The 72089-nt window shown below is 42.2% G+C and overlaps 1 pseudogene; it reads left to right on the top strand.

Moving 5' to 3' along the window:
- The first annotated feature begins 44725 nt into the window (after positions 1-44725).
- On the top strand, positions 44726-44843 carry LOC124723602 (annotated as a pseudogene).
- Positions 44844-72089: the final 27246 nt, after the last annotated feature.

Here is a 72089-nt window from a genome sequence, read left to right as displayed (position 1 = left end):
TGAATTGCTTCATGGGAAATCTATGAGCTGACAACTACATACGGATCTTGAATTTTTTTTTTTTAAATGTACCATCAATCAGGTTTCAACATGTCGCATTAATTGCTTTTCCAAAATTCCCTCCTGGATTTCTTTTCTGATAACTGTGGTGCTGTAAGTGACGGACATGGAGAGCGGTTCCATCAGGAAATTTCAGAAATGGAACGAAGATATCGGGGAAAATGGAACACTTGTATGTTTGTGAACTGCTGTTAATCTGTGACAAGGAAAACTCAGAAAGGGAGTACAATCGACGAGCAAATAGAAGACGTACACGTGAATCAGCTCTTATATTTTAAGTCAGCGAAGCAAAAAACGGGAGTTACACCCACTAAAAAATATCTAATGCCGCATTCGTTTCTGTCGACCCCAAATTAGGGTAGGTAAGCTATTCTCAGAAGGAAAAGAATTTTGAAGTGTATTTTTAGTATTTCTACTTCACATTAGCATATCTTAAACTCTGCTGCTAACAAACAACATTTGATGTCATACTCGTATTTATCGACCCCAAACTAGACCTGTTTACCTATTCGGAGCAAGTAAATGCTTCCAAAATATATTTTTGTCTAACACTGTAATAAGAATAGACAACGCCACATACCGTATATTCGTGTGTGACGGCAGAAGTAAAAAGAATGTAAAATGCAAGAAAATAAAACAAAGATAAACTTTCCAAGAACCAGAAATATATGTACACTAAATAAAAAATGAAGTGTTAGGATTCTGTTCAGAAAGCACACGTTTGGTGTATAGCGTTATATCTACAGCTACATCTACAACTACATGGATACTCTGCAAATAACATTTAAATGCCTGGCAGATGGTTCTTCGAACCACCTTCACAATTCTCTGTTATTCCAATCTCGTATAGTGCGCGGAAAGAATGAACACCTATATCTTTCCGTACGAGGTCTGGAACTGATGGTGGACGTCGTACAGTTGTTGTTGTTGTGGTCTTCAGTCCTGAGACTGGTTTGATGCAGCTCTCCATGCTACTCTATCCTGTGCAAGCTTCTTCATCTCCCAGTACCTACTGCAGCCTACATCCTTCTGAATCTGCTTAGTGTATTCATCTCTTGGTCTCCCTGTACGATTTTTACCCTCCACGCTGCCCACCAATACTAAATTGGTGATCCCTCGATGTCTCAGAACATGTCCTACCAACCGATCCCTTCTTCTAGTCAAATTGTGCCACAAGCTCCTCTTCTCCCCAATCCTATTCAATACCTCCTCATTAGTTATGTGATCTACCCGTCTAATCTTCAGCATTCTTCTGTTGCACCACATTTCGAAAGCTTCTATTCTCTTCTTGTCTAAACTATTTATCGTCCACGTTTCACTTCCATACATGGCTACACTCCATACAAACACTTTCAGAAACGACTTCTTGACATTTAAATCTATACTCGATGTTAACAAATTTTTCTTCTTCAGAAACGCTTTCCTTGCCATTGCCATTCTACATTTTATATCCTCTCTACTTCGACCACCATCAGTTATTTTGCTCCCCAAATAGCAAAACTCCTTTACTGCTTTAAGTGTCTCATTTCCTAATATAATTCCCTCAGCATCACCAGAGTTAATTTGACTACACTCCATTATCCTCGTTTTGCTTTTGTTGATATTCATCTTATACCCTCCTTTCAAGACACTGTCCATTCCGTTCAACTGCTCTTCCAAGTCCTTTGCTGTCTCTGACAGAATTACAATGTCAACGGCGAACCTCAAAGTTTTCATTTCATCTCCATGGTTTTTAACACCTACTCCTAACTTTTCTTTTGTTTCCTTTATCGCTTGATCAATGTACAGATTGAATAACATTGGGGATAGGCTACTACCCTGTCTCACTCCCTTCCCAACCACTGTTTCCCTTTCATGTCCCTCGACTCTTACAACTGCCATCTGCTTTCTGTACAAATTAAAAATAGCCTGTCGCTCCCTGTATTTTACCTCTGCCACCTTCAGAATTTGAAAGAGAGTATTCCAGTCAACACTGTCAAAGGCTTTCTCTAAGTCTACAAATGCTAGAAACGTAGGCTTGCCTTTCTTTAATCTTTCGTCTAAGATAAGTCGTAGGGTCAGTATTGCGTCACGTGTTCCAACACCTCTACGGAATCCAAACTGACCTCCCCCAAGGTCGGCCTCCATCAGTCCTTCCATTTGTCTGTAAAGAATTCGCGTTAGTATTTTGCAGCTGTGACTTATTAAAATGATAGTTCGGTAATTTTCACATCTGTCAACACCTGCTTGCTTTGGGATAGGAATTATTATATTCTTCTTGAAGTCTGAGGGTATTTCGCCTGTCTCATACATCTTGCTCACCAGATGGTAGAGTTTTGTCAGGACTGGCACTCCCAAGGCTGTCAGTAGTTCTAATGGAATGTTGTCTACTCCGGGGGCTTTGTTTCGACTCAGGTCTTTCAGTGCTCTGTCAAACTCTTCACGCAGTATCATATCTCCCATTTCATCTTCATCTACATCCTCTTCCATTTCCATAATATTGTCCTCAAGTACATCGCCCTTGTATAGACCCTCCATATACTCTTTCCACCTTTCAGCTCTCCCTTCTTTGCCTAGAGCCGTACAGTACAGACAAGAAAAAACTACTGAAATGTGGTGAACAGAAGACTACTGTAGGATAGAGGGGTAGATCGAGTAAGTAATGAGCTAAGTGATTCAAATAACAAAACACTGAACCAGGTACGTTTCTTCATACATAGCACGACGAGTCTCAGGAATTTACTAACAATTTCCAAATACGGATATTACATAGGTAATTTATATGAGGTTTGCGTATGTGTTGTCCTGCTTCTCCTGCCTTGTAGTCGTCTTTTCATGCCTTTAATGCAATGGGAAAGAATTAATCTCGTGATTTTTATAGGTGTTAATAACTGACGTAGTGCTTCATTACTTAAAACATTAATCACTCGATGGCAGACTTTCTAAAAACGTCGAATGAAGACTTTCACGTCCCGATGACGTTTCTGCTGGTAAACCTTTCGAGATATGAGGTAGTGGTCCACGAAATTCTTCTGTTCCTAACGTTTCCTTCAGAACTGCCCTAGAGGTCTTCAGAGGTGTTGCTCCTCCGTTGATCACCTGCCTCGAGATGACTGAGTGTTTATGTTGACCTCATCATTTCATCATCATTCATGAAAGTGGCGAGAGTGGACTGAGCAAAAAGGTTGGGAATTTGTACGGGCGCTGATAAGCGCTCAGTTGAGCGTCCTACAAACCAAACATCATCATCATCATCATCATCATCATCATCATCCGTTGAGTCTTGCCGACTGACGGGTCTGACACCTGAGAGCGACATATATACTGCCGAAGATACACGTGATAAGCAGAGATGATGCTTGTCAAAGATAAAACTTAACTGTCGACTGTCGTCTTGTCAAATATACAAATCTGTTTAGCGATTCTTAAGAGCTACTGTACTTATGTCACTAAGTTTCAAGGTCTCTTCTTTCCTACTACAATAGTCCCTACATTTACATATTTCAATGACTTCTCTACACAGCCGTGGATAATAGTTCGTCGTAGTAGATGAAATTTTTGTTTCAAAAAGCTTCATTTCGTGACTTTCTGGCATAAGAACATGCTCTGCTACACCCCATCTGTCTATTTTCCCTAGTCGGCAAAGATTTTAGTATTCCTGTAACCGTGTATTCACGCTTCTCTTGGTTGCTCAAATACAAACTTTAGCGCACAACACGGAAGTTTATATACGCCACACGCTGACAGGAGGGCAATCATCCTTCACAGATTGGAGGGCTTGATTAATTTTTTTCTTTGGTCTAAGAACCGGTCTAATGTCATTTTTCTGTAAAATCTTTCCGGTCTGATTTGTTACTTTTTAAATAAAAGGGAGAGAAACTGTACTCTTTCGTCGTTGTTCTTCGTGCTTGTCCTTCGGCCTACCGTTATTTGGCCTTAGAATTACGTTTACTTCATTCTGCGCGTAGCCATTTTCTCGAAAGCCTGCTGTAGATGTTTTAATTTGGTGTCCAGGAATTCCACCTTGCAAATCCTTCTGACCTTATTGACAAGACTTTTAGCGACACCTCCCTTTTGTTGTGGATGTGATTAGAGTGCTTATGTAAATATCTGTCCGTTCATTTAATTTTTATTTACACGCGAAGTTCAGTAGGACCAAATTGAAGAGCAAATCTCTAAGGTCATGGAACGCGTCAGTACATGAAATTACAACATAAAAGTAATAACAGATAAAAATAAAATGTTAATGAACCCGAAAAAGTAGATCCATAAGTTTAAAAAAACGCAATCAACAATACAACAAGAATCAGCTTAATTTTTCAAGGAACTCCTCGACAGAATAGAAGGAGTGACCTATGAGGAAACTCTTCACTTTAGAGTTCAAAGCGCATGGATTACTGTTAAGATTTTTGAATTCTAGTGGTAGCTTATTGAAAATGGATGCAGCGGTATACTGCACACCTTTCTGCACAAGGAAGCCCGATCCAGATGCAGGTGTGATTTCTGCCGCGTATTAACTGAGTGAAAGTTGCTTATTCTTGGGAATAAGCTAATATTGTTAACACGAAATGACAGTAAGGAATATATATATATATATACACACTCCTGCAAACTGAAATAAGAACACCGTGAATTCATTGTCCCAGGAAGGGGAAACTTTATTGACACATTCCTGGGGTCAGATACATCACATGATCACACTGACAGAACCACAGGCACATAGACACAGGCAACAGAGCATGCACAATGTCAGCACTAGTACAGTGTATATCCACCTTTCGCAGCAATGCAGGCTGCTATTCTCCCATGGAGACGATCGTAGAGATGCTGGATGTAGTCCTGTGGAACGGCTTGCCATGCCATTTCCACCTGGCGCCTTAGTTGGACCAGCGTTCGTGCTGGACGTGCAGACCGCGTGAGACGACGCTTCATCCAGTCCCAAACATGCTCAACGGGGGACAGATCCGGAGATCTTGCTGGCCAGGGTAGTTGACTTACACCTTCTAGAGCACGTTGGGTGGCACAGGATACATGCGGACGTGCATTGTCCTGTTGGAACAGCAAGTTCCTTTGCCGGTCTAGGAATGGTAGAACGATGGGTTCGATGACGGTTTGGATGTACCGTGCACTATTCAGTGTCCCCTCGACGATCACCAGTGGCGTACGGCCAGTGTAGGAGATCGCTCCCCACACCATTATGCCGGGTGTTTGCCCTTTGTGCCTCGGTCGTATGCAGTCCTGATTGTGGCGCTCACCTGCACGGCGCCAAACACGCATACGACCATCATTGGCACCAAGGCAGAAGCGACTCTCATCGCTGAAGACGACACGTCTCCATTCGTCCCTCCATTCACGCCTGTCGCGACACCACTGGAGGCGGGCTGCACGATGTTGGGGCGTGAGCGGAAGACGGCCTAACGGTGTGCGGGACCGTAGCCCAGCGTCATGGAGACGGTTGCGAATGGTCCTCGCCGATACCCCAGGAGCAACAGTGTCCCTAATTTGCTGGGAAGTGGCGGTGCGGTCCCCTACGGCACTGCGTAGGATCCTACGGTCTTGGCGTGCATCCGTGCGTCGCTGCGGTCCGGTCCCAGGTCGACTGGCACGTGCACCTTCCGCCGACCACTGGCGACAACATCGATGTACTGTGGAGACCTCACGCCCCACGTGTTGAGCAATTCGGCGGTACGTCCACCCGGCCTGCCGCATGCCCACTATACGCCCTCGCTTAAAGTCCGTCAACTGCACATACGGTTCACGTCCACGCTGTCGCGGCATGCTACCAGTGTTAAAGACTGCGATGGAGCTCCGTATGCCACGGCAAACTGGCTGTCACTGACGGCGGCGGTGCACAAATGCTGCGCAGCTAGCGCCATTCGACGGCCAACACCGCGGTTCCTGGTGTGTCCGCTGTGCCGTGCGTGTGATCATTGCTTGTACAGCCCTCTCGCAGTGTCCGGAGCAAGTATGGTGGGTCTGACACACCGGTGTCAATGTGTTCTTTTTTCCATTTCCAGGAGTATATATATATATATATATATATATATATATATATATGTATATGTATACAGGGTGAGTCACCTAACATTACCGCTGGATATATTTCGTAAACCACATCAAATACTGACCAATCGATTCCACAGACCGAACGTGAGGAGAGCGGCTAGTGTAATTGGTTAATACAAACCATACAAAAATACACCGAAGTATGTTTTTTAACACAAACCTACGTTTTTTTAAATGGAGCCCCGTTAGTTTTGTTAGCACATCTGAACATATAAACAAATACGTAATCAGTGCCGTTTGTTGCATTGTAAAATGTTCATTAAATCCGGAGATATTGTAACCTAAAGTTGACGCTTGAGTACCACTCCAACGCTGTTCGATCGTGTGTATCGGAGAGCACCGAATTACGTAGGGATCCAAAGGGAACGGTGGTGGTCCTTAGGTACAGAAGAGACTGGAACAGCACATTACGTCCACATGCTAACACCTTTTTATTGGTCTTTTTCACTGACGCACATGTACATTACCATGAGGGGTGAGGTACACGTACACACGTGGTTTCCGTTTTCAATTACGGAGTGGAATAGAGTGTGTCCCGACATGTCAGGCCAATAGATGTTCAATGTGGTGGCCATCATTTGCTGCACACAATTGCATTCTCTGGCGTAATGAATGTCGTACACGCCGCAGTACATCTGGTGTAATGTCGCCGCAGGCTACCACAATATGTTGCTTCATATCCTCTGGGGTTGTGGGCACATCACGATACACATTCTCCTTTAACGTACCCCACAGAAAGAAGTCCAGAGGTGTAAGATCAGGAGAACGGGCTGGCCAATTTATGCGTCCTCCACGTCCTATGAAACGCCCGTCGAACATCCTGTCAAGGGTCAGCCTAGTGTTAATTTTGGAATGTGCAGGTGCACCATCATGCTGATACCACATACGTCGACGAGTTTCCAGTGGGACATTTTCGAGCAACGTTGGGAGATCATTCTGTAGAAACGCGATGTATGTTGTAGCTGTTTGGGCCCCTGCAATGAAGTGAGGACAATGTTTCAAGCGTCAACTTTAGGTTACAATATCTCCGGATGTAACTAACATTTTACAATGCAACAAACGGCACGGATTACGTATTTGTTTATATCTTCAGATGTGCTAACAAAACTAACGTGGTTCCATTTTGAAAAACGTAGGTTTGTATTAAAAAACATACTTCGGTGCATTTTTGTATGGTTTGTATTAAACAATTACACTAGCCCCTCTCTTCACATTCGGTCTGTAGAATCGGTTCGTCAGTATTTGATGAGGTTTACGAAATATATCCAGCGGTAACGTTAGGTGACTCACCCTGTATATATATTGAAAGGCCAATGTCCGAATACCCAGACTCGTGAACAGGGGTCGACAAGAAGTCCGTGAACTTACACCACTAATTGCCCGAAAAACCAGTTTCTGAGCCAAAAATATCCTTTTAGAATGGGAAGAGATACCCCGAAATATAATACCATACGACATAAGCCAATGAAAATAAGCAAAGTAGACTGATTTTCGTGTCGAACGATCACTTACTTCAGATTGCGTTCGAGTAGTAAATATGGCAGCATTAAGTCTTTGAACAAGATCCTGAACGTGAGCTTTCCACGACACTTTACTATCTATCTGAACACCTAGAAGTTTGAACTGTTCAGTTTCACTAATCATATTCCTATTCTGTGAAATTGAAACGTCAGGTTTTTAAATTGTGTGTTAGAAACTGCAAAAGCTGAGTCTTACTGTGTTTTAGCGTTAGTTTATTTTCTACAAGCCATGGACTTAGGACATGAACTGCACCATTTGAAACCGAGCCAATGTTGCACACAACATCTTTTAAAGCTAGTGTCATCAGCAAACAGAAATATTTTAGAGTTACGCATAATACTACAGGGCATATCATTTATACAAAGAAGGAACAGGAGTGACCCCAACACTGGTCCCTGGGGTACCATACCCCACTCAGACCCCACATCACAGTCATTCTCAACATTGTTAAAAATGACCGTTTGGTGTCTTTTTTTAAAGTAAGAGGTGAACCATTTGTGAGCTACTCCTCGTATTCTGTAATGGTCCAACTTCTGGAACAATATTTCGTGATCAACACAATCAAACGCCTTAGTTAAATTAAAAAAAATATGCCTAGCGTTCGAAACCTTTCCTTTAATCCATCCAGCACCCCACAGAGGAAAGAGTATATATAGTATTTTCAGTTGTTTAAAGACTTCTAAAGCCGAACTGTACATCTGGTAGCAAATTGTGTGAATAAAATCATCAATTATCCTTACATACACAGACTTTTCAGTAACTTTACCAAACACTGAAGGCATAGAAATAAGTCTAAAATTGTCTACATTATCCCTTTCTCACTTTTTATCATGTGGCTTTACTACTTAGTACTTTAATCGTTCAGGAAACTGACATTCCTAAGGGAAAAATTACAAATATTGCTAAGTACAGGGCTAACATGTGCAGCACAGTACCTTAATATTCTGCTAGGCACGCCATCATATCCATGAGAGTCCTTAGGCTTCAGTGATTTAATTATTGACTCAATCTCCTCCTTGTCTTTATCTAAGAGGAGTATTTCAGACATCAATTTCGGAAAGGCATTTGCCAAGAAAGTTATATGTTTCCCTGCAGAAATTTAAATTTTTATTTAATTCACCAGCAATGCTCAGAAAATGATTGTTAAATACTGTACATATATCAGATTTATCAGTAAGAGAAATATTTTTACTACGAACTGACTTTATAACGCCGAACTTGTGTTGCTGACCAGACACTTCCTTCACAGCTGACCATATAGTTTTAATTTTATCCTCTGAATTAGCTAGTCTATTTGCATACCAAATATTTTTTGCCTTCCTAATCACATTTTTAAGCACATTACAATACTGTTTGTAATGGGCTACAGTAGCGTGATGTGACTACTTCTAACATTTTGATATAATTCCCACTTTGTTTTGCATGATATCCTAATCCACTAGCCAGCCATCCGGGCTGCCTATTACTGCTAGTACCACATTTAGAACGTTGTAATGGGGAGTAACTCTCTAAGAGCATGAGAAATGTGTTAAGGTCACTTGCTAGTGAATCTGCTTCAAAAATTCGAATTTTTTCCATCTTAAATCAATATTTAGAGTTTTGTGAAGAATGTGGTGGTTAAATGAATCGATTCGGACATTGGGAACATCTTTAAAAACAAATTTAAATATATGTCGGAATGCGGCAACGACCGTGTGTCCGCTGCAGTCGGATGTCAAATGGGAGTCATTATTATTTGGCCACTTCGAAAAGATACTCTGCATAATCGTTTTAACCTTGTTAGTACACACGCTTTCCGATGCTCCTTTATGTACCTATGGTTTTCGAGAGTGTTTGTGTTGAAACTTCTGTACGTTGTTGAGTTGTTGGTGCTGTGTCATTCTCGGAATGTGTTATGCCTCCAAAAACGTGTTTTGGAGCGGGAAAACGTATGTTTTATGGCAATCGGTTTACTTCGTTGGAAAGCAGAGACTGTGTAATTACATCCACAAACCAATTGCATGTTATGTCGACTCCGCCAAGTGCCTCAAGACAGTAGCTAAAATATTTGAGTACACAGAGTGACATTTCTATAAAATATGATCAGAACACCGTAACGGAATGTGTTTCCATAATTTCTGAATTGAGTGCTTTATGTTCGCTTCTATAAAAGAATGCTACTGTGTGCGCGCTTTGTGGAAAAGGTGGTATTAAAATCGTCAGATTTTGTCGGCAGGAAAGGTGTGACTAGTAAGTTGCAAGTGTTTTGTGATTTCTGTGGGATAACAAGAACTGGGTATTCTTCTGGATTGTGCAAAGCAAGAGTTTATAACACAAATATCAGACTTGCATATCGAATGAGGTGCATTAGGAAGAGTAGAAAGGCAGCTCAAACATTTTGTGCTATCATGAATTTGCCCCCACCTACAAGATTTGAGAAGTACACACAGTTACTTCTTGAAAGTCTTCGTCGAATGAGTGCTGTGTCAATGAAGAAAGCACTAGAAGAAACTGTGTTATGCAATGAAGGTGACACCGATATAGCTGCAACCTTTGATGGGACGTGGCGTGGTTACCTACCATTGAATGGTGTGGTCACCGCAACATCCCTAGAAAATGGAAATATGATTGACATAGAATGTATGACAAAGCACTGCCATGGTTGCAAAGGAAATAACCAGGATCATGTTTGTGTTCAGAATTTTTCTGGGTACAGTGGTGGAATGGAATCAGAGAGGTGCTCAGAATATTTCAAAGGTCAGAAGAGAATTATGGTGGATGATGTGATAAGTACCTTGGAGACGGAGACTCCAAAGGATTTGCAATGTGTTGAAAATATGCCTTACGGGAGAACTGTAAAAACTGAAATGTTAGAGTGTGTCGGTCATGTCCGATAGAGGACAGGGACACGTTTACATAAGCTAATAAAAGATATGAAGGGGGAAAAGCTCAGTGATGGCAAACCAATTGGTGGTTGGGGTTGTCTTACTAAGGAAGAGGTGGACAAAGTGCAGCTCTATTATGGTTTAGCCATAACAAGGAATCGAGACAATATTGAGGCCATGAAGAAAGCTTCTACGGATGACTATCCATAACATGCTCTCTGCGACAGTGGTGTAGACACGTGGTATGAATGCAAAAAAGCAATAGCAAATCGTGAGACTTGCGCACTCCATCACTCATCTGCCTAAAGCTTTGTTTGTTGGTTTCAGTACCATGAGAATAGGTGTATTAGATGCGGTTATTTGCTTTAATGATGGGGCGCTTAGCCGATGTGATGTTTTAGAGTTGTTGGGGCTAATTCCTGGTTTCAATATGAGACAAGCACCGATGGCAATTGAATCCTTGAGAGTGGCCGAAGGCAAAAAATGGGTTCTTGAGGCAACTAAAGAGGCCAGAATAGCAAAGAGGAGCAAGAAAAGGAAGAGAGAAGATGAGGAACACACAGACCAACCGTATTACGCAACTGGAGGGTTTTAAGAACAGCAGAGGTGAGTGACATGTACCTATAAACTGAATTTCCCAAGAATCAAATATTCTAACATGTTTATTTCATGCAAAAAAAAATTATTTGAGCTACGGATGACTATCCATAACATGCTCTCTGCGACAGTGGTGTAGACACGTGGTGTGAATGCAAAAAAGCAATAGCAAATGGTGAGACTTGCGCACACCATCACTCATCTGCCTAAAGCTTTGTTTGTTGGTTCAGTATCATTTTTTGTGATATTTCAGGCTATCATTTGGAGAAAAGTAGACTACAGACACCAGCTTACTATCACCAGGAGGAAAAATATGCCCTTATTTATTATAAAAAGTTACCCTAATTTTGATTGTCAAATTTATGTATTTATAGTATAAGAACTGTTCATTGAAATCATTTGGTTGTAGTCTACTTTTTAGATAACAATGGCGTAAATGTGTGCACAAAGCCTTAAAGATCTAAGGAAAGTAGTTAATAAGTCTATAGACTTCAAGCATAGACAGGCAGGAAAAATTCTAAATTACTGACCGACGTAAATAATATATAATAAATTTTTTTTTCAAAGTTATTCTGATTATTCTTATACCAAAATCTTTATCCTTAAAACACTTTCATATTCCTAAAATTTCTTTGTATTCAGAGTTCACATTATGTAGTTAGACCGTCATAAGCTTTATGAAAATTCTTACTGTTCTTCCAGACGTTCACTGGCAAGTTGCCTTAAGGAAAGCATTATTTTAGAACCAATGTTATCGGCACTATAAATATCCTGCCACTCTTGTTCCTTGACAAAGTTTAAAAACCTCTCTGTTGCTGTTGGATTAACTCTTCTACGTAGTTTGTAATTATATGTGACATTTGTTTGATTACAAAAGGCTTTTAGTGTTGAAATTTGTGCATCATGGTCTCAAAGGTCATCACCCTTTTACTAACAGAATGACCATCTAGTAATGAAGAGTGATCAAAAATATTGTCTATGGCTGTGTTACTGTTACCCTGCTTCCTAGCTGGAAAAAACACAGTCTGCATCAGATAATATGGATTTAGGAACTGTAACAACATCCTGTTTCTTGCACCATCACATACAAAATGAATTTTGAAGTCACCACATATAACTAATTTTGGGTACTTCCTACAAAGTAAATCAAGAACCCTCTCTAGCTTGAGCATAAATGCTCTGAAGTCAGAGTTAGGGGATCTATAAACAACATTTAGAACTTTAGTTTCACTAAATTCAATTGCCCCTGCACAGCATTCAAATATCTGTTCAGTGCAGTGCCATGATATGTATATGGACTTAAATGGAATACTGTTTTTTATGTACAAGGCCACTCTCGCACTCCACAAGGAACTGCTTGAAAAACAGCGAGCTAATCTGTATCCAGAAAAAGGAAGCCTCTGAATTGTCAAATTATTTAAGTGGTGCTCTGATATACCAATAATTTCAGAGTCAACATCTATAAGCAGTTCACTAACTTTATATCTAATAACTCTTATATTTTGATGAAATATGCTAATTGCTTCCCTACTTTGAAACATTACATCCTCTGAAGGTAAGCCCTTAGTTAGATGGACTTCCTTTAAGCAGGATACCTATCAGTTGACTTCAATCTAAAATAGGCGTAGCTGTGACAATAACTACTATAGGAATTTTTCCATGAGTGATGCCATGACCACCCACTACACTGCCGCCTACAAGCTTTGCCAGCCTCCCTTTCCCAAACCTACTAAGGTGCAGGCCATGCCTAGTGGAACCCAATCTAATGGTAGACCCAACTAAGTGTACGTCACTTTTCCAATGACCTTATGTTCCAAACTTCCATCAGTTTGTCTCATAACTAAAACATCCAAAAAAGGTGTATATTCATCATTTTCTATTTCCTTCGTGAACTGGATTTCTGGATTTATGTTATTTAGAAAATCAAACAATTAGTCAAAAGATATTTTACCATATGCCCTGATCGTAAATGTGTCACCCAAAAACTGATACCAGAGATGGTTCCTTAATTGCTTTCTCTAAAGCTAATTGTTCGTATTTCTCGATATAGAAGTTAGCTGTAGCAGGAGCTAACGTGTTACCCATTGCTACACCATAAAGTTGTTCATAAAATTCATTACATTGGAACTGATTGGAACTAAGGCAGTGTCTGAAAAGAGCATACAAATCTTCAAAAGAAATATCCGTTGTAAATATCACAACATCGTTCAGTAGAATTATACACTACGTCGAAACTGACAACGATATCTTCAGGTTCAAGAATTAGACCTTCAATTTTCTCCACAAAATGACACGAGTCTTTTATACATGGGTGAGTTTTTGCAATATATAGCTGTTAATGAGTTGCTACAAATCTTCTTTTTCCATACGCGGGAGAACTGATAGCGCTAACAGTGAGTCTCAGAGGATGATCGATTATATGAGTTTTGGGTAGGCCATAAAGTATAGGACGCAAAGCAACAGACTTCAATGAAGCTCCTTTTTCTTCTTTTTGACTGGCAGTAAATGACTTTATCACATTATTTGTTTTCCTCAGTATGGAAGCTGCAGGGTCTTTTTCAAGTCTTTTTACTGTACTGACGTTAAAATTCTCACAAATTTGCTTTGATAGCCCTCTTTACTCATACAACAGTAGCATTTCTCTTAACAGAAGGATATATCACTATGTCTTCACCTGCATTTAAATCTCTAAGAGCCTTTCCTTCACCTTACATTAAATTACTTACTTTTCAAAGTAACGTGACAAATACAAGCTTATAATATAAATCTACATGTGACAGCCATTTCCTTCTTCACACAGTAACTTCAGAAATAAAGAGTAGGAATATTCATGACTCCCAGTACATAAATAATTTTCTTCCTGTAAAATATCTGTTTTATGGTCGTAGCAGTTAGCTCTATCCCTTACAGCAGTTCTTCCATTCGAGAGCAAACGGAGATTTTAAGTTAATCTATTATCTCCTGCATAACACTATCGTTACAAATCTCTGCATTTTCCTGGATGTACACTCCTGGAAATGGAAAAAAGAACACATTGACACCGGTGTGTCAGACCCACCATACTTGCTCCGGACACTGCGAGAGGGCTGTACAAGCAATGATCACACGCACGGCACAGCGGACACACCAGGAACCGCGGTGTTGGCCGTCGAATGGCGCTAGCTGCGCAGCATTTGTGCACCGCCGCCGTCAGTGTCAGCCAGTTTGCCGTGGCATACGGAGCTCCATCGCAGTCTTTAACACTGGTAGCATGCCGCGACAGCGTGGACGTGAACCGTATGTGCAGTTGACGGACTTTGAGCGAGGGCGTATAGTGGGCATGTGGGAGGCCGGGTGGACGTACCGCCGAATTGCTCAACACGTGGGGCGTGAGGTCTCCACAGTACATCGATGTTGTCGCCAGTGGTCGGCGGAAGGTGCACGTGCCCGTCGACCTGGGACCGGACCGCAGCGACGCACGGATGCACGCCAAGACTGTAGGATCCTACGCAGTACCGTAGGGGACCGCACCGCCACTTCCCAGCAAATTAGGGACACTGTTGCTCCTGGGGTATCGGCGAGGACCATTCGCAACCGTCTCCATGAAGCTGGGCTACGGTCCCGCACACCGTTAGGTCGTCTTCCGCTCACGCCCCAACATCGTGCAGCCCGCCTTCAGTGGTGTCGCGACAGGCGTGAATGGAGGGACGAATGGAGACGTGTCGTCTTCAGCGATGAGAGTCGCTTCTGCCTTGGTGCCAATGATGGTCGTATGTGTGTATGGCACCGTGCAGGTGAGCGCCACAATCAGGACTGCATACGACCGAGGCACACAGGGCCAACACCCGGCATCATGGTGTGGGGAGCGATCTCCTACACTGGCCGTACACCACTGGTGATCGTCGAGGGGACACTGAATAGTGCACGGTACATCCAAACCGTCATCGAACCCATCGTTCTACCATTCCTAGACCGGCAAGGGAACTTGCTGTTCCAACAGGACAATGCACGTCCGCATGTATCCCGTGCCACCCAACGTGCTCTAGAAGGTGTACGTCAACTACCCTGGCCAGCAAGATCTCCGGATCTGTCCCCCATTGAGCATGTTTGGGACTGGATGAAGCGTCGTCTCACGCGGTCTGCACGTCCAGCACGAATGCTGGTCCAACTGAGGTGCCAGGTGGAAATGGCATGGCAAGCCGTTCCACAGGACTACATCCAGCATCTCTACGATCGTCTCCATGGGAGAATAGCAGCCTGCATTGCTGCGAAAGGTGGATATACACTGTACTAGTGCTGACATTGTGCATGCTCTGTTGCCTGTGTCTATGTGCCTGTTGTTCTGTCAGTGTGATCATGTGATGTATCTGACCCCAGGAATGTGTCAATAAAGTTTCCCCTTCCTGGGACAATGAATTCACGGTGTTCTTATTTCAATTTCCAGGAGTGTATATTGGCAACTCTTCTGGTCCGCATTCTTGCGGAACTTCTGTATGGAACTTAATGTTTACAATTTTAGAAAATGAAGGTCCATTAACTATCGTTATTCCATCGGTTGTAAACTCTGTAAACAGCGATTCTTTTGCTCGGTACACATCAACCAGGCTGCCGCCGTTAGTTACAATACAACAATTTTTAAGCAGATCCAAATCTGCATGGAGATTTAAAGAAAAGTTACCGTGTATCCTTTAACGTAGTAAACACTCTCGGTTCCATCGATTTTGGCCAGTACTCACAAATTTGTCCAATTTCGATTGTTATTTAACGTAAATGGAGACATTTTATATTTAAAGTAATATGTAAGCCTACCTTGCAAATCAGCAATAGCTCCTTCTTTCTCCTATTGTACTCTATATTCGTCGGTTGTTGCAATTGTCTTTGAAATATACTCCAGTTTTCGTTTTCTAACTACAATCTTTTCCATTTCTAGTATTCGTTTTCGTACCTACAACACATTAACTACACTTAAAGAGTAATTTCTTTGATGAGAAAGAGTACCGTCTGTGTGGTAGATTTACTCTTTTTCCTAGGGCTTGTGGTATAACATTGTTTGTGGGTACCAGTCCTAATTAAGTGATACCTTTGTCTGACAGTATTGTGGAGAAATATGTGAGGGAAATATGTTTATCCTGGCTTAATTTAGCACTTCTGTGTAATATTTACATCGGCTGTGTTGGAGTCAGTGTTAAGAATCTCCACGTAGTTCGTAGCCAGATAATTAAACCTCTAGGCAAGCAGAAAATCGTTTATAAGCTTTTCTCAGTCTGCATTGTCAGGAAGTTCTATCTGTATACCAGTGATTTTTGAGTAATCTAATTTTGCCAGTAGACAAACTGCGAAATGTTGTTAACCACAACACAGGAGTTGCTCTGCAAGTTATCTGACACAAGTTAGGTGACACAGCATAGATAAGACTGGGACACTTGCGGCGTTGCTGGGTTAAAATTCGCGTAACTGCTTACTGCTTCTTACGTCGTACTGTCAACCACAAATTTCCACCTACCACAGTACGGTGTCTGGTCACCATCCCGCTTCTCTGAAACGTGGATATTCTTCTGGGGATGTTAAAAGCAGCATTGAAGAAAAACATCGTCAATACTTACGTTAGCATAGTCAGCATTAACCCTGTAGCTAAATGTTATGTAAATATCTTACAACAATGTTTCATGTCTGAGACAAATGTCAAGATTCGGCAAATAGTTCTTTATTTGCTTTAGATGCCAAATCAAATAGGTGCCATCAGCATGCATTTAAAACTAACAGTTAATATCACTGTCTTCATCTCACAGTTCATACCATCTAGTATACATGCAGACAGCCAGAAATGTACCAAAGTTCAACCCGAATTGTTACGCGATTTTCACATTTTATATTCAGTTTTACATTCGGTCCTTTTTCAGTGGATTTCTTTAAAAGAAGTTGCTGGCCAACTATTCCGTAAACAATTACGAAATATGCCACGCGGAATTCTTCACATAGGCCAAGAGTTCACACGCATTTATCTCTTCAACTAATTCCCTCACAGAGCTCAAATTTTCACAATATGTCCCTAAACGCATCTGCTTTCACGACCATATAAACCGAACACGAAATAACAGTACCTTCTTCATTTTACATATAAATTTTTCAGGCGCTTTCAACATGACCTGCGCGTCCGACAGCGAGACTACGACTGCCTCCATGCCGTTGCTCACAGCGCATATACTACTTGATAAAGTGCAGGGAAGACTCCGCTTTGATTGGTTGATCGGATGAACAAACAATCAGATCAATCTGTCAAGATCATATTCGTGCCAAAACTGTTTTACTCCAATCAACATTCACAGATGCATGTACGTCATTTTATGCTGCAAATATTAATAAAATGTTCCATCAAACCAAACCAAACGAAAGCTAATCTTGAAATAACTTTAGAAAAACGTTACTCTACAAATAACTATTGCGGCTGCCTTCTTACAAAAACAAGCACCCTTGGACATACGTCATTAGCAAGTAAGGGGAATTACAGCTTTCGTTGCATCAGCTTGTGGCACATTTTCCCATGACCAAGTTACGTAATGTTTAACAGGAGATAATATTGAATCCTTACGTATGTCCCGCATACATACTCTCATTTATTTACACAACAAAACACACAGTTATTAAATGAATATTAATCCTTACTGAATTCTCTATTACAAAAACGAAAAATAGTGTACGTTATTTAAGTATAAAAATTCAAACATGCTGACCAAACATTTTGTAAACTTCAGTAAGGATTCCAACTGATAGCAAAGGACAAGCTGTTACGCATCCGAACTGACTTTAATCTCACTAGTGTCGGATTTGGTATTTTTGGTAATTTTCTCTAACTTTGAAAGTATCCTAGCCAGAAAGCTGAGATTGAGTAACCAGCTTCTTTTTAATAAAAAAAAGGCTACATATGAAGTTTTATCAAAATTGAATCATATTCAGTGTGGTTTATTTAGACTCTTAAGGATTTGAATATTCTGTCGCTGGAAGTGACACAAGTAGCGCTTCCAACTGGTCGTGCTAGCGACAGGTGCGAGTGAATCACGGTGAGATAGAAGCGGCTGTCACCGCCACCGACTCCAAAGCTACGAGCCCGTACTGCAAGGTAGCTTACTGCAATAAAATGCTATTGCAGTTTGACTCGTGACGTTACACACCCCCTAAGAACCTAAAATTTCTTTTAAGAATGTTTATGGTTCTTACAAAATACGGAGCGAATAGGAAGAATTTCAACACCCATATCGACACTGTCAAATCTAAAATGGTCCTTACGAAACTCTATGTTGAACTAAAGTCTTTCATAAATAAACAAAATATTTCAAAATACGTTATAATGTATATATAATTACATCAAACAATAATTGGCTAGGGCTTGATGGCATACAGAAAATTCTTATACAAGTAAAATTTTCAATCCCTTTCTCTCCCACAATCCTCTACTACAACGTTTTCGCCGGACGCTGTGGTCGAGCGGCTCTAGCCGCTTCAGCCCGGAACCCAACAGCTGCTACAGTCGCAGGTTCGAATCCTGCCTCGGGAGTGGATGTGTGTGATGCCCTTAGGTTAGTTAGGATTAAGTAGTTCTAAGTCTAGGGGACTGATGACCTCAGATGTTAAGTCCCATAGTGCTTGGAGCCATTTGAATCATTTTTTGAACAAATTTCATTTTCTTTCAATTTAAATTTGCAATACACTCATGAGGAAAATTTTCATTTTGTACCTAATTTTTAACCCAAAAACAAATATTCTGTTTCATCGCTTATGGAGCGTTTTAAAACTTCACTGAAACATTAACTTTTACGGCGATACGGGGGTCGTCTATCCCTACAACAATTTTCCTAAACAAAATTGGTGTTTCGACTTCTTTCACTGACGAAACAAATCGATGTGGATCACTAACATATATGGGTCACATTATGGCTTGTCACTGGGATACAGCGTCCAGCTCCGTCTCAACAATCGGGTTCTTTCTCAGTACCGTTTCCGGTTCCGTCCCGTTATTTGTACCTGCAATATGCAGTACGCATTAGTGTCCATTCTTAGTATCTACATCCTAACGTAACACACACATTTATCCTAATTACAAATTTGACTCTCAGATTCATAGGTAAAAGCAAAACTTTTTCAAAGAACTTTTCAAATGTTTTTTTCACTACTTTACGATAGTAATAGCTTCACTTTACTCAAAACTCTTTCTTAGGCTAATTCACATTCATTATTAATCCAACATTTCTTTACATTTAGTATTAACTATCTCAGTGAAAAATGAATTAACTGTCTCCCTCAAATCTTTAACATTACTGAAACCTTTTTTTAAAATCTGTTAATGGTTAAAAAGTTATGGTAACAAAATTTGCTGATTCACAAGAAACAAAATTTACTGCTTGACTCCATACAAATGAGCTATTGTACACAAAGAAAAAATATAACACCATTAAACATACTGAAAAACTACTTTCGCCACCCCTTGTGGTTCTGAAACAACATCATTACAAGTTATATAAGAAAATCGAAAATCATTATATTCACTGAAAAATCATTCAGTCCCCTTTCTGCAGTTCAGCAACACTTCCTGTATACAACACAGAAAAACAGAAAACAATTTCTGAAAATTACTAAAATTATGTATATCCGCTTCAATAGCTCTGAAGCACATCTTACATACTACTCTATACAAAGAATTCCTACTTCGCAGAAAGTTCTCATAATTTACTAAAAAATTTCCTTGCCCTTATCCGTGGTTTTAGCAATGTCCTCACACGTCTGCTTCAATAGCTCTGAAGCACATCTTACATACTATTATATACAAAGAATACCAACTTCACAGAAAGTTATCATAATTCACTAAAAAATTTCTGTGCCCTCATCTGTGGTTTTAGCATTATCCTCACACGTATCCTATCTACAAAAATGTACTCCATTCTGGTTTGCAGACTGAAAATACTTTACACTAGCTTCTGTGGCTTAAGCAATACACACCAGACACATCTTATATAAGGAATACTCATCATTATTGGTATACAGAATTACCAAAAGTCCTTGTAAAAAATTTGAACATAACTCATGCCACCTCTGTGGCTCTGTACATCTCGTACACAATATTCCAGACGAATACAAAAAGTCCTTATAAAGGATTACTGAACCAACTAGCTCATTACTATGACTCTTCATTACACAATGTTGAACCTAACTCCAGCAAACTTCTGTGGCTCTCATAACACCTATAATAACAGTCAGTTACCGTGGCCCTTCATCATCTCATGATGCAACTTACAATATATATATAGTACATACAAAAAAGATCATTACTCAGGCCAACATTTGTGGCTGTTCATTATATATATATCATCATCATCATCATCATCATCATCATTTAAGACTGATTATGCCTTTCAGCGTTCAGTCTGGAGCATAGCCCCCCTTATAGAGTTCCTCCATGATCCCCCATTCAGTGCTAACATTGGTGCCTCTTCTGATGTTAAACCTATTACTTCCAAATCATTTATTACATATACCAAAGTACTTATTAAACACACATTATATACAACAGGTCCTTACAGAAACTACTAAGCATAACTCAAGCCAACTTCTGTAGCTCTCTAATTCATCATAGGCAACTTCATTCAAGAAACATACATTACTGACAATATTAAATACACTTAAGTCCACCACTCTGTGGCTTTAAAGTCATCTCATTTACATTTTTGTTAATTTTGGTCAGTATCTTAGTTCTCTATTAGAACAAATGTGTCAATGTAGGTTTTTGCTGTTTGGTTGAAAAACCACACTGCTGATCACCTACGCCAGGGATAGGAGGGAGGAGCATTGTTGCCTCAGTCATCTCATCACTCAACAAGTGCGTAACGAAATGGTATCGTTGAGTCCATACAAGGGCCTGGGCAAGAATGGAAAGACCGACTAGGAAAGCTGTCAATGGTTTAACCAAGAAACAGTGCTGGAAATCGGTTCTACTTCTTCCTCACGCCAGGGAAAAAAGAGGGAAGCATTGTTGCCTCAGTGTTCACATCACTCAACAGGTCCATAACCGGTTGGTAGTGCTAAGTGGCAATACAAGGAATTGAAATGGGTAGACAGAAAAGTTTTCCCTCCGCAGTCCCAAAGGGGGGGGGGGGGGGGGGGAAGAAAGGACGCATAGATTAAAGAGACAGGTACGCGACCGGTTTACAAAAACGAAAATTGAAGGAATAAACCTATCAGGTGGGCACTCTGCGGGCGCTAACAGCAACGTGCAAGACACATGGCCCTTGAGGAATAAGCCCAGACGGTGAATAGGGTAGTAATCCAGTGTAGTTACTACGGTTTTAAACTTCTTTCTGAATGGATCTCTTTAAATCAATAATGTTTCTTAATCCAAATAGTTTATGTGACTTCACATACTCCAGTCATAGGCATTAGCATGCGGTTTCTCTATAACTCTAAAGGGTCCTACATACGCGTCTGCCAATTTCTTAGTTTCAGCCGTAAGTTTCTTAGATTTTTCCTTACTCTTTACTAGCACTAGGTTACCAATCTGAAATCTCGTTGGACTAGCTCTCGCGTTACGCCTCCTTTTTCTTTCCAACACCTTTTTTCTAATACTAGCACGAGCTACTTTCTTCTTTCCTACCATTGCCAATTCTATAATATTAGGGAATTCCACTAAATCAAAATGGAGATTATAAGATCTAATTCCTCCCATTAATTCTAATGGCACAAAACCCGTCGCTTCGTATTTCCAATTGTTAATTACCTCCTCAAAATATTCCAAGTAGCTAGCCCAGGCAGCTTATGACAGTATGTCCTACAGGAACGATTAAGTTCTTTGATGATTCTTTCACACATGTTACCCTGTCGAAAACAGGCCGAAATTTTAATGTGTTCCGCGTTTTTCTTCTTTAAACATTCCTCAAAACGCTTAGAAATAAATAGAGGCCCATTATCTGACAAAATTGCTTTTGGATCCCCAAAGATCCCCTGGATCGGGCGTAATCCCTTCTCCACTAACTATATGTCCCAGGAATTTAATTTCTTTATTCACAAATTCGGTTTTGTCTAATTTCAGTTTCACTCCCCTCATTTTAATTGCCTCTAATACCTTCTCTTACAATATGCCATGCTCTTCCCAACTGGTAGTCGAAACTAATACATCATCCACGTAAACAGTTATCCACCTTAATAACTGATCACCTAAGATCTGGGACATGGCCCTAACAAAAGCACACACACCGATGTTCAGCCCAAAGGGCACTACCTTATACTGTTAACATCGTCCTTCAAACAGGAACACTGGGAACTTTCTGGATTCTTTATCCAAAGGCAAATTCCAGTAAGTTACTACTATAGAAGTAAAAAAAGAAGATGTTTTCAGGTCTATCACTCTCCGGTAAGATAATTTTATTTAATGCCCTGGCATCCAAAACTAGCGTAGTTGAGCCATCCTTCTCAGGCACTACAACCAATGGGTTATTGTAGCCACTTAACTGATTTTTCAGTTATCCCCCATTCGAGCATGTTTTGTATCAAATCGCGAACAGCTTCCTCGTGCACTTCTGGAGCAGCGAAGGGTATTCGGAAAAAAATGTGCAACTTCTTTCATAGTTAAATAGCACTCAGAGTTCCGAACTAATCCGGGCTGGTCCGAAAGTACTTCACGATATCTATTTGAAATTCGCCTCAGATCTTGTCTTTGTACATTAGTCAAATCAGTTGTTGTTGTTATGGTGGTCTTCAGTCCAGAGACCGGTTTCATGCAGCTCTCCATGCTACTCTACCCTGTGCAAGCTTCTTCATTTCCCAGTACCTACTGCAACCTACATCCTTCTGAATCTATTTAGTGTATTCATCTCTTGGTCTCCCTCTACGATTCTTATCTTCCACGCTGCCCACCAATATTAAATTGGTGATCCCTTGATGTCTCAGAATATGCCCTACCAGCCGATCCCTTCTTCTAGTCAAGTTGTGCCACAAATTTCTCTTCTCTCCAATTCTGTTCAATACCTCCTCATTAGTTATGTGATCTACCCATCTAATCTTCAGCATTCTTCTGTAGCACCACATTTCAAAAGCTTCTATTCTCTTCTGGTATAAACTATTTATCGTCCATGTTTCGCTTCCATACATGGCTACACTCCATACAAATACTTTCAGAAACGTATTCCTGACACTTAAATCTATACTTGATGCTAATAAATTTCTCTTCTTCAGAAACGCTTTCGTTGCCATTGCCAGTCTACGTTTCATATCCTCTCTACGTCGACCATCATCAGTTATTTTGCTCCCCAAATAGCAAAACTCCTTTACTACTTTAAGTGACTAATCTAATTCCGGCAGCATCACCCGATTTAATTCGACTATATTCCATTATCTTCATTTTGCTTGTGCTGATGTTCATCTTATATCCTCCTTTCAAGACACTGTTCATTCCGTTCAACTGCTCTTCCAGATCCTTTGCTGTCTCTGACAGAATTACAGTGTCGTCGGCGAACCTCAAAGTTTTTATTTCTTCGCCATGGATTCTAATTCCTACTCCAATTTTTTCTTTCGTTTCCTTTACTGCTTGCTCAATATAGAGATTGAATAACATCTGGGATAGGCTCCAACCCTGTCTCACTCCCTTCCCAATCATTGCTTCCCTTTCATGTCCCTCGACTCTTATAACCGCCATCTGATTTCTGTACAAATTGTAAATAGCCTTTCGCTCCCTGTATTTTACCCCTGCCACCCTCAGAATTTGAAAGAAAGTATTCCAGTCAACATTGTCAAAAACTTTCTCTAAGTCTAGAAATGCTAGAAAAGTAGGTTTGTCTTTCCTTAATCTATTTTCTAAGATAAGTCGTAGGGTCAGTATTGCCTCACGTGTTCCAATATTTCTTCCGCGAGGTCGGCTTCTACCAGTTTTTCCATTCGTCTGTAAAGAAATCATGTTAGTATTTTGCAGCAGTTGCTTATTGAACTGATAGTTCGGTCTAATGGGATGTAGTCTACACCCGGGGCCTTGTTTCGACTTAGGTCTTTCAGTGCTCTGTCACACTCTTCACGCAGTATCATACCTCCTATTTCATCTTCATCTACATTCTCTTCCTTTTCTATAATTTTGTCGTCAAGAACATCGCCCTTGTATAGACCCTCTATGCACTCCTTCCACCTTTCTGCTTTCCCTTCTTTGCTTGGTACTGGGTTTCCAAGTCGTTCTCTTTTCTCCAAAGGTCTCCTAAATTTTCCTGTAGGCAGTATCCCTAGTACCCCTAGTGATATGCGCCTCTACATCCTTATATTTGTCCTCTAGCCATCCCTGCTTAGCCATATTGCACTTCCTGTCTATCGCATTTTTAAGACGTTTGTATTCCTTTTTGCCTGCTTCATTTACCGTATTTTTGTATTTTCTCCTTTCATCAAATAAATTCAATATCTCTTCAGTTACCCAAGGGTTTCTATAGACCCTCGTCTTTTTACCTACTTGATCCTCTGCTACTTTCACTACTTCATCCCTCAAAGCTACCCATTCTTCTTCTACTGTATTACTTTCCCCCATTCTTGTCAACCGTTCCCTAATGCTCTCCCTGAAGCTCTCTACAACCTCTGATTCTTTCAGTTTATCCAGGTCCCATCTCCTCAATTTCCAACCTTTTTGCAGTTTCTTCAGTTTTTATCTACAGTTCATAACCAATAGCTTGTTGTCAGAGTCCACATTTGCCCCTGGAAATGTTTTACAGCTTAAAACCTGGTTCCTGAATCTCTGTCTTACCATTATATAATCTATCTGATACCTTCCAGTATCTCCAGGCTTGTTCCATCTGTTCAATCTTCTTTCATGATTCTCGAACCAAGTGTTAGCTACGATTAAGTTATGCTCTGTGCAAAATTCTACCAGGCAGCTACCTCTTTCATTCCTTAGTTCCTCTAATTTGTCATTGATCCTGATTCTGACATTCTCTAGCTCAGAAGGATCTACTTCTTTCCTTTTGCCGTATTCATTATAACCTTCAATCATCTCAGCGGTCCTACAGTATTGGATCGTAGTATCACTTTCTTTATTATTCACGCTATGTCTTTTACCTATGAAAGGTATAGTTACCAGTTTTCTTTTTACCCTAATCATTGCATCGTTGGTTCCAAAATTAACCCACCTGTGGTATCTAATCAAGAAACTGGCACCTACTAACATTTCCACACTGCGTCCATTGATATTAAAAAATTCACTTCTATCTGTATCCCACCTACAGTGATTGGTAACAATATTTCTTGCTTTTCTACTTTCTTGCTTTTACGTGTGGCTACCAAAATTTTTAACCCACTCACAGGCATTATCACTATTTGTTTACCTTTTGGAAGAGCATTCACAAAATTCTGTGACACTGCACAAACTTCTGATCTGGTATCTATCAAGTAAGAATCTTTTCTTCAAAATACAGTTACTTCTACTATAGTTTGTCCCACGTATTCACTTCTAATTACAGATTTAGGTTCTTCCAAAAAATCGTACACTACTTAGCACTTGTCAAAGCCTAATCCTTCTGTGGAAAGTACATTTAACTTAACGGCGCCCCCTTTCACTTCATTATTAGTGGCGGCTTTTACTATCCGTTCCACTATAGACAAATCAAAACATTTCTCTAACTTCTCACCCTCCAGAATAATCTTTGTTTCTGCAACCCTGTCCAAGGTCATTTACTTCTTCTTCCTCTTCCGTCCCTTGGAAATGGAAATGAGCGTTTGGCGTCATTGACCGGGAGGCCCCTTACGGGGCAGGTCCGGCCGCGTTGGTGTAGGTCTTATTACATACGACGCCACATTGGGCGACCTGCGGGCCGGATGGGGATGAAATGATGTGATGAAGGAACACAATACCCAGTCCCTGAGTGGAGAAAATCCCCGGCCCAGCCGGGAATCGAACCCGGGCCCGTTACGACGGCAGTCCGTCACGTTGACCATTCAGCTACGGGGCGGACTCTTCTGTCCCTTCATCCTCACTCTCCGAAATTACTTGATTCAGTCTATTTATAACATCCTCTTGTATTCCCATAGTGTCACTTCCACCGTCGAAGGGTAGTCTCACATCGGTTTCGCAATGCTGATTCACTCCCACCTCCTGGCCTGAGTCTTTATTTTCTGTATTAAGTTCCTTCTTAGCATGGTTCCTTGCGATTTTTACTAGAACTTTCCTTTCCTCGAAATGCTACTTCCTTTTCTAAAGAAATAAATTGCTTCTCAGTGTCGCTCTCCTCTGCCCTTCTGATTTTATTAACATTACATTCAATACATTGTTTAGTAGGCGCCTTCTTTACAAAGGGCGTTGCTAGCGGGTTTAGTCTATACAGTTGCAGTCTGCAAAAGATAGCGTCATCACAGACAGCTACGCATTTCCTTGCCATGCGATGTCGTTGCCTCTGACGTTTTTATTACCTGATAGGTGACGCTCATCCATTACGTCATCGACTCACAGCAGATTGCAATCAAAATACTGTACTCTGTCATCGAACCTACTTCCATCAGTACCTCCTCTTCCTTTGTACCTACCCCGGTAACCATTGCCTCTTTGTACGCCTATTCTATTTACATTGACTTCCATCCTATTGTTATTGGGTCTCGCGGGAGGCCTATATTCTCTCCTATTATTATCCTTCTCTTTCAAAATGTTTTCTACTCTTTCTAAATAATGGATAAACCTATCAATATCATATCTAGGAGCCGAAATGATTTCATTGCGCTAATATAACGGCATCTTACTCACTATGCCCATAATGATCTGCTCTGTTTCTACCTTTGCATTTAAGTATGACAAGGTAGTCACCTACTTCTGTACAAACCTTTTGATAATATCTTTCTTTGGGTCATACTTTTCCCCCTACCAAAACTTGTTTCAAACATCCATCTGATTTCTCTTTCCCCAGTATTGTTCGAAAAAAGCCTGTTTGAAATCCCCTTAACTGTCATACTTGTAAGAAGCTAAATTTCCCCATATTCTAGCCTCCTCCATTAAATTTGATGTACTGGAACCAATCTTTTGCTTATCGTTCCACACTTTAGGCAACACATCTTTGAAATCACTCCAAAACACTTTTGGGTGAACATTCTTATTTGGGTCAAATTTCAAAAATTGGCGATCTGTCACATAGGCAATTTCAGTACATTCCACAACACCATTATACACTACACACACATTATTGTTCTTAGCTTTCTGTTCAACCATTGTTAGTCTACCTTCATGTTTACATAGCTGCTCATTTACCTCAGTACTAAACTGACTAATGTAGGTTTCTATTTTAGTAATTTTATTAGACATTTGCACACCAGCCTTCATACACACATAATTTCCTTTCTTAATTTCACTTTCTAATACAATGTTACTATCTTCACAGCACTTTTCTACATTCTGAATCTGTTCATGAAAATGTATCTAATTCAGAACTTACTTTTCTCTATCTGAACACTTTCCTCAGCAACTTGCCTTATCTGTGACGTTAGTTCACTTTCCACTGTTACAACTGCAATATTACATTCTTGCCTGACATGGTTAATGTCACTTTTAATTATTACCAAACAAAGTCAGGCCATTTTTTCACGAATCCCTCAAATTCGAAATTTCATTTTCCATTTTGGATTCCATTTCGACCACTTCTGTATGTAATTCGTTTATTTCAGAACTTAGTGAAGTTTTCATATCTGATCCCATATTTGTCATTTTTGTATCAAAGTCATTACCCATTTCATTCATTTTATCGTTAATATCAGAACTCCATGACGTTTTAATGTCAGAACCCAAACCATTCATCTTGATATCAATTTCCGATCCCATTTTACACATAAGCGCATTTATTTGTCCCATATGTTGCAGGATATTTGCCAATATATCTGACACATTGTCCTTCTGTTCCCTAGCAGCTGACATTGGCTCCTGCTTTATTTCTTTAACATTAACAGGTGTAAATGGGACACTAGGTTCCGATATATTGTGTTCAGTATCTGTTCCATAATAAGCACTGCTACTCGTATTAGCTTGTGATATATCAAAACTGAAACCACTACTTAGGGAATCATTTTCAGCTTTAACTCTCCCCAAATCTACCTCCAGTTTCTCATCTACAATTTCCTAACTGTTTTCAGCCATTCTGCAGTTTCTTAGCACACGCACACAGACAATAAAGTAGAACACAACTTATCTCCCGTCTCGTCCGGTTGACTGCATGCAGAGATGAAACTGCGTATGCGTCCGCCAAACTCTGCTCCAACCAAGTACAGTTTCCGGGCCCCAGCTGCATGCACGGCCACCAACTGCCCCGGATGTTATAATTCAATTCTTTTGTCTTGGTGGCTCGCACATGCCTGCCCAGACGCAGGAGATTGCTGCGTTGCCAAGTTGCAAACGAGGCACGCGCCAAGAGAAGCAGCGCCATTGTATAGTATAGTTCGCAAGCTTACATTTGGGGGGGGGGGGGGCAGCGCGCGGTTTATTAAGTAAAGCCACCACGGCCGCATTAACCCTTTCGCTGCTACAGAGACATACTCCCCGCATTCTGCGCTGTGTGCTATTTTGTCATCACTGCACTGCTCGCCTGTTTTGACACACGGTGTTCTGACGGCTTTGACACTTATCATTCGATTTCTCCAAAAATATTTGGCCCAAAAAATTGATTTTTACACATCTTCTTGACTGATACCTTCCCCCCATAAATGACTTAATTTTGTTTCAATGTTCAACGCAGTAATTGTGCAGCATTAAATGTAGTAAACCATTGCACGAAATTTTGAAGAGTTTGCAAAGGTAAAAGTCCATAGCATATACTTTCCGTATGGTCGATTTTAGTTGCCACAATATTCAGAATGAAATGTGGACAAGATACCTAAATTTCATATAAAATTTAGTTTATAACAATGTCTCATTTAATTTAAGTACCAGATAGGTGTCATATGTAATACTGAGAAATATTCCGTCTTTCGCGACTGTAATAAAAGTTTTATTTATACCAGAGTCATTTAGATTTTTTCTAAAAAGTTCTGATTAAAACAAAGTTGGCGAAGTACGCAAAACTGAATTGTGGACGTAATAAAACATAGAAAAAACTAAAATATATTGTCAGTGAGGCACAGTGCGCAAACAATTTGTGTTTGTCACAACAGACAGCGAATATTTGCAAAAACATAGATCAGTCAATGAAAGCATTGAATATGATGATGTTGCCAAAGCAATGAAGCAAAGAACTGCGTCCAACAATCAAGTAGCTCAGCAACGTACGAGCCGAAATTCTGCTCTGAATAATACTTTTAATACTGTCGCAAAAGAATATATTTCAATATGAATAGCAAAACAGCGACTGCGGAAGAGAAGATATTACAAACAAAACAGCTAACATGAATACTATATGTGTGCCTTTTCATTGTTTTTAATTGCTGTAAAAAGAAATATTGGGGGACAAAATTAGAAAAACAGAAAATTATTATGATTATAATGAAGATACGAAGCACTAGAAATTTCAAAAAATTACTTTCAAACGAATAAAATTCATGAAGTAAGACACTTCGATATTGTTTTTAAATAAAAAAATATATAAAACACTGAACGAGGTTTGAACTCAGATCCTCTCACATGGCAGCTTTTTTTTTTTTTAAGTAAGCAGAGCTTATCTTGAAGATAAGAAGACAAAGAAAAAGTACTTCAAGCTGGACGACAGGATAGAGAGAATTGTAAAGAATTATGAAGAGACTGGCAACATTTTTTTCCCCTGTTGATCTCATTTTGTTCGTTACGATTCGTTCTATTTGTTCGGGGTGGACATCCCAGTACAACAGGAAATAAACAATTACCGCTGTTCTTTATTGCGAAAAAGTTCGTGAGAATGATACAAACACCTTTCCTTTCTATCGCCTGTATTAGGAGGCTTATTGCTTGTTTGGTTTAATTAATTAATAGAATATATAGCAATTGGTATAAAGAATGATTTTCCCAAACTTTCTATAAAAGAAAGTCTGCTATCAAGACATAGCTTTTGTTCAACTACTTGATTTATGACTGAACGTTTCTAAGATGGAAGACACTTGTCCATACTCTGCACTGCAGTTGAGCTCTGGCAACATCGTTCTCTGTTCATTGGCTGACTGCGTTTTTTGACATCAGATGCGCAGAACTAACCCAAACTTGGCCGCCATCGTAAATGACGCGCACTTTAGTCGCTGCAGTAGAACGGTGCCTGGCGATCTTCATCTGTCAGCATGTTGTCCGCTACCACGTACCGTCAGTTGTTCTCGCTGCAGTAGAAATGTCGCTTCTCGTCGCCGAGCGGTCGTCAATGCACTCTGCCACCTCATGTCACTGGCTGCCGATTCTTGATGCATGTTCATTAGCACAAGTGTCTATTTTCCTAATATAGTTCCTTTTTCACCCAGGTGTGAAACATTTCAACAAGTTCCTTTAACACTGCTGCTTTTATATACAGTTCCTACTCTTCCGAACTCTATATTGTAATTGCCTGCCGATAAAGCACCAATTGCGGCGTTGCTGGGTTGAATTCGCTTAACTGCTTACTGCTTCTTACGTCGTACTGTCAACCACAAAAGTTATTATATGAATATTAATTCCTACTGAATTCTCTATTACAAAAACGAAAAATAATGTACGTTATTTAAGTATAAAAATTCAATCATACTGACCTAACATTTTGTAAACTTCAGTAATGATTCCAATTGGTAGCAAAGGACAAGCTGTTATGCATCCGAACTGACTTTAATCTTACTAGTGTCGGTTTTTGGTATTTTTGGTAATTTTCTCTAACTTTGAAAGTATCCTAGCCAAAAAGCGGAGATTTTACAACCAGCTTCTTATTAATAACAAAAGGCTACATATTAAGTTTTATCAAAATTGAATCATATTTAATGTGGTTTATTTATATTCTTAAGGGTTCGAATATTCTGTCGCTGGAACTGACACAAGTAGCACTTCCCATGGTCGTTCTAGCGACAGGTGAAAGTGATCACGCCGAGATACAAGCGGCTGTCACCGCCACCGACTCCAAAGCTACGAGCCCGTACTGCAAGGTAGCTTGCTGCAATAAAATGCTATTGCATTTTGACTCGCGACGTTACTCACTGGTACACAGTACAGTGGAGCACCTTGTAAACAGTGACAGTTAGAGTTAAAAACACGTACACAGTCTAGCAGTGGGCGAAACACTCGATCCATTCTGTAGTAGTATGTTGCAGCTTCCTGCCTGGTACTACTACGTTCTCCAGCTAAGGAGGATGCAACTTTTCCCGTAGTCTTACACTTTCGTGCCTCGGCTTGTGATCTGTCACATAAATTTAATGTATATCATCACTTTACCAAGTGCCTTATATTTGTCGACAATCACAGTACTATTTCCCTGTTAGTCCCCTTCATGCAGAAGTCGTGGTGTGATACTGGGTAGTGCCACATTTATGTTTTATTAATATATTGCGGCCAAATGTTGCGTTGTGTTCAAATCGAAAAGGTAATAACAGTCTACGCGGAACTGCTGCAATATTTCAGGTAGGTCTTTCATTAGAACATCCAATTTAACATCGGCAAACTCCATTTTATATGGTATAGCCACAGGCTGTCTGCAGTGATATGACCTTGAAAAGCAGATGAAACTAGGTAGTTGAAGGCATAGCGACCCCCTTCTCGTACCTGTATGAAGTTTATTTCAGCACGAAAATTAAGTTTGGCACGCAGTGCCATATCGTCCAGGAATGCAGCAATACACTGTGGTATACCAACATCCTTCCTTTAACCCTTTCAGGTACAAAAGAAAACTGAAGTGCTAGTGATTAAAATTTTTGTATCTCTATGGTAACTGGAGGTTTTATAAACAAAATATGTTATTATTTCAAACATTTTTATTTGTACTGCTAAAAAGAAAGCTGGGACGTATTTGTCCCTGTGGTCCTTAAAGGACAGTTACAGAACACATTACACCTAATACCTCAAAAAGTTACAGAGGCTGTGTATATGTTGTCTATTTAATGTGAAATTCTGCAAAACAGTTTCTGCTTGAAGTAAAGCATAAATTAACACCACTCTGTTCACAAATATTGTAAGTGCGATTTTCAACACACTTTGAAGCACAATGAACACATCTCTTCCTCACGTCTGATTTTATCATTCGGTGCTCTGGACTCTATGGACTGCAACTGGTCTGCAACCTTCTTGATGTTCTCACTACTGTTGATAAATTCCTTTGTCGACTTGAATAATTTCCAATTAGATTTCTCGCAATGCATTGTCTGAACTCTAGGGATAATAGTGGTGATTTGAATCCTCATTCTTCTGCCAATTTTGAATACATTACATACGCATTGTTTACACCAATGTCAAGAAGACCAAAGAAAATTCTCAGGTAATTCTTAACCTTTGCCTTCCTGTCAATCTCATAAGTCACTTTCTTCTGGTCCATAAGTTCCACCCCTCCCATCCACTTGTTGTACTTTCTTATCATAAGAGGACACTGAACACTGATCTTTTCAGAAGAACCAGACTGACGCCTCTTCACTGTCGTAGATGGTGTTAGGGAAATAAAATTAGTCAGTAGAGAAACTGGCTTGTTATCCATCCATTTGAGGATTGTCAGACCATTGCTACTGAGACTGTATGACTCACCTCTTTTCTTTTCCTTGCCTGGAGGGAATGTCTTTGGGATGTTTTTAGGATTGGTGCACACTGTTCCACATGATCTGATATTTTCTGAACCAAGGTAATACTGCAAAGCTGAAGAGTTAAAGAAGTTATCTATGTAAATTTCACATCCCACTCCGGATAGTGATTTTGTTGGTTGCAGAACTACTGACTCACCAAGCCCTACGAGGTGCATTCAAGTTCTAAGGCCTGCGATTTTTTTTCTCCGGACTGGAAAGAGATAGAAACATGCGCATTGTTTCAAAATGAGGCCGCGTTCATTGTCAATACGTCCCAGAGACGGCATCACCGTACGGCAGATGGAATTTTACCGCCAGCGGCAAGAATGAGAACTGTTTTAAATACTTAAAATGGCGACGTTTTCCTTACTTGAACTGCATGCAATTATTCGTTTTCTGAATTTGCGTGGTGTGAAACCAATTGAAATTCATCGACACTTGAAGGAGACATGTGGTGATGGAGATATGGATGTGTCGAAAGTACGTTTGTGGGTGCGACAGTTTAATGAAGGCAGAACATCGTGTGACAACAAACCGCAACAACCTCGGGCTTGCACAAGTCGGTCAGACGACATGATCGAGAAAGTGGAGAGAATTGTTTTGGGGGATCGCTGAATGACTGTTGAACAGATCGCCTCCAGAGTTTGCATTTCTGTGGGTTCTGTGCACACAGTCCTGCATGACGACCTGAAAATGCGAAAAGTGTCATCCAGGTGGGTGCCACGAATGCTGACAGACGACCACATGGCTGCCCGTGTTGCATGTTGCCAAGCAATGTTGACGCGCAACGACAGCATGAATGGGACTTTCTTTTCGTCGGTTGTGATAATGGATGAGACGTGGATTCCATTTTTCAATCCAGAAACAAAGCGCCAGTCAGCTCAATGGAAGCACACATATTCACCACCGCCAAAAAAATTTCTAGTAACCGCCAGTGCTCAAAAAGTGATGGTGTCCATGTTCTGGGACAGCGAGGGCGTAATCCTTACCCATTGCGTTCCAAAGGGCACTACGGTAACAGGTGCAGCCTACGAAAATATTTTTAAGAACAAATTCCTTCCTGCACTGCAACAAAAACGTCCGGGATGGGCTGCACGTGTGCTGTTTCACCAAGACAACGCACCCGCACGTCGAGCTAACGTTATGCAACAGTTTCTTCGTGATAACAACTTTGAAGTGATTCCTCATGCTCCCTACTCACCTGACCTGGCTCCTAGTGACTTCTGGCATTTTCCAACAATGAAAGACACTCTCCGTGGCCGCACATTCACCAGCCGTGCTGCTATTGCCTAAGCGATTTTCAAGTGGTCAAAACAGACTCCTAAAGAAGCCTTCGCCGCTGCCATGGAATCATGGCGTCAGCGTTGTGAAAATTGTGTACGTCTGCAGGGCGATTACGTCGAGAAGTGACGCCAGTTTCATAGATTTCGGGTGAGTAGTTAATCAGAAAAAAAATCGGAGGCCTTAGAACTTGAATGCACCTCGTACTTCAGGACCTGAGGTTTTTTTTTTTACCAATGTATAAATCACACTCAAATAGGTAGCCAGTTTCCGAATCGCATCTGCACCACATTTTGAAACCCCATTTGACTGGCTTATTTTTGACATACTGTTGCATAATATTATGTGCTTTGAATCTGATCATATGCTCATCTACAGATTGAGCCCTAGTTGCACTAAGGTTTTGTTCAAATGGGTAATTACAGGTCTCACTTTGTATGTGCGGTATTCCTTTATTGACTGATCTGTATTGTTGGAAAAATGTAAGTACTTTCGAATCTCTTCAAACCGATGGAGTGGCATAATCTGAGCTATATAAGGAACACCTAAATCGGGTTCAGTTGCCCAGTAGCTTCTAAATGTAGGCAAAATATGGTACCCCATTACCAGGTTCATACCAAGAAATGCCCTGATTTCATCTTCATTTGTGCTGAATGCGTTGCCTGATTGTTCTGCATACCGAATACTTTCAGGAATTAATATATCATGCACCAAATCTTTTAGGCCAATAGTGGAAGAAAAAATTTCAAATGTCTGTGGCATTTCATGGTTTTCACTGACACTAAAGAAAAGCACTTTCGCAAATTCATGATTCATGTTATCACTGAACTGTCTTGGATGGTAAGTTCTGGACCATTTAAATTCTGGTAAATCTGGAAGGAAATCAGATACCTCAGCATTTGGTTCTGATATTTAGTCTGTATGCCTTCTTTTGCTAGGTGGGCTACGTATTTCTTTTGCAGGATCTCCTATAAAATCATGTTCTCTTTCACCTTCCATATCTCCTTCAAGAAAATTTTTATCTTCTTCATTCAGTGACATTATCTTCGTCATCACTACTACAAGCCTCCTAAATCTGCATAACACATTCACCAGTGATGAAAAATTCTCTTTTTCTGGAGCACATAACCTAAAAGCAGATTTGAAATTACACCAGCACAAATTTTTTTCCGCTTATTTAATAAAATGAAAGATAATATATTTTAAACCGAATTTTAAATACCGTTCTGCTCGTTTTCCTTACGTAATAGTAACGATTTCATGACATTCAAAAACAAGTACACAAATTACCATTGTGGTACATTGGGACAAGTATGTCCCAGAGAATGAAAATAAAGACTTCCACTGATGAAATACAGTTATTTTGTAAATAAATGGGCTAAAGTAAAAGAGAAACTTACTTGAATATACTTTCAAGCTTTGACAGTAAGGCAGAGACCACAATACGCACACAATAAGTGAATAAATTTGTGTGTCTGCTCGAAGTGAGAACGACCAACAATAACCAACGACTAATGGTAGTTATAGTAATTGTTGCCTCCAAAGATGTACGATATTAATGAAAACACGTATCTCTGCTTGAAGTAGATCATCTGCAGCACACCAACTGTGATTACAGTCCAATTAGTAAGATGATTTACATGTGGGACAAATGTGTTCCACGTACGTGAAAGGGTTAACGTATCTGTCTGACCTTATGAGTTAATATTTGGTCCACAATGCGACAATCTTTATTTGTAGCTTAAGCAATGTCATGCTCCTTGCATACTCTGTCTAGGATATTAATTCCCTTCCTTGGTGTTGTTCCAATTTCGTTCCACGTCCACAATAATTGTTACCAGGGATATGACATATCGAACGGAAGATTCTCGAGAATACCACCTCCATTTCTGTTGATACATTTCTTATCACTCATGTCACGCTAGTGCGTGGTTTGAGGTTTGCGTTTCCTACTATACGTATAGTAAACTGCGAGTGTTCACCCAACTGTTGTGCTTTGATGAGAGGCCGAAACTTATCACTAGTGCCTTGTTCCCGTGGCGTCTTAAGACGCACTCTACGAGGAACACGTCCCGTTCAGAGCTATTCTCTAATTCCTCTGTGAAAAAAACTCTCAGCAATTTTTTCACCATCACTCGCCTTCCAGATGTACGTACTCTGCACCTTGAAAACAGTAACAGTTCGGTAGCTATGACTTCTCAAACGTGGTATTGTATTTCAAAATTCGTGCCAAATCACCTACGTTGAAGTTCTGCTTGCCTGGATCCACCATTTTAACACAGTAGTATATTGTACACTACTGGCCATTAAAATTGTTACACCACGGAGATGACGTACTACAGACGTGAAATTTAACCGACAGGAAGAAGATGCTGTGATACGCAAATGATTAGCTTTTCAGAGCATTCACACAAGGTTGGCGCCGGTGGCGACACCTACAACGTGCTGACATGGGGAAAGTTTCCAACATATTTTTCATACACAAACAGCAGTTGACCGGCGTTGCGTGGTGAAACGTTGTTGTGATGCCTCGTGTAAGGGGGAGAAATGCGTACCATCACGTTTCCGACTTTGATAAAGGTCGGATTGTAGCCTATCGCGATTGCGGTTTATCGTATCGCGACATTGCTGCTCGCGTTGATCGAGATCCAATGACTGTTAGCAGATTATGGAATCGGTAGGTTCAGGAGGGTAATACGGAACACCGTGCTGGATCCCAACGGCCTCGTATCACTAGCAGTCGAGATGACAGGCATCTTATTCGCATGGCTGTAGCGGATCGTGCAGCCACGTCTCGATCCCTGAGTCAACAGACGGGGACGTTTGCAAGAAAACAACCTTCTGCACGAATAGTTCGACGACGTTTGCAGCAGCATGGACTATCAGCTCGGAGACCATGGCTGCGGTTATCCTTGACGCTGCATCACAGACAGGAGCGCCTGCGATGGTGTATTCAACGACGAACCTGGGTGCACGAATGGCAAAACATCATTTTTACGGATAAATCCAGGTGCTGTTTACAGCATCATGATGGTTGCATCCGTGTTCGGCGACATCGCGGTGAACGCACATTGGAAGCCATAATGGCGTGTCACCCGGAGTGATAGTATGGGGTGCCATTGGTTACACGTCTCGGTCACCTCTTGTTCGCATTGACGGCACTTTGAGCAGTGGACGTTACATTCCAGACGTGTTACGACCCGTGGCTCTACCCTTCATTCGATCCCTGATAAACCCAACATTTCTGCAGGATAATGCACGACCGCATGTTGCAGGTTCTGTACGGTCCTTTCTGGATACAGAAAATGTTCGACTGCTGCCCTGGCCAGCACATTCTCCAGATCTCTCACCAACTGAAAACATCTGGTCAATGGTGGCCGAGCAACTGGCTCGTCACAATACGCCAGTCAACCCTCTTGATGAACTGTGGTATCGTGTTGAAGCTGCATGGGCAGCTGTAACCGTACCCGCCATCCAAGCTGTGTTTGACTCAATGCCCAGACGTATCAAGGCCGCTATTACGGCCAGAGGTGGTTGTTCTGGATACTGATTTCTCAGGATCTATGCACCCAAATTGTGTGAAAATGTAATCACATGTCAGTTCTAGTATAATATATTTGTCCAATGAATACCCGTTTATCATCTGCATTTCTTATTGGTGTAGCAATTTTAATGGCCAGTAGTGTAGGTATTACGATATCCATGATTGCTACCTGGATGGAATGTTTATGGCAGTATGAACTGCTTGAGTAGTGGGCATTGCGGTAAATGCACCATGAATCAGGTCCGGGAGGGTAAAGGTGCTGCGCTGGTTTTTCATCAGTTGATCGTCTGTGGGAGAAGGTAGCCTATACTGCCTCCTTCATTTTCAACTAACCCTCAGTATTATTTCTAATGGCCATCCCATAATACTACTGTGATTCATCATTCATTTTATCTTTCAGCCTGACTCCTATGGTTTTACCACCAGAAAGTTTCTTGTTTCTCAAACTTTGTTTCAACTTCCTCAGCCTGGTGCCCATCCTCTTCTGGACATGACCAACACATTCCAGATTTTTCGTGATCTTCTCACCATAAGGCTGAGTGGCTACTTCATTGTTATATGCTTTTGCTTCTACATCGCCTAAGAACTTAGTTTAACTCACTCCCCTTTCGTTCACAGATCGACTAAAAATTTCAATAGCTGCGGAGGCCTCTATACCACCACTTGTTCGTTCATAATTTCTGTCACAGACATGCCCTTCTTCATCCCCCGATTTACACCTATAACAATGTTTGGTTACAATCTGGAAATATGTTACAATCTGGAAATCTATTACCTTTCCAGTGTCCCCACTGGTCACCATAGTAACAGAATTCTTAGAACTGTAGCTACACTTCTGCCAAGTGCCATCAAAAGCTACTGGTATGTCAGTCATACCATCATTTATTTCAACAGCTTCGTTTGCAGCACCCTTCATTGACTCACATGCAACAGATTCCACAGCAGCTCCAATAAATACTGCATACTTGCCGATTTTACAAGGTGGGTGTGGCATATTCATCACAGTATACATTGTCTCTGCTAGAGTGGTCCTGTGCCAGTAGCTCTCAAACCATAAAACCACCTATCATTTAATTCAAAATAATTATCTTTACACTTAACAGAATTCCAAAATGAATGAGTATATTTACTACTGGCACAATTAATGATTAGTTTCCTGGCTAGTCCATTTGATACCTCACTGCCTTCATGTAAACTAACCGGCCCTCCACATATTTTACAACACACCCATTCACCTACCACCCTTGTCAGGATGTGTAAATCTATCAGAAGATAACCTAACCTATCAATTACATCACTTTCATCTTGAGAAAATTGTGTATCACAACGTTTTATTTTAATCTTCGAAGCACTAACGGGTGTTTCTTTAGATACTGACGGGTTTGCCTGTATTTCATTGTCTGTAACTTCACACGCCACATGTTGAACACAATATTTCCCTTTATTCGAAAATCTATTGCCATGAAACCCACGTTTCTTAAAAACACTTCATTATGGCGTCATACTTTACTATTGGAGAGATTTGCCAATCTATTCGTCGCTTTTCCTCGGGAAAACGTTAGCACTTCGACATACAACGCGTGTTTACACTATGAAACGATACGATACTAATTTTTATAGTGCTCCCAATAGAGACACGTAATTTTACCTTTATAACACAGCAATCCACAGCCTTATATATAAAAAGTTACCGATTTTATTATATTTTGAAGTAATGCACGTAAATATTTTAACATTTTCAACCGGTGTAGATTATATTTAAAAAAATACATCCCATGTGAGTTTATAAGTGATTTATACGTATAATTTCACTCTGAAAATTGCAAATTTTATAATAAGATAAAACTCCGAAAATGCGAAAAACAATTTTTTTCCGTTCTAATTCCCCGTAAACCAGTAACATACAGTGTGAAAGGTGTGTCACGCATTATGAATGGAGATAGGAGAGAAGAAGTCGAAGAAGCAGAAGTTGAGGGAGTAAAGGCCATTCTGACTTCACTAATCGTTACAGTAAGGCTGACACAGAACTTTTGACGTCAGCAGGACGAAACCATATAGGTTAGGTAAGCAACCAATACCTTTAACTGAGAATGCAGGAAGAGCTGGGAAATGTTGGAATGAAGACAGTAAAGTGGGGGGTCAGTGATGCTGTTATTGCTTTAACTTTGTAGACGACATGCTGCTGTATGCTGAGCCGTTTTTTCGATAGTTTACAATTTATATACGCTTTGAGACTACTGGTGTTGATGTTGGTCAAGTGCCTTAGCTATCGCCTTGATATATCCAAGCATATCTGTTAGTTTGGCGTTGACTTCCTAAATTTTCTCATTGACATATAGTTCACAATGCTGTATTCTAGCGTTGAACACCTCGACATTTATATCCTCTGCCTCGATAAGACTTTCCAGTTCCATTATTTTAGCGCTGATTGCCTCGATTTTCATGCAAAATTTGCAGAAGCGGAGGGAGTGGGGGCCTCTTACTCCCTGCCTCCCCTCCCCTCACTGACTTTGGCTCGAGACTGAACGTCATGATGCCTGGAATGACCTTGCAGATAAGAAAATGCTGTTCTACTGCCAGCGAAGTAGGACGTGTGCAAATACATTAGATCTCGCGGAATGACCACTCAGTTATCGTCGAGCTTATCTCTTTTCATAACCGAGATACGTTTGTTAACATACTTTCCACTCTACAAAACGTTTTTCGAGAAACTGTGATGAATCAATATTAATGTTTCGTCTTCTTTTGGGTAGTAGAGCAGAAATTTATTATTTTTGACTGTTGTAAAACTAACTTGCATAAGTGGCATGATGAAGTAATTCTTCTTGTTTTCTATTTCTTCTCGTTTTTGTTGGCCACGAACATCTGTAACTTTGTGTGATCTACGAGGAGTATGATACTTTGCTACTCATGGTTACTTCTAATAAGTAGTCTCTGGGGCTCATTCGGTGTTTCTGTGGTCAGAAAATCGAAATACCTGTTGCTCGTGTGTAATGTATTCTCTAAGGTGTGAAAAAGGTAATGTTGTGAGTGGGTGATTTTTTAGGGTTTTAAAATGGATGGTATCGGTTCAGGAAGATATCTTTTGGTGAGACGTGGACAGAGTTGAATTGGTCGTAGGTCATTATTCATTATTAAGTCGGAAGGTCACGATGACTTTACCATGTTATGAAGGAAAAATAAAATGCCCAAAAACTTCTAAGACGAAACTGTAGTTACCGAGTGGATAACTGGGGCGTAGATACATCTGAAATTATGATATCACCCATAGATTGTTATACTCAAAACCCTGAAGCCTACTGGAGTTTATATTGTACAAACGGGGTATTTATATCCAGAAAGTCAGTATATCTCTAGTGGACAGTCAATTTCGAAGATACAACTGCCTTTCTAACCTCACTAACGATCTGTAACACGGAGCGCCCTCTGGTGGAATAAATCTCAAATACACAGACTGGTTTGGAAATTACCCGAGATATTTTTGAATAAACTATCTACGTATTCCACTGAAAGGACACGGGGAAACAACGGAACTCTTAATCAGAGTGATTGGACTTGGATTTTAAGTTCGCTCTTCCGAAATAGCAATACCGTGTTATAGTTGTCCGCCAACTCATTTCCAATTCGAATCAATCGACCATGATGTTGTGTCAATGGGTGAGAATGAAATTATGGTCCTCAGAGTAGGTCAGTTGTTGATAGTTAGTTGGTTAACTCGGTCGAGTAATAGACGTACTTTACTCAAGTTTACATAGTCCTTGGAGGGACAATTTCTTTAGTTGTCTCATACAAGATCAGGTGCTCATTCTTTTTACCGGAAGGTCTGAGTGGAAAGAATTTAACATTTCGAATTTACTGACTCACATGTCAGTTGGCGGTAATGAGTGACTCAGTGTATGACAGACGCAAGGCACTGTCGCCAACTTATGGAGAGGGTTGGGTAGGGGTGGGGCTGTTGGAAAGCGTTCCGCACCCTGACTCTCATTTGACACCAGTTCTTGGACGAGAAGGAGGCCAGAGAAGACAGTAAGGCGGCAGTTATAAATATTCGGCTGCTTATTCTTTTGGTAAGTGTAACACATAAGAAATAATTGAGTGCAAGTTAGTTGTCATGTGTACAAAAAGGTTCGCAGAAAACTTGAAGCTGAAGTGATGGCATGACTGTTTCTATTGAGTTATTAGATTCTAGGCCGTATGGTTTCTAAACAGAAAGCAATAGAATTTATGTAGAATACAGTGTATACAAGTAAAACTTTTTTGGCGTATTGTTTTTGTACTCATTAACCTGCCACGCATGAAGTTCAAGTTTCGTCAGTGTGGGGCTATAGAGTTGCAGTTTATTACACAGGACGTTTATCGAATTGCATTTTAGGAAAAGTTCGGAAATGTCAATATGAAATAGCTTCTTTAAAAGCGATCATACATTTGGCTAATAATTTCCCACTTCTACGTATCGGATGGTCGATGGGCCAATTCTGTTTTCCAAAGACAAATAAAGAAGTATGTCAGACTATAGAAACGAAAGAACATACATTCTCATACTGTTTTATAAAGATGTTGACATTGAAATGAAATCAACTCTTAGTCATCTATGAAGGATATGCGAAATTATAACTTTCTTTGTTACATGGTGAAGATGGTGTGAGGCTTCCGTTGGCTGTAAATTATTCTTGCTGAGTAGACTCGCCTCTTGATCCCTTATCTTCAAATTTATCGTTAAGTACAATAAAGTATTAAGACAACACCCTATTTGTTACGCAGGTCTGAAAGCAAATGGATATTAAAAGAAAATACTTCTGCTTAAAATATTCATTTCTTTGTGCGATTTCTTAAGTCTTTGAGTGTAACATATATTACGAATCACAAGCACACTGACACAGTGAGTGAAACACTCGTCTGCGCAGGAGATATCTGAAAGCTAGACCTGTGATGATGAATGTCAATGTGGAAAAAGTGAATTAACAGTTATTTTCTCTAGCATTTCATCCTTGTACATGATACGATCAGCTTCAGCATATCGGCAAACAGAAATCACAACAGCGCTCTGACTGGAATGTTGATCACATATTTATCACGAGTAAAAAACCGAGGCTTATTTTTTAATGAATAACTCGTGGATTTCAAACTGAGTGGCAGTGTTTAATTAACACGACGTTTCGACGAATGTGATGCTGACCATTTTCAGCGAAGTTTCGAAATATGGTAGGTGTGTGGCCAGTTTTGAAAACCGGTAGCAACCTCTGATCCCTCCCGAATCTGTAATCCCATCTCCCGTATTTCGTGATAATACATATGAACTGCCCTTGTTTCAACTTTTCGATTTACTGTGTCAATCCCATCTGGTAAGGATTCCACAGGAAAGCGTAGTGTAAGCAGTCTCTTTAGTAGGCTTGTGGCATCTTCTAAGGGTTCAACCAGTAAAAGTCTTTGGTTTGCCTTCCCTAAAACATTTCATGTGTGTTGGTTCCATCTTAAGTTTATTCAGGTGGTAACCACTCGGTATTTAGTTGAATCTACAATCTTTAAATTTGAATTATTTAGAGTGCAACAGAAATTTATCGGAATTTTCGAAATTCCTGTGAAGCACTCCACACTTTCTATTTTTTATGATCAATTGACACTTTTAGCACCGTCTAGATACGTATTGTAAATCATTCAGCAATTCGCTTACATCTTCTGGTGATTGTCCTTTGCGGTAAACGAGAGCTACATGTGCAGCCAACCTAAGAGGGCTGCTCAGATGCTCCCCTGAATCTTTTATATAAATTAGAAACAGTAGAGAGCTTATAACACTTCCAGTATGACTGGATGACTTCGTCAGTTACTACGAACTGTGACGTCTCTGACAATAAATCACGAATCCAGTCGCATACCTGAGACGGTACCTCATGAACACGCTATTTCATCAGAAGCCACTTGTGATGAACATTTAGAATACTAGAAATGTGGAATCAGTATGAGATCTTTTAACGATAGCACTCATTACTTCGTGTAGATAAATAGCTATTCGTGTTTCTCGTGAACTATAATTTCTGAATTCGTGGTGACTGTGCGTCATGAGAGAGTTTTCTACCAACTGTTTCATATTGTTCAAACACAGTGTCTGTTCCAAAATCCTACTGCATATCGATGTCAGTGATATAAGTCTATAATTCAATGGATTACGTCCATTTTCTATCCTGTATATTGGTATAATACGCACAAGTTTCTAGTCTTCATGTAAGCAATCTTTCGTCGAGCGAGTGACTATATATGACTGCTAAATACGGTGCTGTGAGGGCTATTGTTTTTCAGCCTCTGATCGGTCATGAAATTAAAACCACAGTGAAAATTCTTTGTACAGATGTGTTGCAGTGTGTCTCTTGTATACCCCTGCCTCGCTTCACGTCACATGTTTTAGTTCTAAGTGCACAATAAGCACTTAAAATGCATAGAAAACTGTGCTTCTCGCCAAGCGTGAAATCCTGCTGAGGGTTTCGCCTGAATTCATGCAACCCACGTAACGTTAAATGTCATCCGTTTGCGTTCTCTGTCGCATACTGCCGATACAGGGAAGACACTCCAACATCGTTTTTCGTGTGAAGTGTCTGATCACCCATAATACATCCCGCACTTGCTTCTCTCTGATTTCTTCTCTTCGCTCACACAAGCCGCTGGCTATGACAGCAGCTTGTCACAGGCAACGAGCTGGAGACAATCGTAAGGAAATGGCGGAAATCACAGGCAGCTGCCTTCTATGACGAATGAATTGGACAGTTGTTAGCATACTACGAAAACTGTCTAAATGGGAGTGGTTGCAAAGTAGAGAAGTAGCTGGAAGGGTAGCTAAGTGTTGAGAAACGAAAAAGCCCTCATATTTCATGAACATACTCCGAAAGAAACGTATGTGGTATTGTTGACAGATGTGAAAACGCATTGGGCCTCCATAGCAGATTTCTGCCAAAAAAAGTCGTAGGACTTATCCTAGATAATTTCTCGAGTGTGTAGGACCAGTACCAAATAGAACGAATAAAGGACTTTGGACATATACAAAAAGAGCAACATGAAGGGTCACATGTTTGTTTGATTCACAGAAGAGCGTTACAGAATTTCAAAAGAAACTGATCTGACTTACTACAAAGGATAAATGCCAAATATCGGAGAAAACGTACCTAAACGCTATCTTTTAATTAGAAGTGCCAACGGCCTTGCCGCAGTGGTAACACCTGTTCCCGTCAGATCGCCAAAGTTACGCGCTGTCGGGCTGGGCTAGCACTTGGATGGGTGACCACCCGGTATACCAAGCGCTGTTGGCAAGCGGGGTGCACCCAGCCTTTGCGAGGCAAACTGAGGAGCTACTACATTGAGAAGTAGCGGCTTCGGCCAAGGAAACTGACATACGGCCAGGTGAGCGGTGTGCTGACCACACGCCCCTCCATATCCGCATCCAGTGACGCCTGTGGGCTGAGGATGACACGGCAGCCGGTCGGTACCCTTGGGCCTGTTCGGGGGTTTAATCAGAAGTTATACTTGGAACGTTTCCTAGGTTCATATTATCTGGCAGATAATGAAATATCCAAACCTAAACTAAAAAACAGGCATTTGATCGTAACCTTCTGTCTTCGGATAATACACACATAAAAAATAGTTTTGCATCACCTCAGTTTCGAGGGTTCTGGAACCTGTACAGAAAATTGGAGTAGAGATCAACATAAACATCATTTCCGTCCTTTTTATTGCTCATGAAAACAACATGTTGCATGTTGAACCACCATACAGCGAAACCTTCAGAGGTGGTGGTCCAGATTACTGTACACACCGGTACCTCTAATACCCAGCAGCACGTCCTCTTGCACTGATGCATGCCTGTATTCGTCGTGGCTTTCAATTCACTATTTCATCAAGGCACTGTTAGTCCAAATTGTCCCACTCCTCAACGGCGATTCGGTGTTGATCCCTCAGAGTGGTTGGTGGGTCACTTCGTCCATAAAAAGCCCTTTTTAATCCATCCCAGGCATGTTCGATACGGTTCATGTCTGGAGAACATGCTGGCCACTTTAGTCGAGCGATGTCGTTATCCTGAAAGAAGTCATTCACAAGATGTGCGAATTGTCGCCCATGAAGACGAATGCCTCGCCAATACGCTGCCGATATCGTTGCACTATCGGCCAGAGGATGGCATTCACTTGTTGTACAGCCGTTACGGCGCCTTCCATGACCACCAGCGGCGTACGTCGGCCCCACATAATGCCACCCCAAAACAGCAGGGAACCTCCACCTTGTTGCACTCGCTGGACAGTGTGCCTAAGGCGTTCAGCCTGACCGGGCTGCCTCCAGACACGTCTCCGACGATTGTCTGGTTGAAGGCATGTGCGACACACATCGGTAAAGAGAACGTTATGCCAATCCTGAGTGGTCCATTTGGCATGTTGTTGGGCCCATCTGTACCGCTCTTCATGGGGTCATGGATGTAAAGATGGACCTCGCCATGGACGTCGGGAGTGAAGTTGCACAACATGCAGCCTATTGCGCAGAATTTGAGTCGTAACACGACGTCCTGCGGCTGCACGGAAAGCTTTATTCAACATGGTGGCGTTGCTGTCAGGGGTCCTCCGAGCCATAATCCATAGGCAGTGGTCATCCCCTACAGTAGTAGCCCTTGATCGGCCTGAGCGAGGCATGTCATCGACAATTCCTGTCTCTCTGTATCTCCTCCATGTCCGAACAACATCGCTTTGGTTCACTCCGAGGCGCCTGGACACTTCCCTTGTTGAAAGCCCTTACTGACACAACGTAACAATGCGGCCGATCGAACCGCGGTATTGACCGTCTAGGCATGGTTGAACTACTGAACTACAGACAACATGAGCCGTGTACCTCCTTCCCGATGTAATGACTGGAACTGATCGGCTGTCGGACCACCTCCGTGTAATAGGCGATGCTCATGCATGGTTGTTTACATCTTTGGGCGGGTTTAGTGACATCTCTGAACCGTCAAAGGGGCTGTGTCTTTGACACAATATCCACAACCAACGTCTGTCTTCAGGACTTCTGGGAACCGGGGTGATGCAAAACTTTTTCTGAAGTGTGTGTTACAGGACGATGCGTACGACAGAGAGATGTAGAATTTTCTTTAATACTGCTGCCTAGCCTTTGCACACCAGATGACATATCATGAGAGGAGTGATTTTATTTTTGACATACCAAAACACTTATCACTACTCAATGTGTCAATGTGGGAATTGGACTGTGTCTCGCATCTGGCACTGAACGATGGCCTGCTTTCCAGGATTGATTGATTACGTCACTGGAGTAGTTTCAATAGCTTCAAACGCTTCAGAATCATTACTTGTTAGAAGATAACACAATTTGATATTGCACACGTTTATAGATGAGAATGGTACCGTATCCGAAAGAACTTAATCGATAATTTTAAAGCTTGCTGACAGAAATGCGCCGTTTTTGGTTAAAATACAGTAGCAATTTAGCTTTATTTTATGTTTATTTCAGTTTAGATGCAATCATTGTATTCTGAGGGTTAACTACTTCAAAAGCTTCTGTTGTTGTAGGAAGTTAGTTGCTTACAAAGTTAGTTACTTCGTCGAATGATGATAACTGAAAGCGTAGGATCGTGTTAATTCCACTGGTGACTTTATAAAGCAACAAAATGTTTGTGTGGAGTTGTTTGGCGTGTGCACATCTTACTGAGTTTGTTTAAACAGTGGCACTCACATGCTCGTAAGGCCAGGCGCATCAACTGTGTTGCTTCTCGCTAAATTAACTGTATCGTCTTCGGTTAAAATACCGTATCAATTTTGCTTTGAATCGATGTTTATTCCAGTTTAGATATAGCCAAGGTGTTCCGCGGCCCAACAGTTTCAAAATGTTTGCGTAGCTTTAGCAGACGAATGCGAATCTGATTTTGTTACTTCGAATAGCAGTGGCTACTTGCTCGTAATGCCAGGTGCATGCACGCAATTCTTTTTTGGTTGAAAAAGTGAACGCCATGAACAGCTCAGCGACGCATTGCGTCCTGGGCTTCGCGCCTGGTCCACTGCTACACGCGGCTGCCCATCGTGTCATTCGAGCGTCCCACTTCCCGGGAAGCCGATGAAGCGAGAAGATTTGAGGGCAACATAACTGTCAACCCAGCACTCACGTTCCAAGAACACAGCAGTCAGTGCGTTGATGGAAATGTTTCTGAAACTCAGCAGAAGTTACGATCTCGGTCAATGTGCAGTGGAAAAACTACTGCATGCATTGTGATGGTTGTTGCAATCACACAGTTTAAGCAGTATGTAATGAACTGGATATACAGCTGCTTTGGTTTAAGGGTTATAATGCTCAGTACATTTCCCCTGCCTCCATCATAGCACAGAGATATAAATAATTTCATTTACTGTCCCTTATCACGTCCACCTGAAATTCTGAGTTCTTCAGTGAAGTCTTCAGTGGTGTTAATTTTCCATTTCCCAAGGGTCTTTTCTTAAAAAAATATAGTGAACTACATGTGTGGTGGAAACCTATTCAAGGCGTGTTGACAGCAGCGTCGTCAAAATACACTCCTGGAAATTGAAATAAGAACACCGTGAATTCATTGTCCCAGGGAGGGGAAACTTTATTGACACATTCCTGGGGTCAGATACATCACATGATCACACTGACAGAACCACAGGCACATAGACACAGGCAACAGAGCATGCACAATGTCGGCACTAGTACAGTGTATATCCACCTTTCGCAGCAATGCAGGCTGCTATTCTCCCATGGAGACGATCGTAGAGATGCTGGATGTAGTCCTGTGGAACGGCTTGCCATGCCATTTCCACCTGGCGCCTCAGTTGGACCAGCGTTCGTGCTGGACGTGCAGACCGGGTGAGACGACGCTTCATCCAGTCCCAAACATTCTCAATGGGGGACAGATCCGGAGATCTTTCTGGCCAGGGTAGTTCACTTACACCTTCTAGAGCACGTTGGGTGGCACGGGATACATGCGGACGTGCATTGTCCTGTTGGAACAGCAAGTTCCCTTGCCGGTCTAGGAATGGTAGAACGATGGGTTCGATGACGGTTTGGATGTACCGTGCACTATTCAGTGTCCCCTCGACGATCACCAGTGGTGTACGGCCGGTGTAGGAGATCGCTCCCCACACCATGATGCCGGGTGTTGGCCCTGTGTGCCTCGGTCGTATGCAGTCCTGATTGTGGCGCTCACCTGCACGGCGCCAAACACGCATACGACCATCATTGGCACCAAGGCAGAAGAGACTCTCATCGCTGAAGACGACACGTCTCCATTCGTCCCTCCATTCACGCCTGTCGCGACACCACTGAAGGCGGGCTGCACGATGTTGGGGCGTGAGCGGAAGACGGCCTAACGGTGTGCGGGACCGTAGCCCAGCTTCATGGAGACGGTTGCGAATGGTCCTCGCCGATACCCCAGGAGCAACAGTGTCCCTAATTTGCTGGGAAGTGGCGGTGCGGTCCCCTACGGCACTGCGTAGGATCCTACGGTCTTGGCGTGCATCCGTGCGTCGCTGCGGTCCGGTCCCAGGTCGACGGGCACGTGCACCTTCCGCCGACCACTGGCGACAACATCGATGTACTGTGGAGACCTCACGCCCCACGTGTTGAGCAATTCGGCGGTACGTCCACCCGGCCTCCCGCATGCCCACTATACGCCCTCGCTCAAAGTCCGTCAACCGCACATACGGTTCACGTCCACGCTGTCGCGGCATGCTACCAGTGTTAAAGACTGCGATGGAGCTCCGTATGCCACGGCAAACTGGCTGACACTGACGGCGGCGGTGCACAAATGCTGCGCAGCTAGCGCCATTCGACGGCCAACACCGCGGTTCCTGGTGTGTCCGCTGTGCCGTGCGTGTGATCATTGCTTGTACAGCCCTCTCGCAGTGTCCGGAGCAAGTATGGTGGGTCTGACACACCGGTGTCAATGTGTTCTTTTTTCTATTTCCAGGAGTGTATATCGTTGAAACTACCGTTATCATTGGTCTATTATTGATGTCACAGATGAACTTAAACTACAAAGGTCCCTTAAGATCCATTACACTCGGACATTCCATCCTGAAAATTAACAAGAAACCAGCAAAATTCATGCCTACTATAACGGTTCATCAATTCCTCTAGATCTCAAACTGAGTGAACATGTGTGGAAAATAATTTCAGTTCATTCATTTTTTTGTGTGCAGTGTCATAAACATCCGCCACCACACTTGATGATGTTCAATGGTCTGATGATAAAATAGGTTCTGGTGTTATGAGTCGTTTAAATTTTAAACGTACGGGCTATGTTTTAAAGCAGCAATTTTCTACTCTGCAACAGCAAATGAGCAATTGTTCTCAACCGAACAAGTTCCTTCCCGCACATTGTTTGTTTCTTCCGTTCCTCAAACGAAATGACGCATCCTCCAGCATCAGCTAGAACGATCCATATTGAAAAAGTTTATGAACACTAGACGCATGCACGTTTGAAACAAAAACTGAGACTGCATTTTCTTTAACAGGCGAAACCATTTTGAATTTGAGTAATTCTAAGAATTTCTATTGGTAAACATTACCAATTCAAACAGGATAAGAAGAAAACTTGACAGTGAAGCAGTAAGCCTTGAAAAGGGTCGTATGTGGTTGTCCGAGAAATTTTCGTGATCGGATATAGTGAATTCTACTGCAATCCGTGTAAAAGGTATTACCATTCAGACATTCTTCAAAGGTAGAATCGTCTTAAAAAGTGGCATAAAGCAATCTTGCACTTCTTGCCGCATCAGTTCAGGGTAGAATGCCACCACAGCAGCGGTTTTGACAATCAGTTGTTCCTGACGAATACAATGGACATAAACCACCCATTCGTTCAAAGCACGCACGTGACAGAAGGACCTAAAACGAATATCTGGATATTAATAAGCAATAAAGTCGTCTGTGAGGTGTCCAAGGTGGATTATTTCGTTGGTTCAATTTAAGGTATGATCGTTAAGCATGGAACATCAAATTTCACGAGAACTTTCTGACATGCATTTAATAGATACTGTAGAAAAATGTCATGTTTGAATGGAGAAGTTTCGAAATAGGATTCATCTGTAATTAAAATCATTTCTCATTGTCGATGGAAACTTGCTAGGATCTGTATAGAGAGTTTCCTAGCTCGTCTACCTGCCCGAGATATTTCGTTTTTTACGGATGCTGTCTAGAGAATACTGGCGGGGCGGCTTTTACCCGTCCATCACAGAAGACACATGGACCTACAGCAGGCAAACAATTTCGATCCTCTAAGATCAGTTTAATTCAGTACCGAACTTCTTGCATTTTGTGTGTTTAGGCGCTCAGTCCGGAACCGCGCGACTGCTACGGTCGCAGGATCGAATCCTGCCTCAGGCATGGATGTGTGTGATGTCCTTAGGTTAGTTAGGTTTAAGTAGTTCTAAGTTCTAGGGGACTGATGACCACAGATGTTAAGTCCCATAGTGCTCAGAGCCATTTGAACCATTTTTTTTTTGTGTGTGTTGTTCTATTTACTCTAAACTTTACGCTGTTTCTGTGAGGTGGAAAGGCGCCATAGCCTATAGCTTCGACGCTCTTTAGCGTTGTTGGATGAAGTTTCTGGATACGGGTTTCTATCCTCAATTCGTTCCTTAAGATAGCCTGACTCCGAGGACCGCAGGCTGCTATGCGTAACATGCCACGGACCGTTGGTAATTTAGTTCTTCTCGATGTATTGTGTACATAGAACAAAAGAAACGGTTAACCGTTTAATGAGAAACTGATAAACCCCACGATCACGACATATTATTCGCGCACAGATGCATCACATGAAACATCGTTGGGCTGGTTTGTATCTGACAGCGTTTTGAAGATACGAGAAAGAACAAATCCCATATCAGTCTATTATAATTCATGAACTACACATTGCTGGCGGTGACAAACTGTGCAGTCTCGTGGCCGGGAACGCCTGTCTTGTAAATAGAAACAGCAGTCATTGGCGGAAGGAAAACTCGCTATGCGCGTGACGTGTTTACAACATCACTGCGCTGTTCGTTGTAGCCGATAGTCGCCACGCCGACATTTGCTAACGGATGCGTCGCAGTGCTATTGCCATGGTAAGTTTCGCAAACAATGAATACGCCGACATCCACCTCATCTCTGGGCTTGCCGATGGAAGAGATGACTTTGCAAGTTAACTGTATCAAGATACGTTTACCAACCGGCGCCTTCCATCCGCTAACCCATTTTACTCTCTGGATGGGCACTTAAGGGAGTATGGTGCACGTGTAGCACCTCCAGGATTCAGTGACCGGGGCTCGCCGTCGGCGTGAAGTGCAGATGGCGAAGAGAATTTGTTACAAAATGTTGCGGAGCACCGAAAAATAAGCAACAGGTCTCTCACCACTGCAGTCGGAATACCACAGTCTACTGATGCGCGAGTACTGCACAGAAACCACAACTATCCCTTTCGAATGCCGAATGTACGTGAATTGCCACCAGGAGACAACCAGCAGAGTGTAGACTTCTGAAACGTCATCCTACGGCTTCAGAAGCACGACCAGCAATTTTCACGAACAGTACTGTTCACCGACGAACCCTATTTCAAGAATAAGGGTATTATGAGTTCACGTAACTGACACAAGTGGGCAGAAGAAAATCCCGACAGCACATTGGTACGAGGGTACCAACAGCGATGGCCTGTCAATATCAGGCGTCGTATTATCAAATGGCTCTGAGCACTATGGGACTCAACTGCTGTGGTCCTCAGTCCCCTAGGACTTAGAACTACTTAAACCTAACTAACCTAAGGACATCACACACACCCATGCCCGAGGCAGGATTCGAACCTGCGACCGTAGCAGCAACGCGGCTCCGGACTGGAGCGCCTAGAACCGCACGGCCACCGCGGCCGGCGTCGTATTATCGATCGGCACCTAATAGGGCCACATGTGCTACTACCAAGGCTGACAGGAGAGCGATATCTGCGTTTCCTGGATGCCACGTTACGGAAATATTGGAAGACGTTAGTCTGGCCTCTCGTGTGAACCTGTGGAACACACATGACAGAGCCCCCTCTCACTTCAGCGGCACAATGTGACGCTACCTGGACAGTTCCTTCCCTTGCAAATGGATTAGTCTCGGAAGCCCTGTAGCAGGGCCAGCTAGACCACCAGCCCTTAGTCCATTGGATTTCTTTTTGTGGGACCATCTGAAATCTGTGATTTATGAAGGAGGGACTGTTGATGTCAACAATCTTCGACGCAGAGTACAACATGCCTGTGATATTACACAAAGAGATACAGACATGAAGGATCGTGTTCACTAGTCCTTCCTACGAAGAGTCGAGCTTTTCCTCACACACCATGGCCGTCATATAGAACATTACTTATGAAGAACCACTGAAGCTTCTGGTCATGTGTTTCTACGTTACTTTAGATTTTTACTGTTGTTCTGTATTCGTTTAAATGGACTGATACATTACTGAGTAGTCGTATTTTGAATTTTGATTCTTTGTGATCGTTCCTTAAGACTATATCCAGGACAAGAAGCAAATAATAAAACACGCATACATAGTAATGCATTTCTTCCTTCGTTTCCTTTGGTTCAAATGGTTCTGAGCACTATGGGGCTCAACTGCTGAGGTCATTAGTCCCCTAGAACTTAGAACTAGCTAAACCTAACTAACCTAAGGACATCACAAACATCCATGCCCGAGGCAGGATTCGAACCTGCGACAGTAGCGGTCGCGCGGTTCCAGACTGCAGCGCCTTTAACCGCACGGCCACTTCGGCCGGCCTTCGTTTCCTTTCTCAGTGCCATCTAGCCAAGATACATAACACGGGGGCGAAAACGGAAAGAGATAGATGTGGACGCTGTCACTTCTCGCATTATATATACTAAGATGGTATCTGTTCTTTCGGACCATCTTAGTATATATCTTACCATCTTAGTATATATATAGTTAAGGCTCACCGGCCACTTGACCATCTTCTTCTTCTGTGCGAATACACAAACAATGCCCGAACTCTTACGGGAACCGAGCGAGGTGGCGCAGTGGTTAGCACACTGGACTCGCATTCGGGAGGACGACGGTTCAATCCCGTCTCCGGCCATCCTGATTTAGGTTTTCCGTGATTTCCCTAAATCGCTTCAGGCAAATGCCGGGATGGTTCCTTTGAAAGGGCACGGCCGATTTCCCTCCCCATCCTTCCCTAACCCGAGCTTGCGCTCCGTCTCTAATGACCACGTTGTCGACGGGACGTTAAACACTAACCTCCTCCTGCTCCTCTTACGGGAATCGGCAACGCGCCGCGAGTAATGAGTATAATGGGCGGAGGCACTACGAATGTAGTGCGGGAAAATACGTTGAGAATGTGGGTTTCGCAGGAGGCGTGCCAGAGATAAATCCATGCAGTCGCACTATCCTCTGTGTCCTCAGTGGCTCAGATGGAGAAAGCGTCTGCCATGTAAGCAGGAGATATCGGGTTCGAGTCCCGGTCGGGGCACACATTTTCATCTGTCCCCGTTGACGTATGTCAACGCCTGTAAGCAGCTAACGGTGTTCATATCATTGTAACTTCTCTCATTGTCACGCAAACCGTCGTCTGACGCCATATCCCTCGCCTTCTAATCGGCGGCGTCGACTACCTACAACACTTGCTTGTTGTTCGGTGTTGCAGATCTATCCCTTTGCCTTACGTAGGCGCTCTGCAGCACCTCAAAGCCCGCTTCACATTTCTCGATCTTATAACATTCAATTACACTGCTATTTAGTGACATAGGGGAAATGGGAAAACGAATTAATGTTTGTAGCTCAATGTGTGACACTTTATAGGAAATATTTTTCGCAGTTGCGACTCACCCTATATGTATAGAGTGTTCACAGACACTCTGAAAAGCTTCTAAGGGTACTGCAGGGTATGTGTTACTGAGAGATAATGTTAAGAAAGGACGCATAAAAGAAAAGATACAAATAGTGTCAGTTGTTATTAAAGGGTAAATGATAGTGCACGAGACTGCTCAGCATTTGACTGGGCTTCTGTCCTTACCAGCGTTGCAATTACAATATTTGTCGCGCTAACCTGTTCGGTTTTAGGAAACCAAACGAAGAACACGTTTGGCAACACTGTCTCTGGCGTTCCGCTTGAATATGCGCGCACAGCGACCTGAAGCTTTTCAGACTGTTTCTGATCATTCTATATGCAATGAACGATCAAAATGTTTCCCTTTGAGGGCTTTGCTACAGCGTATATGCAACCCAGCGTGACTCCGATGCCGGTGTATAAGCACCGACATGTAGGCAAGGTGTTAGAGTGGCCTTTGAACAGATAGACCCTTAAGTGTAGTTTGTAAATGATAATATACCCTGAAGTAACAAAAGTCATTGGATAGCTATATGCATATATCGATCCAGAGCAGCGGCGTTTGGGTATATGGTTCAAATGGCTCTGAGCACTATGGGACTTAACTTCTGAGGTCATCAGTCACCTAGAACTTAGCACTACTTAAACCTAACTAACCTAAGGACATCACACATATCCATGCCCGAGGCAGGATTCGAACCTGCGTCCGTAGCGGTCGCGCGGTTCCAGACTGTAGCGCCTAGAACCGCTCGGCTACCCCGGCCGGCGTTTGGGTAGAGTTGTCAGTGCTAGCATACGAGCAACACTGCGTGAAACAACCGCAAAAATCAATGTGAGACTTATGATAAACGTATCCGTATGGACAGTGCGGTGAAATTTAGCGTTAATGGGCTATGACAGCAGACGACCGACGCGAATGCCATTGCTAACAGCGCAACATCGTCTGCAGTGCCTCCCCTAGCCTCTTGCCCATATTAGTTGGCCCCTACACGACTGGAAAACAGCGACCTGGTCAGATGAGTCCTGATTTCAGTTGGTAAGGGCTGATGGTAGTTTTCCACTCTCTCGTTGTATTTCTGTTTCATCAATGATATGCCCCAGAAATTTAATCTTTTCCTTCAGCCAATCTGTCTTACTAAACTGAAATTTCATGCCCCTTTTCTGCATAGCCACCAGTACCTTTTCCAATAATGCAGAAGGCTTCTCCCACGTCTTTGTCGCTATTAATCTATCGTCAACATAAACAGTAAGCTGGTCCAATAGCTTAGGTCCCAACAACTGGTACATGGCTCTTACAAAGACACACACAGCAATGTTAAGACCAAATGGCCAGAGCAAAACTGATAACAGATTTCTTTTTTGCAAGAACGCTGTATATTTCCTAGATTGTTGCACTAACCTTATACTCCAATACCAAGAGGTCACATCCATGGAACTCATCGATCGATATTGGCCTATCGGTTTCTCGTTCCACAATTACATTCAGTCTCCTCAAACCCAGGACAAGTCGCACACTTCCATCCATCTTGGATACTACAAACAATGGACTGATATATTCACTACTTGCTCTTTCAATTACCCCCACCCCCCTCCTCTTCCAAGACAGCATGCGGTCTATCTCTTCTAGTACTACTTTTCTCCGGGCAAACGGTATTACATAAGTCTTGGGGGCATGGACCTCATGTTGCTTAATAGTTAAACTGCACTCGAACTTCTGTACTTCACCTGGTGCATTAGAAATGACTCCACAATTTCGTTTTAAAATTTCACTCAGTTCCCTTTTCTGTTATTCAGACAAACTCCCCAACTCTGACACATATTTTCTCTTGAATCGTCTCCACCACATCCTTACCCTGACTCAAGCTATATATCGTTACTAATTTCACCTCTGCTGCAACACCTCCCTCTCCTACGTACTGTGCCTCCTTAGGACTAGGAAATACCTCCTTTCTCTTAGCAAAGGGGACCACTAGTTTTCTACCTCCTACTAGGAATCTCAACTCACAGTCTTCAAAATTTTTTAGTTCATCTTTAAACGTATATAGAAAATCCACGCCCACTAATAGCTCTACATTCACCCCGAGAATGAGAAGAAAGGAATGTTCTACCGTTACTCCCCCTAACTGCACTGGCATCACTACTTCCTGTCGAATAACCTTAGACAACTTTCCAGTAGCACCAAATATTTTCATTTGGGACTCTGGCCACACTGGCATATCTTCTGTTGCTGGCAAACTCGCAAAGTACTCATCCGAAATTCCGGAAATTTCCGATCTGCTGTCCACCATCACCTGACTTACCATTCCTCCAACCTGCACCTCGACAATAGGTTCACCGTCTGCGACCGTGGGAGTGGCTTCCTCCTCTGCTAACAAATCGGCAATGATCTCACGTCAACCAAATTATGGAACAATTCTAACATTTCCGGATTGAAACTTACCTACCTGCCAACCCGAAGAACCTTCAAGCAATCTGTCGTGAAGCGACAGTTCGCACATACGCTCAACTTCTGCCCATTCAGCGCGAGATTCGAGGAGCTCAACTTCTCCGCCGTTTAACCCTAAGGGTTGTCCATGTTGCTTATCTCCATCAAACATGAACTCAGAAACAATGCCGCTCACTCGCTCTTCACTGCTGACACCTTCCTCTAATGGTTCCGCTATTGCAAACATTAATATGTTGCCAGATTCCATACTTACTCTTAGAAAATAATTGAAATTTCTGATAAGGTCTTATGGGACCAGACTGCTGAGGTCATCGGTCCCTAAGCCTACACACGTCTTAATCTAGCTTACGCTATGGACAACACACACACACACACACACACACACACACACACCATGCCCAAGGGAGGACCCGAACCTCCGATGGGGGATTTACTCTTGGATGCCATAGTTCCCACACTCTTTGATTAAACGAGATGTTACTATTTTTATTGCCCTCAGGCCTGGGTGCCGTCTCTTCAAACAATCGAGCTATTCCGTAAGTTCGCCCGCCTCCTGCACTTGCCGTGGTATTTTCATTATCTCCGGCGCGCTCATGGCACTGCCGATTGCCGGTCAGCCTGTGCGCGAGACCCCCTACTACCGTTCTTCTCTCCCTCTCTCCTACATTCGCTGGGCGCGCCTCCGCTGTCACCTGCGTCCAGCCCGCACCAGCTGACTCCAATGCACCTTGCCGAACGTCAAGGCCATCTCTTACGGCCTCCTTGCTCTTTCCTTTCTCTTTCTCCCCACGCCGGCTCGGACGTGAACACCTGTTTCTATATGGGCCCTTCACGTGAGCTGACTGCAGTCGGCCCATCAATGGGACACTATTTCGTTTAAACTCTCTCCACTCTCTTCCCTACGCCTGTCTCTGCGGCTGATTACCATAGCGCAAATCTAAACGCTCGAGTCTGTCTAAAAAACTCACATATATTTCGTAGCTGTCCTGTGGTGCTGCTACCCTCTCCTTCCTAACATAAAAAGGCAACATCCGCTCTATCCCAGCAGCAAACAACTCGACCGCCATACCTCCATCTACAAGCTTTATGCGGTGCTACCACCAATCACAAAACTGTTTCATAGTGCCACACTCTGCTTGGTACTTCCTGCCTCCCCAAAAATCCACTACCAATTGTTGCTGGATTTCTCCAGACCAATATTCTTTTAAAAACCTTGTCTTAAAATTTGTGATACCTTTGCAGTCAATAGCCACCCCATTAGCCTACTGAAAGGCATCATCCGTTAAGTGACCCACTACATACGAAATTCGCTCTCGTTCCGTCCAGTTCTCCGGCATTACCCAATCTAATTCCTCAAGGAATACTTTAGGATTAATGGTTCCCTGTGGCCCAAAGGTACTAAACTTACGACACTGAATAAACACTGCTTCTGCTGAACTGCTCGACGAACCCTGGCCTGCCCTAGTGGCCAGTGTAGCAGTTGCTTGCTCATTTTGCAATATTTGAGAGTCCAGCTGCTGATTATGGACCTCTTGATGTTTCTAAACGAGTCACACATTGCTCGACTAGCTGCCAACGCCTGAATAGTGTCCTTAACATGTAACTTATAACTAGTATCTTGCTCAGACCTTATATTACCCACTTCAGTATTTATTTTCGTTTCCAGATCCCTCTGTTTAACTTCCAACTCAGTTGTAAATTTGTGATATGCAGTAGCATGCTCATCCAATACTTTGGTTATTTTTCTAACCCCTCCTTGTGCTCTTTAGCACATGCCTTCTTCACTTGGTCCAGCTCAGTACCAACTTTATCTACTACTTGTCGTAGTTTAATGTCTACTTGCTGCTCCAATTGCAGGGCGAACTGCTCAGGGATGTCACTCTTCATCTCCTCAGGCAAATTCGACACTTCCAATGCAACACTGGAGCTTGCTTGTTCATTTCCTTGCTTAATATCTTTACTGATTTCTTCCCGAAATTGAGTCAACGTTGCAAGAAGTGACAGCAAGAAGACATTTTTCTATTCTCCTGGTACTGCCAAAATCATCTGTCTACTACTGATTCTGACCTGCCTTGAGTAACCTCAACCCCTTCAGAGATTGAATCACTCAAGTTTAGTGGCAACTCTTTTGTCTGTTTGGTCTCTACTTGGCTATCACCTGCCAATAAAATTCTCATTGAATGCAGATCTGAGCTAAACCTCTCTGCACTGTCTAAATCCCTATTTATTCTATCCATTTTAATAACCTGCTCAGTATCACCCTTAGCTTTCCCCGCTATGCTACTTTTATCCTGCTCAGTCATTTTCTTTCCTAAAGTTAAAAAGTTGTTCAACCGTTGGTGTAGAATTCGGTTTCTTGGCTATCGACGACTTCTCCGACGCACTGCCTGTTTGTTGTGTGCCCCGAATTGTTCCGCTAGCGATGTTCTCTTTATGCAGTGCTTCTACACCGGCTTCAACCTCGCGAGGTCTGCTGTCCACTGGTGTTCTGCTTCCACCGCGCGCTGGCACCGTTCCTCTTTGTGCGGCCGTTCGTCATGCCCATCAAAGCTTAACCGACTGCGGCGCCTGCTTACGCAATGTGCGCCAGATTCAATGCTACTCTGCAGCCCTTTACGACCGGTACTGTCTCCACGTACTAAGCACGCAAGCCAAACTACTGAGCCGCTCTGCTGCTGCAATTACTTACAGTGTACTATGCTACTATAATGCTTATCCTTGTGCATAAATTACTTCGTACTACTCGGTGATGCATCTCCGTTTACTCATTTTTCGGCCGATGCTCCACGTTGAAACATTCCCTTGGCCGATGTACCACTTTGTAACATCCCCTCTACAGAATGACAAACCCTAACTTATAACGTACTGGACCCCTTGTATTGTCCCGTATGGTAAACGGTAGATTTACAGGGTGCGTGGCAGGTCCTCTTTGTGGCTTACCTGCGCGGTGGCAACGCAGTCTGCCACCGCAGTATCTCGACCTGTAGTCTTACCTACCCTTACGTGCAGTTTAGACGCTCGTACGTTATTCGGCACTCTGTGGATTCTGGACTTAGCAAATACCTAGAACTAGGGTTTTGGAGAGGAATTTCGGTTCTACTAAATAATGCAATGCAGCTCGGATAAAAGCAATTATATTCTACAGACACGTTGGCCTCAAAATCCTCTGATACACTTTATTACAAACAAGTTGAAAACTCGTAGTTGGCACACTAGAATCCAGCCAGATGGCGGTCAGACGGATATGCCCCTCTAAGTGGGTTTAAGACCACTGTCGGATACCGATTGCATTTTGTTGTTGTCTCAATCAGGATAATCCCAGTTGTGATCGTATTAATATATATCAATGAGCTGTCACGCGGGTCTTTTAGCGCACAAGGCCAGGTTCTTGTATTACCGGATGCCACGGAATTCAGTCTTTACTTACACTTGATACGCCGCATAAAAATAAGCATGATCATAACCAATTGGTCATAATGATCATTGGCAGAAGACAAAAAAAGAATCTGCAACAGCAGGAGCGATCACAGCAGCTGACTTACTGTGTTCAATGACTTTCGTGTTGTTGCATGAACTAAACTTTGCTCAATGAACTATTTGTGTCTATGCCTCAGTCGTCGTCGGCTGATACTCGTATCCGAGCTTTCATTTCTCTCCTGACATTTCCTTTGTCACTGTTCAGGCGTGGAAGTGTCGTTGATGGCTTAGCAATCCAATCCTAGCGTGGAACAGGCGGCCACAGACATTACAGCTGATGGAAGGTGGAGGACGTGTCTGAGCCTGGAGGAGTTTACGTCTCCGGCGTTTGTCATTCTCCATTCTTCGACGTTCCAGCTCAAAGTTTTGAAGAGCATTTGAGGTAACTGAGCGCCAGCGACTTCGGTCTTCTGCTATTGTGGACCAGTTACTCGGATCGATGTTCAAGTTTTTCAGATTTTTCTTGTACTGATCCTTATAACGTTTGCGAGGGGAACCTCGTGGCCTTTTACCTGTACTCACTTCGCTGTACAGCATTTGGCGTGGAAGTCTGTCATTTTTCATCCGCTGGACGTGTCCGACCCATCTGAGTTGATGCCCAATGATAAGAGCTTCCATGCTATACATTTTTGGTTTCTCAAGAACAGCCATGTTGGATATGAAGTCGTCCCATTTCAGGTTCATGATATATCTTAGCTTCTGTTGGTTGAAGCGTTCTAGTTTCTTCAGACCACGGCGATATAATGTCCAGGTTTCGCAACCATATTGCAGGGTGGAAATGACTACAGCTTTGTACACCATCAGTTTGGTGTACAGTGTTAGGTCTTTATTCAGGAAGACACGCTTTTTAAGACGTCCAAATGCTACATGGGCAGCATGTAATCTATTCTCCACATCTTTCCAGATGAGCAGTTGGATGACAGTATGCTTCCCAGGTAGAGGAAATGGTCCACTTGTTCCAAGGGTGTAACATAAATGGATATGCTGAAGTCAGGAACGGAGGAGTCAGGAGTTGGCTGCGCCATCACCTTTGTCTTTGGAATATTGATGGGGAGACCAAATCGTTCATACGCCCTGCTGAAGGAATCAACTGACAGCTGCAACTCTGCAGGTGAATGAGCTGGAGAAGCATTGTCATCAGCATACTGCAGCTCTGTCACACGAGTGGTACTGGTGAACCTTTTTGAATGGAGTCTGGACTGGTTGAATAATCCTCCATCAACCCTGTACTGTATCTCGTAAAGCATAGCTACCAGATACAATGCAAATAATGTTGGTGCAAGAACCCATCCTTGTTTAAGCCCACTTGTTATTGGGAATTCACCAGTCGTTTCATTCTGGAAGAGGACTTGTCCAGTCATATCATCGTGGAGAGCTTCAATCAGGTCAACAAAATGTTCAGGGCAGCCGAAGCGTTTTAAGACCATCCACATGGCTTCTCTGGGAACTGTATCAAAGGCCTTTTCTAGATCATAGAAAACAAGTAGTAAAGGCTTTTGCTGTTCTCTGCACTTCTCCTGTAGTTGTCGTGCACAGAAAATCATGTCAATTGTCCCTCTTGAAGGTCGAAACCCGTATTGAGACTCAGGTAGTATAGTCTCTGAAAGTGTCTGGAGGCGATTTAAAAGGATTCTTGTAAAAATTTTGCCAGTGACAGAGAGTAGAGATATTCCCCGGTAGTTACCACAGACGCTTTTGTCGCCCTTCTTGAAGATGGTGACAATTGTGGAGTTCTTCAAGTCAGCTGGTACCTTGCGGGTTTCCCACATTAATAGAATGAGTGAGAAGAGTCTAGTTTTTAGAGGCAAGCCGCCACCCTCAATAAGCTCCATTGGGATGCTGTCAGGTCCAGGAGCCTTCCCAGGTTTCACACTCTTGAGTGTATTGCAAAACTGTTGAAAAGTTGGAGGATCAGCCATCCAGGGTTTTGGAGGGTGCTGTGGGACATTTTTGAGAAAATCTCCAGCGGCAGTAGAATGGCGGCTGGTGGCTCTGAGCACTATGCGACTTAACTGCTCAGGTCATCAGTCGCCTAGAACTTAGAACTAATTAAACCTAACTAACCTAAGGACATCACACACATCCATGCCCGAGGCAGGATTCGAACCTGCGACCGTAGCGGTCGCTCGGCTCCAGACCGCAGCGCCTAGAGCCGCAAGGCCACTCTGGCCGGCAGAATGGCGGTTTAACAGTGATCTGATGTGCTCTTTCCAACGATTTAAGATGTCCTGACTTTCAGTAAGAATGGTGGAGTTGTCAGCAGCTTTCAGTGTTCCTGATGAGGAATGGATGGGTCCATACAGCTCTTTAATACCGGCGTAGAAGCTACGCAGGTTCCTTGCATCGGAAAGATTATGGAGTTCTGTGGCTTTCTGTTGCCACCATTTGTTCTTGATTACTCGTATTTCACTTTGAGATTTCTGCTTGAGTTCTTGAAAGTGTGCTTTCTTTTCTGCGCAGGACGGATCTTGAGCAAGGGATAGGTAAGCATCCCGCTTTGCATTGATGATGGCTTGGATTTCTCCATGGTTATCATCAAACCAGTCACTTCTTTTCCGTGCACTACAACCAACAACATTCTCAGCAGTTTCTTTGATGATGTTCTATAATGTGGTCCATTCTCGTTCGACGTCATCTGTGGTTGCTGGAGCTTTGTTAAGTTGTTCAGACAGTATGTCTTGGAAGTGTGAGCGAACGTTTTTGTTGTTCAGGTTGCTTACGTTGAATTTTCTGCGTGGTAGGTTTGAAAAGTGGGATCGTGGCTTGCGATACTTTGGTACTCTCAAACGGCTGATTAAAAGTCTATGGTCAGTCCAGCACTCATCGATGTTTAGTGCTGCTTTTGTGATGAGAATGTCTTTCTTGTCACGCTGTCGCGTAATAACGTAGTCTATAAGATGCCAATGTTTGGAGCGTGGGTGCATCAATGTGGTCTTATAGCGGGTAGGGAAGCGGAATTGGGTATTGGAGATGAAAAGCTCGTGCTCAGCACATAGACCAAGAAGTAACAACCCATTTGCATAGCAGTTTCCGACCACTTGTTTACCCATGATGTCTCTCCAAAAACGGTTGTCCCTTCCCACTCTGGCATTGAAATCACCAAGTACAATTAATTTATCTTGAATGGATATTTTAGAGAGAGTACTGTTCAGTTGGTGGTAGAACTGATTCTTTGTGTCTTCATCACTGTCTAAAGTAGGAGCATATGCAGAGACGAAGGTGATGACTCTGTCTGAACCAATGGGTACTCTAAGAGTCATCAGTCTTTCATTAATTGAGACAGGCGTAAGTCGAAGATCTTTCACTATTTTCGGTTTTACGGCAAATCCTGCACCATGGATACGTGGTTCTCCTGCATCCATTCCATTCCAGAAGATGGTGTACCCTGAACGTACCTCACTAATGTGTCCCTCACCTGAGAGTCTTGTCTCACTCAAGGCAGCTATGTCTATATCTAGCCGGGCTAGTTCTTGGGTGATAAGAGCGATTCTTCTCTCTGGCCTGTAATTGTTCACGTCCAGGAGGGTCCTGACATTCAATGTCCCTATTGTCATAATCATTTCATTCTTGTTTTGTTTACGTCCACAGTATAACGAGTGACCTACTGGGTGCGGATTCCCAACCCGGTTCAAGTGTGACTTCCGATGTTTAGCCCACATTTTCTAGGACCTTCCCCATTCAGGGTGGGCAGAGGTCATCCTAAATAGGCCTGTCCAGTCGTAGATGCAGGACCAGATTCCCGAGTAGTCACACGGGTTCTCAGGAAGGCGACCGTCACACACCTGCCGCCAATGTGCAGGTCCAGACTAGTAACTACCAGCCTCACTCGGAGCCTGCTACCATCGTCCTTATCCCATCGCCATTGATCTTTAGAGAAAATGACAGGAGAAACTGCCATTTGCGTGAAATTGTTTAAGGTGGATTACAGCTTGCGAGGAAGTGACCCACACACTATGATTCTGGAACAATTCATCACTGTACATATGTATGTGACATGTGACTTTAGGTACCAGAACTGCAACGAACTGCCGCAAGCTCAGTGATGGCTGAGCGGCGCCTTTACAGCCAGTTCGTCTGGCATGACCTCTTCCGCCTCCACGATCGTTGAGAACGTGGGATATAAGATTCTTTTTCCGCTCGCTTCGCCGTTGGGTCGAAGGGTAGATAATAGATACTAGAGAGGAAAGTGAAAGACACCCTTGGGCCTCGGAAACCTAATACCGTTGAGGTCGAAGAAACCAAGAGTTGGCCGAGAGGGACCGGATAGGAAAGGAAACAGGAGAAGCCTGACACAAGTAAGTGGAAGTAATGCCAGGCTTAGCTAAGGGCCCGTGTGGTTGCCACCCACATACTCCCAACACGGGAGCCGGCCGGTGTGGCCGTGCGGTTCTAGGCGCTACAGTCTGGAACCCAGCGACCGCTACGGTCGCAGGTTCGACTCCTGCCTCGGGCATGGATGTGTGTGATGTCCTTAGGTTAGTTAGGTTTAATTAGTTCTAAGTTCTAGGCGACTGATGACCTCAGAAGTTAAGTCGCATTGTGCTCAGAGCCACCTCCCAACACGGGAGCCCCCTGCGGGGATACCTCAGTAATTGTCACATATTAAGCTAAACTTTCATTCACAGTCGAAATAACATCACCACCTACGCGTACGTTACGTTGTCACGGTCTTATGCAGATTTAGCCAAAAAGCAAAGCTTAGTTGGTAATCTTGCGGGAGCGCAACTGCCGGCCATCCATACTGCTCCCCGCTCTAATCGCTAGGAATCAACATTGACGAGCTGTGCAATCCTTCTCTCCCACTAAACCGCTTGTGACGTCTGCCCTTAAAGCAGAAACATGTTACCTTATACTTTCCCTGTGGCCGTCTGCGCAAATACACTTTTGATTTACACTCTTCCGCAAATTTTACTCTGGCCCTATGCTCTAATTTAAAGTGTTTTCAAACGAACAACTTTTTTTTTCCCCCTTCTGCAGCCTCAGGTCTGACCAGTTCACCGTCTGCATCCCCAAGGGGTAGCGTCCTGTGGATACTGCGTCGTATTTCTAAGCTACCCCTGACTTTTCTGTGTCCTTCCGCTTTCACGTTCTTGCTGGCCTACCGCGCCCGCTTGTCTCTTATCGTAATCCTTTGGCACGCTACCTCCGCCCTGGCCATCCGCCTGTCTGGCATTCCGCTGCATTCTAATCGGCGCTCGCTTAATTAAAATGGCTAGAGTTTTAGTTTTTATATAATTCTTAAAACTATTGCTTATCTGAGGCGTGGTCATTCGTGCGCAGCACATTGCCACGTTTCACGGTGTGTACAGCAATTTGGACCACCACCCCTGAAGGTCTCGCTGTATGGTGGTACAACATGCAGTGTTCGGTTCTTAGGAGCAATAAAAAGGGCGTAAATGATGTTAAGGGAGGTAGGACGTCAAACGGGCCGTCTTGGAGCAGGAGAGGCACCATAGGACATTTTAATTTCCATTGTCTATACTTTTACAAGTAAATTCATAAAACTTTGTCAGCATGACCAGGAAGGATTCAGGGTTCACACTCGTAGCAGCGGAAGTTCAAAAACATAACAAAATTAATTTTTTTACATGTGAAATTTCATCATTTTTTCACTTACTATTGGCTGCATTTGTTGCTACAGGTACACTTTTCTTCATAAGTAAGAGAGACTGTTCGATGAATTTTGCACAGCATACAAATCATACTTACAGGTGTCTGAAACTCTAGAATCTATTTAATTTATGAAAAAATGAATGAGCTCTTACGTTTTAAACTTTATGTTTAGAAAAAAATCAAATTTTGTAGTTAATTATCTCAATTTTTACCACAGTTTTTAATAGGTTTGGAAAATTCTAGAGTTTCATACACCTGTGAGTATAGTTTGTATGCTGTGCAAAATTCATCAAAGAATCTCTCTTACTTGTGAAGAAAAATGTACCTATATCAACAAATGCAGCCAACAGTAAGTGAAAAAATGATGAAATTTCATGTCTAAAAAAAATAATTTTGTTATGTTTTTGCACTTCCACTGCTATTAGTGTGAATCCTGAATCCTGCCTGGTCATACTGACAAAGCTTTATGAATTTATTTGTAAAAGTATAGACAGTAGAAAATAAAATGTCCTGTGGTGCTTCTTCTGCTCCAAGTCGGCCCGTTTGACGTCCTACCCTCCTTAATGTTGATCTCTATTCCATTTTTCTGTACAGGTCCCGAAACTCTCGGAACCGGAGTGATGCAAGACTTTTTTTGATTTACACGCGTAAGTATTTACACAGGCATCCATATTCAAACTCACTCACAAGCGTGCTCACAGGCACATAAGCAGTCACACATGCAGGCACACCATACATAAGACAGATACAATATTTACACTATGATAAAAGATCCATACCATTCGACACAAACTTTCGCTCAGCCAGTTACGCACCCTCTCTCCCGTTCACACCGTTGGAGTCCCCACTACCTCTCGCACTTCAAGTAAATTATGTGAGTACGGGAGGGTTTCGATCCGGTCATAACAAATGCCTCCTTTATCGTCATGTGGTGACAATCCGACTTTAGATTTTAGCACAGTGTGCAGCTCGTGACTGCATGATCGAATACTAGTTTGCTGTACCAAAGGCTGAGATTGCAGCAGACCACCACGAACACCACCTTACAGACACTGCAAGTATTCTTCTACCGTGAGGACACGTGATACCGCGCATCGCACACCATTAGCCCGCCTCAGGGTGGCTCCATCTATTATACTATAGGCATACATTTTGAATCTTAGACCCACAGACTCCACTGTCGGCAATCCATCTGCTTCATCTTTCATTAAGCCGATAACATGCTTATTCTGAAGGACAATACCTTAAGGATTATCAGCTGCGTATCCTGATGTGTTGCATTCATTACCATGGCACTTCATTACTTCATATGGATCGCAGTTCTTCGCCCAATAGATGTAATTATCTTTATCCACATAAAGTAACTTTGGTTCCACGAATCGAGTTTTAGCAAATTCATAGTGCAAGCGGTACATGCGGAGTTTGGCGTTTGACGATATCCAGAGTACATAAACACAAATAGACAGGTTTCGTAAACTCTGCTCAAACTTTCGACATCTCCACAGCAACGAAGTTCTCACTGAAAATAGTGACCTGCTTAAACTTTGGTCTGACGATGTACTATTTTACGTCCCACGGCCCATGCCATTCGGTCCTAATCAAAACATCGTATTCATTTCTTAAATTGTAGATATTTTTACAGAAATGGAATTATTCATTAACTTATAAGAATCTTTTCCGAAATCACTAGTCGCATCCACCCTCTTTCGGTATTTAATTCAAAATACTCCTTCAACCAGGGGGACTAACTGAAGGAGACGCGCAGGTGATTCTACTTAGCTCCATCCCTAAGCTGAGGCACTGCTGGAGATTACGATAATGAATTACGTACCTCTGTTTGTGTCCAGCAGTGGTCATCAGTGTAGGGATAGTGCTTCCACGTGGAACTTGTTGCTCTGGACGTAATAGCAAGTCGCTTGCCACTTCACGCAAACTAACAGCAAACTCCACCACATACCCTGCATCAGAATCAGCCTCCAGGCCCAATCTTTTTTCACCTAATCCCTCTAATTCGTTTTTGGCGAAAACTGAAACCCACCCACCGGCTGTGCCTGGATCATAGCTTTCCCGTATAAGTTATTCACTTCCAAATATAGAATATAGCTTGAATTGAGCCATGAATCATCATTCTCCAACAGAGGAATTGTCAATACAAGATATATGCATTATTGGTCCATTAGCAATCGACAATGGCTCTGGCCGGTAGAACATGAACGTCCATGGAATGTTAACGTTTGGTGAAGAATTATTCGAGGTATCTTTGTTGGACCGTTTTTTTGCAAGTGTCAACCGAAATGACAGACGATATACCCAGTTTTTAAGACACACTTTTTCTTTTGTCTTAGACGCCGTACCTCTGAATCAGAGGATGGTCATGTGGTATTAGCATGACAGATGCGCTGCACAGAACGCCTTATGCACGCTAATTCTGGACCATAAATATCCTGGTAGGTGGATTGGACGTGATGGGTCAGTTAGTTGGCCTGACCGATCCCCAAACCTTATACAGTTGGATTTCTTTTTTTACTTATATCGATCATGTCTGACACCTTACGTTTTGGGTACCATTAATGTTTTTTCCCTTGGTGTATGGATACCATATTGGGATAGTCTCTGCAGATAGTGCTCACATTATTAAATGCACTTCATTGTAGGAGTTAGCGTCTGATATCACAGATTAAGGTCAAACAATGTATCCGACCGCCCCCTCCCCCCCCCCCCCCCCCCCACACACACACCCACACATACAAATGCCACAATAAATATCAGACCTGAAATTAGTAGGGCTATAATAAGTTGTTTCCACTCTTCTCATTAACTATCAACATACATGTTTACTAATATTGCTTATGGGACAGGATTCATATCCTCGTGAGGTTTCTCTTTACTGTAGAATGGTGTGAAAAGGGACGCCGGGGTGAATAGGGACAAAATTCAGTAAAATTACTTTTATGTGTAGAACGTGTGAATGTAATGTTTGAGATTACCCACTATTTTTTTCCTACAGTGACAAATTTAGTTTGTTGATTTGACTCAGTCAGCGGTCATGCTGAGTCAGCGGTCATGCGGTTGCTGTCATTTCCGCCATTTTGACATTCTGTTAGCCACCTAATAGTCTAAATTCTTTTTGAAGCAAGGAACTTCTATTGTAACGACAGGTAAATATTATTTTTATCCCATTATCGTTATCTTTTCTTTTAAAGTATGATAGAGTACTTAATTCCTGCGATATTTCACTCTGTACATAATTGTGATTTATTTTAATAAAGCAAAAATAGAATTTGAGGTTAGTTTTTGTTGTTTGTTAGGGTGAAAAGAGACAGGTAAAGGTCTGCACTGATTTATAATTAAACTTGTATTTGTTAAAATAAAACCAAATGTAATTTCATACATCATTTATGGTTTAGCTGGACTCCATAAAGGACAAAATTCCCACAATGTACAAACCTAGCCTAAGCGGTATGTTTTACATTCAAAAGAGGAAATTCAGCAGGCCTTAAAAGCTGTTTCAAGAGGTTTGTCTTTAAGGAAAGCTGCTGAGAAATATAAAATTCCCACGTCAGTGCTACACAGACATAAGAAAGGCACCAAATCAAACACAACACTTCTAAAAATCGGTGGCCAGGCTGTACTGCCCAAAGCTGTGAAGCATCACTTTATGGAATGCTTAATGACATGTGCTGAATGGGGCTACCCTCTAGATGCCTATGATTTAAGGTGTGTAGTTAAGGCATATCTGGGTTCCAAGGAACAAACTGTTTCTAAATTTAAGACCATTTTTTCGGGAAAATATTTTGCATATAGTTTCAAAAAAAATGGCTCTGAGCACTATGGGACTTAACATCTATGGTCATCAGTCCCCTAGAACTTAGAACTACTTAAACCTAACTAACCTAAGGACAGCACACAACACCCAGCCATCACGAGGCAGAGAAAATCCCTGACCCCGCCGGGAATCGAACCCGGGAACCCGGGCGTGGGAAGCGAGAACGCTACCGCACGACCACGAGATGCGGGCATATAGTTTCCTGGAACGCCACAAAGGGAAGTTGTTAGAAAGATTATGCCAAAACATTAAGAGATCCAGAGCCACAGTTACGCCTGAAACATTGAAAGCTTATTATACCAGGCTTGAAGACACTCTACAAGATGTGTCATCATAAAATATTATAAACTATGATGAAACCAATTTATCTGATGATTCAGGACGGAAGAAGATCCTTACAAAACGTGGGACAAAACATCCTGAACATTTAATGAACCACACTAAAGGACCGACATCAATAATGTATGCTGCTTCAGGTGATGGTGTGCTTTTACCAGAATACATTGTATACAAGGCTTTACATGTTTATGACAGTTGCACAGATGTAACCGAAGTGCATTTAGTTGGTTTGACCACTATTGCTTCAAGACTGGCTGAAAGCAGTTATCATACCATATGCTTCAAAATTACTGGGCCAGAAAATTCTTCTTGGTGACAATTTGTCATCTCATTTGTCCACTGATGCCATAGAGTTATGTGAGCAGAATAATATGGGGTTTGTCTTCTTAACCATCAGTTCTACTTATCTTACTCTGCCTCCTAATGTAGCCTATTTGACTCTTTCAACAAAGGCATTTCCCCAACTTCTTAGGGAGTTAAGACAGCTCATTATGATAAACGCAAGAGCGAATATTGTGGCTGGATTCAGAAAATATGGCATTATTCCATTAAGTCCTCAGATTGTAGTAGGCGGGTTTCCTGATCCTGATGATGCAACTGCAGATAGGAATTTAATAAATTACTCAATTTTTCACTATTGAAAGAGATGAGATATGATGGTCCCAAGGCCAGATTGCCAAAGAACAAAATAAATATGGAACCTGGTAAGAGTGTTTCTGGTAACGATCTGTGTCCAAATGTCAGTGGTGAAGAATCAGAAGATGAATGCCTGGCATCAGGAAATGAAATGAGCAGTTCTTCAGATTCAGATTCTATACCTGAGCAAGAAATTATGTAAAGAGGAATGGCCAGCCAGTTACAGGAGTTTATCAGCTGTCACAAGAGGAAATCTGACAATGACTGGAATGTGGTGGACTTCAGTGGTTGCTGTACTACTTCATCTAAAAAGGTCTCTTACCTGTAGTTCATAGGTATGGTGAGAAAGATATTGAAGCATCATTTGGTAAATTCACTGAAACCAGAACAATTCAGGTTCAATTTTTAAGAGGCCAAAGAAAGAAGACCACTGCCTTATCAAGAGACACTGGGTTGTAGGAGGTCTGCTTCACCCACACCTCCTTCGAAGAGTGCTAATTTCCATGAGTGGCAGTAGGGGTTGTAATTATTTCATCCTTCCTGAATTTTAGAGACATTTGCTTTCTTTCAGTTTTGTGTTATTATTGTAAATTGCTATTTAATGCCACATCATTAGGTTCTCTAATGTTAAAATAAACTTTATTCAGTTTCATATGTTTACAACTTATTTTAAAACCTTCTCTGGTGTCCCAATTCACTGCCTAAGTGATGTTTTGTGACAGTGAACAAAATAACACAGTAAGATACATCCTGTCACTATTCACCCCATCTGTGGGGTGAAAAGGAACAGACACTATATTTAAATATTTATGTGGTGTTCTTTGAATTAAAAATTTTACAACTATATAAATTAGTACCTTCTACTGATGGATATCACATGGATGGTACATTAACTCAAATTTCATTCCAAATGTTTGATTATTATTTAAAGACCACAAAAAGTTCCCTATTCACCCCATTCAACTTTATTTACCTTTACACAAAACTGAAAATGAATGTCATGCTATGGGCAGATCATTACTAAATCATGACATTCTGTGAGTTTGATAGAATACAATCCCATCTTCTAAAGATGGCATCTTACCATCATACCAACTCTGTCATATTGTCATATTGACAAACTGTGTGACCTTAATAAAACTTAACTGTTAATAGGAAATGTAAAATACAGACTCCATTAAGATTTGTCACTGGATCCTCTCCCTGATCTTAACTTTAACAAATGACCTTCAAAGATTCCGAAAGAATATTGACAACTTGAAGTCTGCTTACTACACAAACATAATTAACATCCTTAACACATTTATACCAGACACAGGCCAGATAATAGCTTGCACATTGTGCACCGCAAACAGTTTAGAAGTTG

The sequence above is a fragment of the Schistocerca piceifrons genome, chromosome X, assembly GCF_021461385.2.
Source record: "Schistocerca piceifrons isolate TAMUIC-IGC-003096 chromosome X, iqSchPice1.1, whole genome shotgun sequence".
Classification (NCBI taxonomy): Eukaryota; Metazoa; Arthropoda; class Insecta; order Orthoptera; family Acrididae; genus Schistocerca; species Schistocerca piceifrons.
This window is presented reverse-complemented; position numbering and strand designations above follow the sequence as displayed.